This window comes from Alexandromys fortis, unplaced genomic scaffold (assembly GCF_014885135.2).
Source record: "Alexandromys fortis isolate MF-2015 unplaced genomic scaffold, M_Fortis_MF-2015_v1.1 scaffold_2_1_26212458, whole genome shotgun sequence".
Taxonomy (NCBI): Eukaryota; Metazoa; Chordata; class Mammalia; order Rodentia; family Cricetidae; genus Alexandromys; species Alexandromys fortis.
Window position 1 is genome coordinate 15,902,404 of NW_026067930.1, and position 72,089 is coordinate 15,974,492.

At 46.3% G+C, this 72,089-nt stretch overlaps 1 protein-coding gene across 1 annotated transcript; it reads left to right on the forward strand.

The window, feature by feature from the left end:
• The first annotated feature begins 3,111 nt into the window (after nt 1-3,111).
• On the forward strand, nt 3,112-14,518 carry Klhl38 (kelch like family member 38). The gene is made up of 4 exons (XM_050145147.1): nt 3,112-3,305; nt 3,877-5,227; nt 10,579-10,684; nt 11,697-14,518. Exons 2-4 carry the CDS (start codon nt 3,878-3,880, stop codon nt 11,984-11,986), a joined length of 1,746 nt encoding a protein of 581 aa, XP_050001104.1. The 5' UTR covers nt 3,112-3,305; nt 3,877; the 3' UTR covers nt 11,987-14,518.
• The last annotated feature ends 57,571 nt before the right edge of the window (nt 14,519-72,089 follow it).

Sequence of the window (72,089 nt, forward strand, 5' to 3'; positions counted from 1 at the left end):
GAATGCCAAGATTGTCCCCAGCTCCCCTGTTCTCAAACTCTAGGCCTTGATTCACTGTGACACTGGCTTTCCTCAAAAGGAAGGACATAGAGTTGGGTGTCCTCATTTATTTCAGGTCACCATATGCTCAAACCCTAAACTAAGATATATTCTTAAGGAATGTAAGACAAAAAGAAAAGAACTGTCAGAGAGAAATTGATGTATGAACAAGTTGGCTGAGAATACTCGTGGGTGGGGGAGATGTATGCATGTGTGAGTGTGTGTGTGTGAGTGTGTGTGTGTGTGTGTTTGCTATGTGTTACACAGCTCAGCTCTGTGTCTTTTCCCAAATTCTACTTGGCCAGGCCATCAGAATGGAGCCTGCTCTTTCCTAAGTATTAGAAACTAAAAGATTAATTGTAACTGATCAGACACTATGCACATATACCCAGGCTCATCCAAACACTTGACAAGCCTGGTTCTGGAAGGCCTCTGCTCTTTGCCCTCAGAACATCCTCAGCTTGTTTAGCAGCCAGAGGAAGAATGGTGATATAGGCGTTCAAAGCCCTGAGGAAGCTGTGTTTCCATTGTTCCAGCTCCCAAAGGCCAAAGCTCGGTCCTTAGCCCACACTCTGCTTTCACTCTGATATACAAAGCAATTATTTGCCTCCAGCTTATCACATTAGTGACATTGTTGGATTTTATTAAAGTAAGGTACATTGGGGGTCACACTGCTCTCTGCACACAAAGCATAAGTGATAACCCTCATACTCTTACAAAGCAGGTGGCCCCCCCATGAAGCTCCCCCTTTCCCCAATACCCATTCCGATTCTGTTCAATTCTGCTCAGTTTAGGAATTGAACAGAACCCACCCACTAGATGCCACATCCTGCACTGGACTCTGGGGAGGGGAGGAGGAGGGGAGAGAGCGAGCACACAAGCCATCCACATTCAGAGGCTCCACACTGATGGGATAGACGCAGCAGGCCAGCAGACTGCTGTGAAGTCTGGGGCACATCCTGCTCCAAGATGCAGAGGGCGTGAGGACAGCGCAGACCGGCGAGGAGGAGCAGGGCAGACTTTCAGAAAAGCTGGCACAGGCTACATTTCGAAGGACGAATGGGGGCAGTGAAAACAGAAGAGGGGATCAAGAGAAGAAGGCACATAAAAGTCCCAAGTACAGGACAGAGGGTCACCAGGCCTCTTTTAGAGAGGCAGTTGCTCACCTGCATCAGCACGGCTCCTCAGGAGCCGGGGAGTAGCCAGCATCCCCAAGCCTTGCCCACGGCTCTGATCTCCACTCCATCTCCTGGGTCCCTGACCCCTTTGACACAGGCTCTCTGCTACTGATACTTCTGCCCCTAGACCCCTGGACCCTATGTCATGCATTGGATGTACATTGTGACCTTGACACCTGAATTCTTTGAGGGTATGACCTATAACTGAGTGTGACTGCTTTTTCTACACTGCCCTGAGTGCCCTAAAAGCCAGGCACCAAACAGAAACGCTGTCAGATACGTGCATGGATCCATAAGTTGTTTATGGGAGCAAATATAAAAATACGTAAGTGGAAGACACTGCTCTGGGAAGAGCCGGAGACCAGCCTGACCCTGCTAAGAAGTACTGCTGACAGGGAGAGCCAGCAGAGGTGTGGTTCGGAGCCTGGCAGGCTCTGACTTGTCTGCACAGGAATTACTCTGTGGCAACATGGTAGAGGTAGTGGCAATGGGAGAACCACAAATCAGGGCTAAAATCAGCAGGAGAGGCTGCTGTGAAAGTCCGAGCAGTGTGGGGAAAGGGCTTAGACCTCGCTGCCGATTGTGGCTAGAGCAATAGTGGACAGCAGTGAAGGGAGGGGACACACCTCCCCCTCCAAGTCTTCCAGGCTTCTGCTGCTCATCACTGGGGGCCTGGCTGCCTCCTGCCCTGTTACCTCCACCACACCCCCAATACTTCTCTTTGTTCTTGTCCTCCTCTTCCTTCTCCTCTTCTTCCCTCCACATTGCCTCTTCTTCCTCCTACTCTGCTCATTCTTTCTCCCCCTCCTCCTCTTCTTCCTGCCATCTCTGTCTCCCTCCAACTTGTCTTCTCTTCCTCCTTCTCCCTCTCTCCCTTCCTCCATATCTCTTCCCCCTCTTCCTCCTCTCTGTCTTCTTTCTCATCCTCTCTCCCTCCTTCTTGTTTTCTCTTTCCCCCCTTCTTTCTCCATCCCTCCCTTCTCTCCTCTTCACTCCCTTCTCTTCTTTCTCCTCATCCTATTCTTCACTGTGCTCTTTCTCCCTGGACCAAAGTGCCTTGCCTCCTGTTCCTAACTCACTTCTCTCTGGTGAGAGGAGACAGAACAGGAAGCCTGAGGTCTAAGGGAGCCCAGCTGAAGAGCAGCTAGGAGGTGTCCAGAAGGGGCAGGTGACAGGAACAAACACAGTTAGTACAAGTCAGAGTACACATCCACACAGGGAGACAGACGGGGGGGGGGGGGGGGGGGGGGGGGGGGGAGAGAGGGGGAGAGAGAGGGGGGGAGGGGGAGAGGGGGAGAGAGAGAGAGAGAGAGAGAGAGCGAGCGAGCCATGGGGACAGGAGGCCTAATTAGGGTCAGAATTTTCACAAGTCTAGAAACCCCAGAATGATTGACAAATAAAAAAAAAAAAAGGACCACAGCATTTGCTATGGATTCCTTTGTCTTGAGGCCTGGAAGAGAAACCACAGCTCTCACAACAGTCCCGCCAGGCAGGAGGTGGTAGATGGACATCTCCTGAATAGCACCCAAGGTTCTGTCCTTTCTCTGCCTCTCCTATGACTATCTGCCACCTCTACTGTGGCCGAGAGCTGGCTATCGTCAATGATTCTGCAGCCTGTTTACAGGCATCTAGAGTTCCAAGGCACTCTTAGGACAAGGGACTCGGGATGCGTCCAAATGGACAGCAAAGCCTCGGTCAGGGAATTCGTTCCTCCCTTTCTATTTATGCCGATGTAAACACTCGCCAGGGAAACAAGGCGTGTGGGCATGCGCGGCCCTGCAGGCCCTCGGGTGGCTGCAAAAGGCAACTGGAAAGTCACATGTCATAACATTGGAAAGTACATATGCAGCTATTCTTAGGCTTGGAATGTATACACTGTCTGCCTGCCCGGCAGCCCTTGCACTGAGCCCCAGAAGCTGTGAAAGTGCCTGCAGCATAAACAAACCAGGAACTCTCCTAGGACGGAGAGTTTGCCAACAGAAGGCAAGGCCTGGGGTTTATGGCTTTACTCTGAGCCTAAGGTAGAAATAATCTTCTGAGGGGAAGAGACAGACCCAGCACCTGTGGATGTCACTGCAGTGAAGCAAGGTAAGCGTCCCTAGCACTTCACCAGTGAAGCCACAGAAGTGTTTGGTCTTTGTTCTGTCAGTGCCATCTTTAAAAACCCAAAGCCCATGCAGTTTTCTCCCTAGATTTTGCAACGGCCCCGTGTGACCCCTTCCTTTTGGTGACCAGAAGACCACACCCCCAGAATGTCAGCCTTGGGGGAATAACTAACCCCCAGAAAGAAATTCATAGCTGTGTTTACTGACAAGCCTGCTGAGGGTCTGGACAAAAGCATACATTTCTTGTCAAATGCACGCACTGTTCTCTCGTGTCGGGCTCATATGTGAGTCCCTGACCATCAGCTTGGGTTGGGAGATGCCTAAGATTAGCCAGAGATGCTATGTGTCTTTTATCTCTGACGATAAGCACAGCCTGAAGGAGATCACTTTGTGGTCTGCGGGGAGCGTGGTTTCCTCTTTCATCTTCAGTGTGTTCTGTTTGTGGTCCCGCTTGGTAAACGGATAGCGGTGAATGAGGCTTGGAGCCCCCACAGTATGCGCTGCCAGAAAGCCTTGCCCTTGCTTCCACTTAGGACTTCCCTCCTTCTTTGTAGGATGGATGAGGAGTTGCCAGATGGGGTTGTCTTCAAAGACCACAACTTCTCCTCTGACTTGCTGAGACAGCTCAACAGCTTAAGGCAAAGCAAGATCCTGACAGATGTGAGCATCTGCTCGGGAGCCTGGGAGGTCCCTTGCCACCGCAACGTGCTGGCCTCCAGCAGCCCCTACTTCAAGGCCATGTTCTGTAGTCACTTCCGGGAGAGCAGGGAGGCCAAAGTGCAGCTGCAAGGCCTCGACTCCACCACTCTGGAGCAGGTCGTCACGTATGCGTACACGGGAGAGGTGCATATCTCTGCTGCCAACGTCCTCCCACTGATGGAGGCAGCTGCCATGCTGCAGTACCCCCGTGTGTTCGAGGCCTGCTCATCATACCTGCAGAGCCAGCTGACCCCCGGCAACTGCCTGAGCCTGGTCAGACTCGCAGAAATCCTAAGCTGTGAGAGCCTGAAGAAGAAAGCCAGGGAGGTGGCCCTGACTTGCTTCCCGGAGGTAGCAGCATCCGCTGACCTGAAGGAGCTCTGCGCCGCGGAGTTGAGACGCTACCTAGGAGATGACGCACTCTGCGGAGAGGAGGAAGCAGTGTTTGAGGCCCTCATGGCTTGGGTCAAGCACGACCTGAAGGCCCGGTGGCAGCACATGCAGGAGCTGTTGCAGCAGGTCCGCTTGCAGTACATCCACCCAGCCTTCTTCCACCACTTCATCGCCAGCGATGCGCTTCTCCAGTCCTCGCCCGCCTGCCAGGCCATCCTGGAGACAGCCAGCAAGCAAATATTCTGTTTGTACAGCCCCAGCGCCCAGGACTGCGAACTTCTGCGGCACATCCCCCCAAGGAGCTCCTACCAAGACTTCCTCCTCCTCCTGGGAGGGCGGAAGGACAGCCAGCAGACCACCAGGGACGTCTTGCTCTACAGTGTACGGACGGGTCAGTGGCAGAGCCTGGCCAAACTCCCCGCGCGGTTGTATAAGGCCTCCGCCGTCACCTTGCACCGTAGTGTCTACGTGCTTGGGGGCATGGTTGTCAGCGAGGGGAAGAGTCTCATCAGTAGCAGTGTCTACATCTTCTCTCTGAAGCTCAACCAGTGGAGGCTGGGGCGGCCCATGCTGGCAGCCCGCTACTCTCACAGGGGCACCACCCACAAAAACTTCATCTTCTCCATTGGGGGCACCGGAGCAGGGCAGGAGCTCCTGGGCTCCATGGAGAGGTACGACAGCGTCCATGATGTCTGGGAGAGCATGGCTAACATGCCAGTGGCCGTGCTCCACCCTGCCGTGGCAGTGAAGGACCAAAGGCTCTATCTTTTCGGGGGTGAGGACGTCATGCAGAATCCTGTGCGCCTTATCCAGGTAATCGGCTGGTCCTTCTCACCATGTAAATGCCAAGTGTGTGTGCACACAGACACACACATGCACACACACACATATATATAAACATACCTAATATAATGACATATACATATACACACACATACATGAGTGTCTTCAGTTATATGAACATGCATTCACATGCACATATATAACAGCATAAGCATGCACACATAATTATATACAGATACACTGATATAGGCACGAGCACATATATAATTGGGTATACACACATGCACACATACATGTGCATGTGTTCAGTCATGTGTATATTCATTCACATGAACATGTATAGCAAACAGTATAAATACGCATACAGACATATATATGCATATATGTAATTATATGATATGCTCATGTATGCATGTGCACATATGCAGACATACATGCATATAATGACAAACATATGTGCACACATCTATACACTTGCGTGTATATGTGTGTACTCATGTGTATGTGCATTTGTGTGCACATATAATAGCACATACATATGCACAGATGTCATATATGTGCATATATGCATTCTTGTATATGCATACACATAAACATACCTGTATGTGTTTGTGTGTATATCCATATACTCTTACTTATCATGGCATGTACATATCTATGCATATATGCACCTATGTACATATGCACACGTGCAGACGTAATGGAATATACACCTGTACACATATACATGCACATATGCTGTATATAATAGTATATGTATATGATAACAAATACATGCATGCTTGTTTGTGTGTGTGTATATGTATATACACATGCCCATACAGGCACACACACATATGCGTAGGTACACCCATAGCATGCACACACACATGCACACATTTGCCTTTTACAAGGAATGAAGAGAAGGAACTTTTTAGTGCCTTTTGACTTATCAATTTTTATTGTGAGACCAATACAAAGTTATGTCAAGTACACCCCCATCCACAAAGAGTTTGTCTTCACTTGAAGGAAAAATAACCTAGAAGTTTAGGCTGAAACATGTTTAAAAAAAAATAGGACAGTGAAGTCCTAGAGGACATTAGTGGTACCATTCACCCCATTACAAGTCTTCTGCACACCGACAAATCCCCTAGAACCTGACCTCGGATCTGCTGAATCAAAATCTCTTTGCATGGGACCATGGCATCTGTGCTTCATGAAAGTCTCTAGGAGGCTGTAAAATGCGGCTATGCCTGGGAACCTGGGCCTTAAATGACAGGAGAAATTCATTTCACTAATACAGTCTCTGAGAAGTGTGTTTGATAAAGGCCAACCAGAACAGCAAGTGCTGCCCAGCCTCCTGCAGGCTTCTAACAACTGCTCCACAAATGGTAAGCTTCTCTTTACTATAGAAGACCCCCCAGGAGTGGACTCTGCTCGTCCATATGCTCTATACTGAGCACTGGCCACTGTAAAGGCTCTGGAGACCTGGGAGGAAACAGAAAATTATATTTAACCCTCAAGGAGTCGATAAGACAGTTGCAATTTGGATCCTGAAGACACAGGCACTGAAAACTTAGGAGGCGTCTTAAATGGGACCAAAGAATCGCAAAGAACATGAGGGTCCAGAGACTTTGAAGAAAACTCTGTGTTTGGCTTAAGCTGGGTTGAGCACAGAGAAGGAGAGCTGACAGATAAGAAAGAAGGGTGAGAGGGGAGGGAGAAGGCAGAGCGGATGCTAGATGCTAAAATAAGCAAGCAGCAGAGGGACTGAGTGGGAGCGACGAGCTGACAGCTGAAGAAATCAGAGTTATCTGCAGAGGGAGAGACGGATCCCTGGTAAGGGTCCTTTGTAAAAGGGCTCAGAAGAAAAGAGGAGGCACAGCTCGCCACCTGAGGGACTGAGCACAGCATACAGTGGCCAGGCAGAGCAAGGAGGAGGAAGGCCGCATGCCAGACGGTAGCTGGGGAGGGACCAGGTGTTAGCCCCCATGTAATTTTCACCATGCCCTTCCCACACTACCCCAGCAACCTCCTCCACCCAGATGCTGCCTCCAAGCCCCTCCTATCAAAAGTCCAGAACGTTCCACAATGGCTTGTGGAGATGAAGCTGCTACAGCTGGACTTTGTAAATCTTGCCGATTTACAAACTGGGATAGTAACCTGTGAGGGTAGGGGGCAGAGAGAGCATCCAAGGGTTCATGGATGATGGAGCAGCAATCAGTTTTGTATTTTTAGCGCCCTCTAGATCTGTGGTTCTCAACCTGTGGGTCAGGATCCCTCTAGGAGTCCGAACGACCCTTCCCCAGTGGTCACATATCAGGTATCCAGAGTATCAGATATTTACACTAAGATTCCTAACAGTAGCAAAAATTACAGTTATGTAGTAGCCATGAAATAATTTTATGATCGGGGGTCACCACAACATGAGGAACTGTATTAATGGGGTGCAGCATTAGGAAGGTTGAGAGGCACTACTCTAGATGCTTGCAGAGAAGGAGCTGGAGGAGATCCAGAGAGGAGAGCTGGGAGATTCTCCCAGAAGCCCAGGCAAAGGGGCTAAACACTGAGCGGCCCTGGAAGCTACTTCCACAGCTTTCTGCAGCCCATACTCCCCGTGACCAAGCTGGGAGAAGCTCTACTCTGACCCTCAAAACAGATCCACCAGAGAACTTTTGTGGAAAGCTAGACCTCCTCCCACCTCTCTTGACTGTTTTTCCAAACAGAATCAACAAATGGGCTGGTGACTTCACGCCGCAAAACCGTCACCAGTTCCCTAAGAATAAAATGCCAAGCTCAAATAAACTTCCAGTTAACAGGTCAAGAAATACAGAGTGCAACCAAACCAAGATCCCCACAAAGCCAAACAAATACTGACTTGGGAGTGATCCTTTTGTAGTACGGCCAAGGAAAGCCAGGAGTGGGTGGAAGGAAGCGTTTGTATGCATGCTTTCCTTACCAGCCTAGCCTTAGCTTTGAAGTGGGCAGTCTACGCACTTAAATACAGTTTAAATGAATGCTGAGGGTCACTTGATAAAGCAGGTTGGGTTTTCGGGCAGAGGCGGAGCCAATGTTCTTTCCAGCGCTGTCTTTCAATGGCGTCACTGGACAAGGTGGAAGCGTCTATGGTCCCTTTCTACCTGGCTTTTTTTCCACCTCTGCTTCTGGATGACAGACAGCAAATCCCACAGCATGAGGGAGCATCGCTTCCTACCTGGGTCAAACATCCTTTGTTACCTGGCCACAGTCTCTCTGAGGCACTGTGAGGCCTGAGAGGAAATTATAAATCTGTCTCTGAGACCCGACACCAAGCTGAGAGAACAGAAGGTCAGGAGGAAACCGTCACTCGAGTAGACTGCAGCCAGCTTTTGCTTTTCTCCCCCAGGATGCCACGTCCCAAGGAGTGTGTCACCAGTGTAGTTTCAGACGAAGCAATAGGGCTTCCCAGCCATTGTGACTACTCAGCCTCCTCCGGGCTTCCACAGGAAAAAGGTCCTAGGGGGGGATCTTGGTCTCAAAAACATCCATCAAGGCACCTTAAGACATTTCAATTGATTCGGGACTTGCCATCGAAGTCTGAACTGAGTTTGATTCCCAGAACCCAGTAAAAGTAGAAGGAGAGAACAGACTTCACAAACTTGATCTCTGACCCCCACACATGCCATGGTATGAGAGTACACACATATACAGAAGCATACCCACAATAATCATCATCATCATCATCATTATCATCTAACTATCAGGAAATGCCATACTCCCTCAACAGATCCATGACCCTGGTGATCAAAAGCATGGCCTCTGGACTGAACCAGAAGCTATCACTGCCACTCAGTCTAGCTAGGCAAAGTCACTCAGTTTCTGTGAGCATCAATCGTGTAACCTGAAAAACGAGGAAGAAATAGTGGCTGCCTGAAAAGTGGTTTGTGAATGCCAACTTCTTCCTGCTACTTATTTATTTTAAAAACACATTTACTTTTATGTCTATGGATGTTCTGCCTGCATCTATGTCAGGGCATCACATGCATGCTGTGGCCCTAGAGGTCAGAAGAGGGCATGTGATTCTCTGGAGCTGGAGTTAAGGACATCTGTGAGCCACCATGTGAGCTGCTGGGAACTGAATCCAGAACCTCAGGAAGAGCAGCCAGTTCTCTTAACCACTGAGCCACCTCTCCAGCCCCTATTAAATATTTTAGAAATACAGTCTTATGTAGCCCAGGCTGATCTCCCTGTGTTGCAAAGAATGACCTTCTGATCTTCTGCCTCTACCTCTTGGTTGCTAGGATCACAGGTGGCACCAACCACACCCAGTTTATGTGCTTCTGGGGATTGACACGGGCCTTCATACATGCCAGTCATCCCCAGCCCCAAACTGTTATCAGCTAGGGTCTTTGATGAAGCTAGAAATTATATTTTATATGGAAAAGTTTCAGTGACAACTACTTCATCGTTTTCTTCTGTAAACAAATAGGTTTTCATTTTCTTTTCTTACGTGGAGTCCATCCTTTCTCTCGTGTGCTAAATCTTTCCTTTAACTAAGGAGCTTACATTTGATATTTGAATTTTAAACTGGGGAAATCAACAGAAGAAGGAGTCATGATTTGATCCACATCTCAGAGGATGGCTCACAAGTCTGCTTTCTCTTTTATTTGTCTTCTTCCCTTGCTTCTCTTCTTTCTCAAAACCCTAATTCCTCTCAGGCACAAACTGTTCCAAAGCCTTCCTTACATAGCCTCAAACTTATTCTTGGTTCTCTGACCCTCTTCACTACACAGGGACATTTAGAAATATAAACATGATCTAGAAATAAAAAATATTGGAAAAACAATTGGCTTCCTAAATATCCAAGTTGCTCCGTTTCTCAGTAAAATAATCAAATATCCCAAGAAGGTAAGTGAAATGCTTACCCCAACGCAGAACTCTTGGTCTGGTTAAGGAAAATACAGTCATTGGGCTCATGGGGGGGTCACATGACTAGCTTCCAATACATTCTTCTTTCTGCCAGCAAGAGTTCATTTACTGATAGTAACACCTGCACTTTAAAACCTGAAAAGAAATAGAAAGAAACAAATCCATTTCTGATTCACCCTGTAAATGACTACGTGGGCCACTGAGATGGCTCAGCAGTTAAAGGTGCTTGTCACCAAGGTTGTGGACCTGAGTTCAAGTCCTGGGACTCACATGGTGGAAGAAGAAAACAGAAACCCAAAAGTTGTCCTCTGACTTCCACACTTACACACACACACACACACACACACCACTACGTCAAACGCACACACACATTCTCTCTCTCTCTCTCTCTCTCTCTCTCTCTATCTTGTAAAAATGTAATAAACAATTACTTTTCTACCCTTTTAAAGACATTAGCTTTAAAATTTGACACAATGATTCTGTTTCCCCCTCAGGTTTACCACATTTCCAGAAACACATGGTTTACGATGGAGACAAGGATGATCAAGAACGTGTGTGCCCCCGCGGTGGTGCTGGGAGAGAGGATCGTCATTGTGGGAGGTGAGTGAACAGAGACTGACTGTGGGGAACAAACCCGGCAGCTCTGAGGGGGAAATGGCTGCTGACAGACAAGGCAGGTCTTCCGAAAAGCACATCCATCCTCTGAGGAGAGTGTGCAAAACTGGAAAAGCTATTCGCCTGGAAGCGCCTTCCGGTCTCGCTCTGTAAACAAGAGATGGAACTGTACCCACTCTGCAGAGCTGTTGCCGGGATAAAACTAAAGCTAGCAGGATTATTCCAGACATAGTGAAGAAGAGATGTTTCCTGGAGTTAAGACTAGCTAGGTGTAGTGGCTCACACCTATAATTTGAGCACTTGGGAGGCTGAGACTTGAGGATTGTCACTAACTAACTAACTAACTAACTAACACAGAAGTCAGTCTTTATTACAGAGTGAGTGCCAGGCCAAACTAGTGTGAGATCTTGTCTCAAAAAATGTAATACATAATAATAATAATAATACCATTAACAAAACAACAATGGCTACCAATGTATCATTTCTCTGTAAATGCAATGTATATAAAGAGGTCTGGTTTAGGGGTCAAAGAGACCTGGGTTTAAATGACTATCATTAAGAGATTATATACTTTTTGCAAGTTACTCATCTTTCTATGTCTTGGTTTGCCTGTCATAAAATAGTAACCCTTAAAATAACTGCCTGCCATGGGAATCCATTTCTGTGTTCTCAAAGAAGGTCTCCTTCCCTGAATGGCAATGTCTCTTGGGCCACGTAGGAGAGATGAAAATGCTAACCGGGCTGCAGAAGCCCCCGGAAGGCAGAATTACCCCTACTCTACAGACGACTTAGATGGCTGCCTAAATGTGGACCATAGCCAGAGAGATCCAGACGCCAGCCTCAGTTCTTCCGCATGCCAGGCTGCAGCAGGGTGCCCAAACACCCAGGCCTTGGTCCAGAATCCCACCCTTGAGTAGGCAGGGATCAGGAAGCTGCAACCGCTGGCCCATAGCCCCAGGTGAGCCACCCACCGCTGTCCGTGTTATTCCATTTTCAGGTTACACAAGGAGGATTCTTGCTTATGACCCTCGGTCCAACAAATTTGCCAAATGCGCGGACATGAAGGAGCGCAGGATGCACCATGGGGCCACAGTGATGGGGAACAAGCTGTATGTGACAGGTGGGCGGAGGCTGACCACAGACTGCAACATTGAGGACTCAGCTTCCTTCGACTGCTATGACCCCGAGACGGACACCTGGTCGTCCCAGGGACAGCTACCTCACAGACTCTTTGACCACGCCTGCCTGACTCTCCAGTGCATACCCCACACGGCCGGCCTCACATGAAGGCCCACGGGAACCTATCTCGGTTAAAATGCTGTGTGATGCAAGAAATCGCAACCCAGCTCCAAAGGCCTAGAACTGACGGAAGTCAAGACTACCACGCTCTAGAGTAGTTAAAAAAAAAAAAAAAAGCCTGTGGGTGCTTTTCTAACTCCACCCCTACCTCTTGAACCGATGCCAGAGATTGCACTATGATAACGGGGAAGGTCTGTATCACATCCCTCCAGATGGAAGTGGGCTTAACTACTTGATTGACAGCCCAAACTGCATAGGAAAGACAGAGGATGTTTCCCAGAGGAACAAAGAATTATGGACATGAAAAAAAAATTATGGACATGGATGGATGAACACACACACACACACACACATCATCATCATCATCATCATCCTTAATATCCAGAATGGGAGGGCTAGCCCAAGAGGACCCTTAGAATCACTCAGGTCATTTTTCAGCATGTAAAACTATTGTGTCTATGACTGTGTGTCCCTACATTCTGTGGATATGGTACATTGAAAGTAGGCTCAGTTCAGTAGCTACCTAGGGTCTGTAAAATCATACTGCAATGAAAAACATAAAAGCAGAAAAAAAGCTTGCTTTTGCCAGATGATCTTTTTAAAACTGCAGAATTAGTGTGGGGTTTCATTCCAGTAAGTGTTATAAGAATGACTTTTCTGGGGACAGCCAACAGATTCCTCAGCAACAGCAGCAACCATTGCCCTCTGGATATCAGGGTTGTCCCTCCCTGTGGCCCCTTTACTTCCAAGTGCCCCTCATGCTCAATGTCAGGCCCATGGAAAGCTGAAGTGCCCATAAGAGGGCATAAGAGATATAATCACAGGGAAGACATTTGGAAACATCACTGAGTCCCATTCAAGATGGATGCACAGGGGTTCTCTTCTGAAAAGCATCCTAAGGTGACCCCCTCACTCAGCCTGGAGAACGAGAGTCCTGCTCTGCTGTGTGCACGGAAGACCACCATGGCTACTCTCTTCCCCGTCCTGTCCTGGCTGATGCCAGGCAATCTCAGGGTGTAAGCAAAGTTGTTTCCCACCCACGGAAGCATCTGGAATAAATTTCGCCATTCTGCGTTGCATGCTGGAGTGTCTCTCCCTTCCCAGTGTTGCAAAAGCTTCTCCTTTCTTTGTGCTTTCACCTCAGGCTCTTCATGAGGTAATATTGTGGTCCAGAGGCACTGCTTGACCGTCGGCTCTTCCCTCGGCCTGATGCCCCTTTCTCTAACTACCTCCCCCTTTTTGAGACAGGATTTCATGTGCCCAGGTTGACCTCAAATACACTATGTAGCCTTGCACTTCTAATACTCCTGCCTCCACCTTCTGAGTTCTGAGATTACAGGTGTGTGCCACCATTTCTGGCTTATGCTTCCCTGGGGACCAAACCCATTTTACATGCTAGACAAGCATTCTACCAACGAATCCATTTTATTTGAAGATGTTTTAATCAGGCTCTTGGTCCCATCTCTTCTTGAACACGAACTTGGAAAGGTACCCAGTGATGCGAACACTGCCCAAACAGTCCATTTTCATTTCCTGACCACACAGCACATCACTGCCTGCCCTCCACCTTGAGCTGCTTTCCTCTTCCCACTTCCACAATGCCTCTTGCTCTTGCTTCTCCTCACTATGGCTCAGTTTTGTCTCTTCATTTTCATGACTGTTAAATGGGGATATGGCTGAAGTTTCAGTTCTTGTATGTCTCTCTCCTTGGATGGGTGAATCCATAAAATATATGTAATTGTATATTATCCTCTTCAGACCTCTGCAGGCACCAGACATGCACATGGTGCTCATATATGCAGATAAAATACACATACACATAAAGTGTGTGTGTGCGTGCATGTGTGTGCTAAAATAGGTCATTTCTGTTTAGAATTTTCTTAAACCCTTTCAGTTCATGCAATGTTGCAGGAGACTGCTCATTTATTCCTGGTCACTTAGACCCAAAATAATCATACAAAAACTGTATTATTTAAATCACTGCTTGGCCCATTAGCTCTAACTTCTTATTGGGTAACTCCTACATATTAATTTAACCCATTTTTATTAATCTGTGTATTGCCACATGGCTGTGGCTTACCAGGTAAAGTTCCGATGTCCATCTCTGGCTGGGTTACATGGCTTCTCTCTGACTCCGCCTCTTTTCTACCAGCATTCAGTTTAGTTTTCCCTGCCTAGCTAAGTTCTGCCCTGCTAAAGGTCCAAAGCAGTTTCTTTATTCATTAATGGTAATCACAGCATACAGGAGGCACATAAGGATAGGGTAAATCCAAATCTTAATTGTATTCTAGTCGTATTGCCTTCCAGAATTTCTCCCACAGGAATTTTAATGCAGAGGGATGATATTATCTTAGAATGGATCTTTTCACCACATAAACCAAGGGAAAAAAACTAAAAACCTATTTGGAAGAAGTCTCTGAATTAATTATATAAACGCAGCCGAGATTATAGCTCCTTTTACTACTGATGAAATAAAAAAGTTATGTTTCTGCCAGATGTATTGTCATCGAAACAAGAAAACTAATAAAGACCCTCATCTTACGTGCAATGAATTGATGAGCCTCCCCCCTCTATTATCTGTCCTGCTGTCTTCTGTCTTGCCATGGCTGTCTCAATGACTGTCAATGTAGATCCTCCATAAACATATAACAAATAAACTAAGATGTTGGTAAGTGAAGAAAGCTGTCAGATCCACAGCATCTCTGAGATCTCTGTGTGTATGTGTGTCTCTCTCTCCCTCTCTCTCTGTATCTCTCTGTGTGCATGTGTCTGTAGGTCTCTGTGTCTGTCTGTCTGTCTGTCTGTCTGTCTCTACTTCTCTCTCTCTCTCTCTCTCTCTCTCTCTCTGCCTTAGAGGGAAGTTTGTGTAGGTGCTGGATACAGGCCCAAGCTCGTCAGCTAAGCGTCATCCTGTCCTTCTCTCCGGCCCCCTTTCTCACCCTGAGCTGAATTTGGTGGGTCCTGCCATGGCCAGGAGCCTCAAGACTGAATTACTTTTATAGAAGTCTGTTTTCTGGAATGGGAAAGCCACGCTGTTTGTAATATCCTGTAGGAGACTTGACTTTCTTTCCCTCTCCTCTGTCTAATCACTAATAAGCTGCCCTGGGCTGTGGTTATTCAAAGTTCATCCAAGTCTCTCCGGGAGACAGAAGAACTATGCGAACCACTTCCTAGGGCTCCTAAAGAAAGGTGGCACTCCACAGGCCAATTCTGGGAGTCCAGGGTGCCTTGGTGGAAGGGGCATCTATGCACCTACACATTTAAACCCCTGCTGACCAAACCCCAAGTCCAAACTGCACTGCAAGGCAACCGTCAGCATGCAAACGACCCTTTCCAGTCTGCAGGGGATAATCTCTATCCAAAGCGAAAGAGAAAGATGCTTTGGGCATGAGTCTTCCTTGGTCTCACTGGCTGAGTACAGCTTGCAGGCCACTGCTGAGGTCACAGTATATTTAGTTAGCAGCAGTTAAACTAAGAGGTTTCAAGTTAAAAAAAAAAAAATGTCAAGCAGCCTGACTAATCCTCTCCACAGACAGCAAGAGAGGGGGGAGGAGATGAAACTAAGGGCCAGCAAAGACAACACCAAAGAAAATATCAACCCCCCTCCGTTTCATGATGAAAGAGTGAGCAGAGAGAATGGGGAAGGAGCTGACAGAAAAAAAGGCAGCAGCAGAGGGGGAAACTGAGTCAGGGAGTGTAGACGATGGGGGCAGGGTTGGAGGAGAGGCCAGTCCTCAGGGCTGGGCCATGCCTTTTCAGCCCAACTCACAGTAGATGTCTGGAAAGGAGGTCTGACTGCCCTGGGGTCACCATCACACACACAGACATGTCCACCCAGATACTGAGTCAAAGAGCCATCAGATGCTGTTATGGTCCATCCACACAGACCCTTCCTGATTTTCTGTCCGTAAGTACCAGGGGCTCCAGAGAAACACTCACCTCCAAGGCCTAGAGTCACCACTCACCCTCCCGAAGGCTGACTCCTCTGCAGCCACTCTCTGTGAGAAAGAATACAGTCTTGAGGGGCTGGAGAGCTGGCTCAGAGGTTGGGAGCACTGGCTGCTCTTCCAGAGGTCCTGAGTTCGGTTCCCAGCGGTCACATGGTGGCTCACTACCATCTGTACTGAGATCTGGCGCCCTCTTCTGGCGTGCGGGCATATATCGGGGCAGAATGTTGTATACATAATAAGTGGGTGAATCTTTAAAAAAAAAAAAAAAGAAGAAAGAAAGAAAGAAAAAGAAAAGAATACAGTCTTGAGTATCTATCCCTCACAACCAAACCCCCAGACAAGAGAGACTGACGTCACCATCTCTAACAAAATACGAATGTCCGGAGGACACCCTGTGACTGCATTTACCCACACACTGCACCCTTCCCAGATCTCCCTCAGCCCCATCATGTCATGCCCCCACCATGCCACACCCATCACGCTCCTGTGTCTTTGCGCCCACTGCTCCCTCCGCCATGATGACTTCCCTCGCGGTCACTTTCCCAACCTTCATCTCCTCTGTTCTGTGACGCTCTCTCCAGCTTCCTACCCTGTCTTTCCTCCTGGGATCTGGCCTTTTCCACATTGTACCATCACAGGAACTTATTTCTTTTCTATGTCTATGTGTGTACATATGCGTGCATGCAGGTATGTGGGCAAATGTACAAGTCGGAGCGTGTGTGTGGATGTGTGCGTGCAAGTCGATCGTAAGTCATTCTTCCTTGAACCTCCGAATAACCTTGTTTTCTGAGACTGACCTGCAACTTGACTATTAGACTAGACTGCTCAGCTAACAAGTTGCAGGGATCCTCCTGTCCCAGGCCCTGCCCGCATCTCATCCCCAGTGTTAGGATTACAGACATGCCACCATGCCCAGCCTTTAACATGGGCAGTAAGGATTGACTTCCAATCCCTATCCTTGCACGGCGAGCATTTTACCAACTGACCTACTTTTCCAACCCTCTAATCACAGATCTTCTTGGGCCAAGTTGGAAGAGAAGCTCTTCATGGAGGCAAAGCAGAATCTTGGTCCCTGGAGACCCCAGGGTCATGCTCACTGAGTTCTTGGCAAACAGATGATGGAACAAACGAGAAGATGAAAAAGGGCACTGGCCTCCAGAGCACTGGATGGTTCGTGCAACTCTGGAGCAGCAAGGACTTAATTACCAGACTGACTGACTTAAATGAGGGAGGAACTCGGGTGATGTCTGAGCTTTAAAGCTGATCAAAGGTGGGGCTGGAGAGAGGGTTCGTGAGTTCAGAACACTTGCTAGCGCCCCGACAGACACGCAGGCAAAAACGCCCAGACATATAAAATAAAAATAAAATCTAAGATATTGAAGATCTGAAGATAATGAACATCGTTCTGCAATGGAGTGGAATCTGATAGGGAAGACGATGACCGCTTTGCCCAGAGAATGCGTCTCGAGACCGGCTGAAGGTACACAGGGATTGGCCCTGAACCCTGGTGCTCTGCCAGCTCGCTGTCTTCTTGGATCATTTTTCCAGAGAATTCCTCCTCTGGTGATCTAGTCTTTGGAAGGCATTAAGCTCTATGTCAGCCTCGGGGGCCGTGACTACTACCCCTTCCCAAAGGCAGCTGGTGACGTGAGCGGCGCAATGCAGAGGACACAAACTTGGGAGCAGAAGACCCGGGATCAGATTCCAGTTCCGCTCCTCGCTGGCAGGACAGTGGTTTCCCAGCGGCCTTCTCTCTCTAAGCCTCACAGTCCACATCTGAAAATGGAATGTTTAACCCCCTGAGGGGTTACCACAGATAATGAGCCATCGGGTGCCTGCCGTAGAAGGACACTGGGCGCAGCTAGAACACTTTCTCCTTGTCAATGCATCTGTCCACCTGCCCTTGCTACTGGCTGGTCTATACAATCTCAGTGGGAAACCTTCCTAATTACTTTCAGCAAGGGTCAGCAATTGGCCCTGCTGATGGAAGGTTCTCCTGCCCCATTTCCGCATTACCCCTCTCTCTGCTCACGCATTCACTCAGTCATTTAGAAGCTCAGCAAATCGTGCCCTTGTGCTCAATGCATTGTGCTCAATCTGAAAACCACAGAGAGTACAAGGAAGAGTCTCCCCACCTCCAGCCGCTGGTCCACACACAGAGCAATGGAATCCACCCAGCATATTTGGTCCAGATAGAAAAGGGACAAGGGAGCAGGGACTGATGTCTGTTCGCTCTTCTTCGGGACTGTCTTGGGTCCTCAGGTATGACATTCATTGCCGAGGGCTACGTTTACAAGGTACATGAGTGGGGCATTTTAGGAGAATTGAAGGCATTCTTCGTGGTTCCGGAGGAGGAAGTACCTGGCCCCTGCACAGACTCCAGAGAAGGGCTTTCCTGCTTCTCCCTCTGTGATTCCAGGAATGCTCAGTGTTCCGGGACTGCCGTCTCGCTCACTGGCCTCTGCCCTGCCTCGTATACATGGCCTTCTCCTCTTGAGCCATCTTTACAGAGATGTTCTCATCAGGTTTCCAGGCCTAAATGCAGCCAGCCATCATCGGTTTCCTCCTTTATGCCCTCAAAGTCTCCACTTCCAAACAGGACCAGACTCTGAGCTTCTGTGTGGACACGCATTTGGGAGAAGGCACAGCTTGACCCGCTGCAGATATCCTGTGCTTCAAGAACGGTCTTCATGCCACCCTGCCCCTGCAGGACCACCAGAACACTCAGGCATCCCAACATCTCCACGATCGTCAGGGGTTATCTTTTCTAGATCTCGCATAGGGCCTGACACCAAGAAGATGCTCAGCAAGTGGGTACGGAATCATTTTACAGACTCCAAGGGCAAAGGGAAAATGGGCACAAGATACAACTTTTAGGCAACCTCCTACAACTCCAATGCTTGGCAATTGTCCCTCTAGAAGAATCAGAGGGACAGTGAGATGCTTCAGCAGGTAGAGGCACTTACTACCAAGTCTGGTGACCTGAGTTCAATCCCCAGAACCCACATAATAGAGAGAACTGACTCCAGCAGGTTGTCCTCTGCCTCGAACACACCTGCAACCACACACACGTGCACAAGCACACACGACAGATGATAGATAGATAGATAGATAGATAGATAGATAGATAGGTAGATAGATAGATAAGATGGATTAGATAGATAGATAGATAGATAGATAGATAGATAGATAGATAGATAAGATAGATAGGATAGATAGATAGATAGATAGATAGATAGATAGATAGATAGATAGATAGATAGATAGATAGACGTTTATAAGAAGGAGCTGGGGTTCTGTGAGAGGTTACAGGACCAGGCACATGGACTTATCTAAGGGGGCTCTTCTGTGTGCACAGTGTCACCCACCACATCCTGCTCTTGCCTTTCATCTGTGGCCCTTTGTGGTGACAGCATGTTGGAACAGAATTTAGCTCAGGAGCTGCTGAGGGTGGGGTCAGCTTCTGAAATGCTGGCCCTCCTGCAAGCTCACAGGAATTCCAGAAACCCGTTCCAACGCCATTCCACTCTCTTCATGTGGGGAATTTGGTTTCTGTTTTCCCTAAAGATCTCCACGAGTCTCTTTTCATTTATTTGATTGAATTAAAGTGTCAAGGCCTATGAACCCCAATTCCCCAGTCACCTTCCCCTAATGTCAGTGGTCCAGAAAATGGAGCGTTCGGGACACAGCTGGGAATTGAAGAATCCACAATGATGGTAACTTAGGAAGACGTAAGCCTGGAGGTCTGCCTTGTTCAAAATCAGGGGCTGTCTTTGCCGCTCCCCCAAAAGACCACCGTCTCCACCCACGTGCTGAGACCAGAAAGTCTGCTCCGGGCAAAGAATAAATCAAGGCCCGTGGAAAGGGGAGCTAGAGAGAAGTCCCTTCCATGCTGACGGGAGAACCAAGGAGCAAGGCAGGCACATCCTTAGCAGGACCTCTGAGGTGGAACCTTTTGTCCAGGGCTGGCAAAGAAAACAGAACAAACCTCTACCTTGAGTGTGTTTTATTTGGCTTGCTTATCTGAAGGGAAAAGGAACGCTAACGTGTTTAAAGAGGCCGTGACTCTAGGTATAGACTTAGAACCAAGACCGCTGGTGGCTCACCACAGGAGTGACAATTGTGGCACTCTACCCTGAAGAAACAGATCAGAGTGATAATGGAAACCTAATGGAAAACACTTGCTGGTCACTTAGCCTGCCCAGGCATGACGAGTCACAGGATGGTCTTCCAGCACCCTACACATCTGTCCCCAGCTGCCCTGTGGAAAGCAGCCCTCAACCTGTCTACATTATCCCCTCCCAACTCTCCCTTCTTCCCGTTGTACCTTTAATTGCAGTTATTTACGAGTCTGTTTTCTCTCCTGAGTTTAGGGAGTTGACATGAGACCTAACAGTTACCTCATGTAGATCAGGGCAGGCCTGCTGTGTTCACAGGTCTGTGCCTGAGGCTCCAGAAACAGAGCAGGCCACCAGCAGGGGTTAAACGCAGGTAAGCACACCGGTGCAGATGTTGTGGGTTGACTTTGAAATGTTCCTCCACAAGTTCATGGTTTGAGTTCTTAGTCCCCAACTTGTGAAAACTATTTTGAAGGCTGTGGAGCTCCTAAGAGATAGGATGTACCTGGAGGAAGTGAGTCACTGGGGGGCGGGCCCTGGAAGGTTCTTGTCAAAATCTCTGCTTTCTGCCCACCATGAAGGGTTGAAAGCTCTATGAAATCGTGAGCCAAGATTCACCTACCCTCCCTTTGAGTGGATTCTATCAGATGTTTTGGTCACAGAGATTAGAAGGTAAATAATACAGCTAACATCTAGGATACAACGCAATTGAGAAAGGAGGCTGAGAGTGGGCAGGGGAAGGGTAGGAAACCTATTGAGCCTTCGGCTCAATCGTTAGTAGCCACGTAAAAGCCCAGAGAAGTACCTGCCAATAATCCCAACATAGGCAAAACTAGAACGTTCCTTCAGTGTATCGTCTATATATTTATAAATAGGATTTAATAGAGTGGATTACTGTTTATGGTCCTACTGCCCAACAAGGCTGTTTCTCAAAGTCAAGTCCAAGAATTTAATGGTTGTTCAGAAGAGGAAAGGCCAGCGGGCAAAGAGAAAAGCTCTGCTCTCCCTTGTTCGTTATACAGGATATTACCAGAAGGTGTGGCCCAGACTTAGGCTGCACCTCCCAATCTCAAATGATTCCATCAAGGAAATTCTCTCAAAGGTATGTATACCTAGCAGCTTCGGGTTTAGTTCACTCCTGATGTAGTCAAGTTGACAACCAAGCACAGCCACCATACTTGGAGTCTGATGGCCAGCCAGTGCAACCAATCAGCAAATTGTAGTTCAGTGAGAGACCCTACTTTAAAAAATAAGATAGAAAGTCATCAAGGAAGACCCCTGACACCAATGTCTGGCCTCCTCATACACATGCAGCCCATATACACACTCACTGCATATACACTCTCACCGCATATACACACTCACCCCATATACACACTTACCTCATATACACACTCACCCCATGTACACACCACATATACACACTCTCAGCTCCAGCACCACTCCTGCCTGCCTACTGCCATTCTCCCTGCCAAGATGGTCATGGACCCTAATCCTTGGGAACCATGAGCCCCAAATGAAACACTTTCTTTTGTAAGTTGCTTTCAGTCACTGTGTTTTATCACAGCAGTTGAAAAGCAACTAAGAAACAGTTTGAATACTTGGTAAGTATGGTATTATTTTTAAGGCATTGGGCGTCTTTGGAAGGTTAGGATCTGGATGGCAGAAGTCATGAAAGGCAGACCTTAAAGGGATATCCCATTCGGTGTTTCCAGCCAGCTTGCTCTCCTCTCTCACCTGCAGCCATAGAAACCATCTCCAGCACATGCTCTAATCATGATGGACACTGCCCCTACAGCCAAATCTCCCAATGATGGACTTCAACCCCATGAATCTGTGAGTCAAAGTCTTTCCTTCTGTACATTGTTTCTGTAACTGAGTCAGAACCAACAGAACCAACACAGCTCCGTTCTCTCTTCTCCTCACCCACCCTTTCCTGGCACTAGGGTCCTCCAGGCAATTCCAGTGGGAGGGGGGGGGGGGGGGGGGGGGAATAAATCCACTTTATCTGATGTTTAAGCCCCTCAGTGGTCTCCCACCTCAAAGATCCTGGCTCACCTTCTAGACCCATGAGTCCTTTTATGTGCAGAAGAATTAACAGCCTCCACCTGATTAGATTCTGTGGTGGTTTGAATAAGAAATGTCCCCCCACGGGCTCATGTATTTGAGCACTTGGCCTGGTTGGTTGCTCTGTTTGCAAACCTTTAGCATGTTGAGACTTGCTGGAGGAATATGTCACTGGGGGTGGGCTTGAGGGGTTTCAGTCTCACCCCACTTCTAGTTTGCACTCTCCCTATCCTTTCTGAGGTTGAAGATGTGATCTCTCAGCTTCCCACCCTGGCCGTCTCCTTGCCACCACGCCTACCCTGATTGTATGGCTTGCACATCTGGAACTGTCAGCCAAAATAAACTTTCCCATAAATCCATCCTTGTCCCAGTATTTTAAAACAGAAACAGGAGTAACTGATACAGAATCCAAACAAGAGTGGTAGCAAAGGACCTACTCTATAGGGACAGTTTTCCTTGGTGGCCCGATAGTCCCTCTTGTCTTCAACTGGCCAAAGTGCTTTCCTGTTTGTCACCAAAAAACAGTGTTTAGCTGTTCGCTACAGTTATAGATAAATAGAAACAGACTAACTAGCTCCGATGCTTAGCCTCCAGCCCTTCATCCGAATTGGACAATGTGACCTTCACATTCGTGCCTAAGGCACAGGACACTTATCCCATAATGGCTTGCTCCCTGTGGATGTAGCCAAGGCTTCTGTTTCTCAATAAGTCTTCAAGGAAATACTTTTGCCCTCAAAATTGCCCCCTTCTCTTTGTCTGGAATGACGATTTATTCCATTATTCAGTGACTGGAAATTCATGAAATTTTGTGGTTACAGGAAAAAAAAATGTGTCACACACAATTTCATATGCCCATGCATTGGAACTGAGAAGACCTGATGGTGAAAATAACCGTTTCTCCCAGAGAGTTTAATGGGCCTCCGACCTGATTTTGTCTTAACAATATTTTCAACCCTCCTAATCAAAAACATTGTTTTTGCTTTTTAAAGGTAGTTAGAGATAAGACTGTATAAATAGAGATAACATCTAGAAGTCCTGGATAAGTTTCAAGACTGGACTGCTCCAAGGCAAATGTAGCTTTTCCCGAGTCCTGGAGCTGATGGGGGGCCTACGGGACCGGTTGTTCCCCTTTAGAGAGGCATCATGGAGAAACAGAAACTTCAGTAAGCCTCAGATGAGATCCAAGGACTTGAGTTTGAGATCCGTCTCTCCCTGGAATAGGAATGGGACTCTGGGAAGATTTCCTCATGCATGTATCCCATCTGCCCGCGACCCTTGAGAAAATTGTAATCATAAATGTAAAAGTACATGACGGTCAACAGTGGTACTAAGTAAATAGTCCTCCATCTTTATCACTCGGTATCTCCCAGATCAAAGCCCATTTGGCTCGGGCAGGCCAAGAACAAGAAGATATTTAGAGAAGTCCACCAAACACATTCCTGGAAGCTGCATCCAGATCAAGAAATAAGACAATATTGGATCCCAAGCCCCGTCTGTTCCCTTTCCAGCCGCTCTCCAAAGGTGACTACCACTGATTTCTAGCTTGTTAGAATGGCTGAATTCTGTACAGATGGAGTTAGTTTGAGTTTGTCATTCTGGCCTATTTTTCTCAACCTTAAGTTGTAAAATTCACTATGTTGTCGTATGCAGTTAAAGCTCTCATTCATTCTTGTTGCTTATAGTATTGAACTTTGCAGCTCAGCACCGTAGATCCATGTGTTAACCTCTCAGTAAGCATCCACTAGTTCCTTATTTGGAGTTAGTGCGGCACTCTTGTGCAGAACTTCAGTGGTGTGTGTATGCAGTATGCATATATATGTATGTGCAGTATAGAACGGGGAATGAAAGGGTTGACTCAGAAGGCAGACATGTGTTCAGCTTTACAGATCAGCCAATCAGTTTCCCGAACTGGTTACACCAGCAGTGACTGAGAGTTACCATTGCCCCACAACTTCAACATTTGTATTGCCTGGCCATTCTGGGGGTGGGAAGTGGTGTCACATCGCAAAGTGTTTTACTTTGAAATATAAATCAGATTAGGTGACTCTGTCATTGCGCTCAGTATACAGCCAACTCCTAAGCCTTATCTCTGGGAGCTGTTTATGTCTGACTTGCTCTCCAAGTGCTCTGTGTACAGCACTGTGCTCCAATCTGTTGCCTTCTTCCTAGTGTTCAAAGCTAAGGTCTTCCCCACCTTGGGATCTTTGTGTTTGCTGTTTCCTGCCTAAAATGTCCTCCCTGTAGTTATTCCTGTGGTAGACTCCTTCCTGTTCATCCATACAATCAAGAAATATTATGGGTGGCCAGGCTTCGTCTCAGCTATTACCTCCTTTTCAAGATCTTTTCTTAGTCATCAGGGAGTGTAGTAATGGTAGCCCCTTGAAGCACCCATGCTCCCTCCCATTTCCTCTCTTAAGATGTGTTTTCTGGGAGGTTGAAGAAATAGTTAAGCAGTTAAGAGTGTGTATTGCCCTCCCAGAGGAAGCCAGTTTGGACCCCAGCACCCACATCAGGCAGCTCAAAATTGTCTGTAAACCAGCTCTAATGGATCCGACACTCACTTCTAGCCTCTGAGGGTACCACATGTGGCAGACATTCACACAGACACATGTATATACATGGAAATGTTATGTTTTCTTCCCCCTTAAACTAAACTAGAAGATAACAACAGAACTCATATATTTAATAATGCCTAAAATGCTGAACACAATAAATATTCAAAAAGTCTTCATTGAGTGGAAGGGAAAACATTGGTAGATAGTATTTGCAAAGAAAATTAAAAGATGGTAAAGCTAATGGAAAACCTTCTGTCTTTGGTACTGTTCTATTCCTATGTATGAAGAGGCCCACACCACAGGTTAGCCCATGGTCATCATGGCGGACACACAGTGGCAGGCAGGCAGGCAGGCAGGATGCTGAGTGCTTACAGCCAGATCCACAGGCAGTGGGAAGAAAGAGAGAAACTGGCTCTAGGGTGTGCTTTTTAAACCCCAAAGCCAATCTCCAGTGGGTCACACCTCCAATCCTCCCCCAAACAGTTCTATTAACTGGGGACCAAGGATTCAAACATAGAAGCCTATAAGGACCATGCTCATTCAAACCACCACACCTTCTATCCTTTACTCAGCTGATAAAAATTAAGCCCAGAAAAAATATAACAACTTGACTCTACTCATGACATGTCCTTTACAGAGAGGTGGGGTTTGAAACCGAGTTCATTGCTTCTATTCTAGTGTCCTACATTGTCTACAAGGATAGGAGACAAAATCTTCCTCTGTATAAATGCGTCCACAGTTACTGGACGTAGTGCATTGGTGGCTGAGGCAGGCTGAGACATCTTTCCTATACCAGGAAAGCCAACAGCACTGCAAGAAGCTAGGAGGTGAAATCAATGATGGGGCTCCCCATATCGTCTTTGACCTTGGTTCAGAAGGAAAAGATAATTGAAAGGGTAAATATCGGTGCATTGTCCCTCCTCTGAAGCAAGCAAAGAGAACTATCCTGGCTGCAATAATTTCCCTAGGCTACAACATGTGAACCTGAGCTCCTTTGGGAGAGCTTGCTGTGCCAGGTGAGAGTGCTGTCTCACGTGCTTAATTGGGTGAGACTCAGATCATACCACAGTGTGGGTCTAGGGACCAGTTGCATAATTGGAGGAGCAATCCATACTTTGGAGAATGTCAGCCAAAACACTCCTGACACCACTTTCAGTCTTACTGAGTCATCTCCAGACCCCATGACTGGATGATTCACTGATCTTTGGGGTCATGACTATCAGGTGCTGCCCTAGAAATGAGAGCTAAATTCTTAAGGGGAAAGAGATCCTGTAACTTTAACTCTGGCTTTTCCAGTGGTTCAACCTACCACCTCTTTGGGTTTCTGGAGATCAATGGAAGACACGTCTAAATAATCGAAAGAGGATAACAGAAACCGACTAGAAAGAAGGAGTGGCCATCTGAGAAGTAACCAATCTGGAGCCTCCACACTCAGCTGAGCTGAGCTGCTAAGACAATTCACCCACACCACAGGGGGTCCCAGCTGCTGGCGTATTTCCACATTAGCACCATCTATCCCGGCTGTGTGTCTCCCATATAGAGCAACGCTGGAGAGGATGAAGTGGAAACCACAGTGTGGACGGCTGCAGTCAGGGGTCACATCCCACCATCTTCACAGGATCTTGCTAGCAACCAGGTCACCTTGTCTAAGATGGGAGGAAACCACACCAGGACACGTCAAAGTGTGGAGGCAGTTTGTCCCCAGAGGGTTCGTGTGCTAAATGCTTGGTGCTCACTGAGGTAGTGTTAAGGGGTAAGACCTAGAACTAAGTCGCTGGAGGAGGCTGCCATTGGGAAGACGCCACGCCAATTTCCCAGGGTAAGTCTCTTCTCTCGAGAGTTGCTTAGAAAGTGAAATCACCCGAAGTCACGATGTCTTCTTTTTGTCCTTACATGCTATAATGCAACTACAGTGAGACAAGCAAGACACTCCCCATCATTGACTTTTAGTCACCAAAAGCTAGAATATCTTTTTTAAGTGTCTAGCCTCAGGTATTTTGCCATCGCAATGGAAAGTGGACCTGGACCAGCGGACATGAACCTCAGGAAGGAAGTATCAATGTGAACAACATCGGAAGAATAGCAACCACATCTGGGTTGAAGTCTGAGGAACTGGCCAGAGATTATGTGACTTAGCAACTGCCAACAAGGACGGTAGCCAGGCTGGCAAACCCAGAGCCCACACTCTAGCTATATATAACTTGATATGACCTTCTTCAGCTCTTGTCATTGCCCTAGGCAAACGCACAGGAAGACCCAATTGCTAGGTCAAATTGTATGGACCTTGCTGATGCTGTTAATACATACTGCGATAATAATAATAATGATTAATAATAATTTAAGAGCAACAGTTACAAATAAGAGAAGCCAATTTCCCCCTCTTTTTTATTGAGACATAATATTTATATGTATTTATGGAGGACAGAATGATAATTTTATACATGTGTACAGCATGTGGTGGTCAAATCAGGGTTAGAAGATCTTCCATCCCTCTCTCTCTCTCTCTCTCCCTCCCTTCCTCCCTCCCTCCCTCCCTCTCTCTTGGTTTCTTGAGACAGGATTTCTCTGTGTAACAGTCCTAGTGGTCCTGGAACTAGTTCTTGTAGATTGTAGACCAGGATGGCCTCGAACTCACAGAGCTCTGCCTGCTTCACCTCCCGAGTGCTGGGATTAAAGGTGTGCCACCACTGCCCGGCTATCTATCTCTTCTATAGTTAGGGTAGGAAGCATTTGTTTTTTTATGCTGGAAGCTTTCATGCTCTTTTCTGGTTCTCTCTACATCTATCGTTGATTGGCACACATAATAGCTATTCTGTTGTGCTATGAACACCAGTGTGAATCCCTCCCCTATGTCTTGGTGCCCTCCATGAACACCAGTGCGAACCCCTCCTCTATACCTTGGTGCCCTCCATCTGATCTAGCTTTGTCTTCATTCTCATTCCCACTCTCCAATGACCACAATTCCATTCCACTTCTCTGTGAGTGTGACATATTAATTCCTACAGATTAATAAAAACATGTGGTGTTTGGGTCTGACTCTTCTCAACATGATAATATTCACATACATCCATGTTTATATAAATTAATTTTTTAGTGTTTCATTTCTTTTGGTAACAAATAATATTCATTTTGTGTATATATCACCTTTTCCTTATCCATTTATCTAACAATAGACATCTTAATTGATTATATATTGACTATTTTGAGTAGTGCTGCGATAAATATAGGCATGCAAATATTTTCTTGGCATAATAATTTTGTTATTATGTCATTCCTTAGCGGGATGGCTGGGTCATATGTTCTTATTTTCATTTTTATGGAATTTCCATACTGTTTCCTATACTAATTTACATTCTCACAAATACTGTCTGGGTTCCCTTCTCTCTGCATCTTGCCGACACTTGTTTTGTTTGGGTTTTTGGTTGGTTGTCTTTTGTCTTTTGATGCTAGCCATTCCAATGAAGCTGAAGTGATATTGCACTGTGGGTTTTCAATTGCATTTCCCTAATGATCAATGTTACTGAACAGTTTCACCGTATTCTTAGTCATTAATCTGTTTTTGAGAAATGTCTATTCAAATCTTTAGGCAATTTTTAATTGGACTCTTTCCTTCTTCTGACTGTCTGTGATAAGATTTTTTTTTGTTCTCACATATTCTGGATATGAATTTCCTATCAGGTAGCTTGTAAATGTTTTCTCCCACTCTGCATGGTGTCTCTTAACTCTGTAGATTGTTCTCTTTGCCACAGAGAAGATTCTTCACTAGAAATAATCCAATTAACTGTTTTTATTGTAAATTACAGAATTGAAAGTACCCCAGATAGCTCGTGAAATTTAAAGGAAATATTCGAAAATATGTCTGAAAATGAGCCATAGTCAAAGCATCAGCCGGGCTCTAGGCAACAAGAAAAGACAGATGGTGGCCTTGCAGGCCACTGTCACTGGGATGAATCAGTTTAATATTCCATCCATCCCCTTGGTCACATTTCTAATTTTGTGTAAGATGATACTGGAAGAGGTCCCTTGATTCGACCAAAGCAACCCTTGTAAGGAGGGGGATCAATTACTGTTACAGAAAGGTAGACTAGATCCTGGACAGCTAATAAACAATAAATGTCTGCTTGGGACTTAAAGTTGATAGTTCCCAAACCTGTAATCTTTTCATTCAATTAAAATTCTTGCCTCTTTATGCTGGGTTGTTGCCAGAGGCTGCTCATCCATTTCCTGACCATCCTGACTCAAAACAATCACAGAGAAACTATATTATTTGCAATATTGTTTGGCCAATAGCTTAAGCATATTTTTAGCTAGCTCTTATATCCCAAACTAACTCATCTGTATTAATCTGTGTATCACCACAAGGCTGTGGCTTACCAGCAAGGTTCTGGTGAGACTGTCTCCTGAGAGCAGCTCCATGGCTTCTCACTGATTCCACCTCCTTTCTCCCAGCATTTGGTTTAGTTTTCCTGCCTAGCTATATTCTGCCCTATCCCAGGCCAAAGCAGCTTTATTCGTTAACTAATAAAAGCAACACATATACAGAAGGACTTCCCACACCACTGGGTCATCTGTTCTACCACTTGGTCAAATAAAATAAAGGATGCTAACCTTTTTAGCTTAGGAAGTTCAGAGTGCTTAGAGTCTCCACCATGGACAAGCTAAGGGAGAACCTCTCTGGTGAAGAGAAATATCTAAAACCACAGAAATATGGAAATAAGACTCCTTCAACTTGCCCACTGAAATAATCAAGAAGGAAGAGAAAAGGCTAAACAGATCAACCAACCCCTTGACAACAGGTTGGCAAACATTTTCTGCAAAGAGCCAGGGAGCAAATAGCCTGTGTTTTTCTAGACCACAAAGTCTCTGCTGCAAATACTCGCCAGCGCTGCTGTGGGACATTGATGAAGAGGAAATAAATGAGCATAGTTGTGTTCTAATAAAGATTTATGTTAAAATCAAGTGACAGGCGAGCTTTTCTCTGGGGCCACAGTGCTGACTGCTGCTTTTATCAAACTATAAGCAAACACTGTGAGAAAGTCCAAACTCCATGGAGAAGTCAGCTGGGGAGGAATTGAGGTCTCCTCAGGAACAGTCCAGTTGAGCGCCCCTACCCGGCCACTTGCACCAGACGCTAGTCATAAGAGGGCATCATCTTGGAAATGGATCTTTTGACCTCCAGATTCTATGTGAAGTAGAGATGGGTGACCTAGCTAAGCCCTGTCCAAATACACGGCCCACAAATTGCAAAAGAAATTATAAAATAAAATAAGATTGTTGTTTTAAACCACTATTCCAGGACTCTTTGTCACTCGGTGGTAGATGACAGGAACATGAAGCCCAAACAATTTTTGTCTTCAGTTTGGTTGGAGATAAATAACCTTTAGAAATTTTAGGAGCTGCATGTCATTAAAAGTGGCCATTGCTGTACATTAGAACTGCAAGGGCAATCGATGCAAGATGGAAAGTTCTAGACCATCTCCCACCCAAATCCCCATTCTAGTAGGATTAGAGTGACCCAAGAAGTACTGTAAGCAAGTGTCGGGCGATTCTGATTTCATGAACTAAAATTCTTATTTGCATACTCAACAGAAAAACCCAACACGCACATACATCCACATTTCTCTCACCCTGTATCCCCAAATTACCTTTGACTTGAGCCCTAATAATTCAGTGTGGGCTGTTTGTAGCCTCCAGTCTGGTTAGCTCTCAGGGTTAAGAAAATCCTGTGTCAATAAAACCTCAGCAAAGGAGATGGTTAAGCCTAGGTCCTCATGAATCGGTAGTTTAATCTAAATTGAACCTAAAGACTTAACTGTCTTCCAGTTTTTGAACCTTAAAATATACATGCTTGCCAGATTAAAGATCTCTGTCTAAGACACGGTATGGAAACTTTTATAATCTTCATTATAATTCTTCCTCCAAAAGGCAAATCTCATCAGAGACCTTGGAGATTTTTCTGGAGTCTGTCACGGACAACAGGTCCTTTCTGGAAGGCAACGTTGCTGGGACTCTGCCATTATCTGCAGATAAAATTTCAAAGGGCTAGTCAGTGTGGGTGAACTCTGGCTAGGGTTAAATGTCTCTGAAGGTTTGCTCCGAGGAGTTCCGACAGGAAAACTGATTTACAGGTACAGGGCTGCCCCAGTTCTGTCACAGTTGCACAGGAACGGGTCACGATCTGTGTGTTCTTTCCGGCTTAAGCGCTCATTTGGGACCAAGAAAAAGAAAAATAACCGAAGAGTTAATTGGTGGTCTGTTGACCGCTTCCCACAGTCAGTTGGAAGAAGCAAATACGATTTAAGTGGCTTTTGATGTGTCTCTAGTGATGAGCTTGGAGTTTTTATTTTATTATAATATTGATGCATACTAGTTGTAAAAACAAGACATTTTTATACATGTATACAATGTTATTCGATGGTGCTCTCTTCACCCTAAAATGTCTATGATTTTGAGCCACAAATTCTCTCTTTAAAATTGATTGGCTACTATTTATTACCCATTGACTCAAATGGGCCTCCCAGTTTAGCTGGCCTATCTTACAAAAGACCAGCAACTTAATAGTTCTTAGGAGGGAAAGACCTCAAAGACTGAGCAGAGAAGATTCCTAGGAGAGACCGGGATGCACCATGGGGATGTGGACTAAGTCTTTGGGTCCCTGTGTTGGAGATGCCAAACAGAAAAAAAAAGGGAGGGGGTATTATAACCCAGGTGTGGTGGTGCATTCTTGTAATCCCAGCATGCCGGAGGCAGGGGGATCTAAGTTCCAATGCTGCCTCAGCAATGCCAAATAAAGAGGGTGGAGGGGGTGGGGAGAGAAAGAAGGTACAAGGAAGAAATGGAAAAGGAGATGGGAAAGAGAGGAAGGGGGGAGAGAAAAGAAAAGAAAAAAGAATGGAAAAAGGTAAAGAGGGATGAAGACTGGTGGGGCGGGAGAGAGAACCAGAGCGCAACGATGCTCCCTCTCTCTTAGCCAAGCCTGTAGAAAACTCCCAGATAAGAAAACTGTCCTGATGAGCGCCTGCTAGACCTGTGTGCATATTCATTAGATGGTAAATAGATACGGTCATAATGATCCTAAGGATTTTTAATTCTTGATACCAGTTAACATAGCTGCTCTCTTTCTGTTTAAAACCCAGTGCTCACCCACGTGTGGCTGGGCAGGGCTGAGAGGGAAACAAAGAACTAGCAGATGCCGTTACTCAGCACCCACTCAGGACAAGGCACTGCCCTGGACACATTGAATGGACGCTCCTGTCAGCTCCTCAGACAAACTACAGAGACAGTAACCCTTCCCATTCTACACATTCAGAACGCTTGCTCAATATCAGCCAGACAGGGATGGGTTGAAATTCAGATCTGGTTGAAACCAAAACCCACACTCCTTCCATCATGCCCACCAAAAAACCAAAAGCAAGTTTTAGCTGGTCATCACTTCAGTGATAGGCAAAGTAATAATTACGTTAGCATTCGGTGAAGGATTACGATTTATCAGCCATTGAGCTAAACCTGTCACTTACTGAGGCATTCTGTCCTCACTCCAGTCCTGTAAACAGCTAATACTGTCCTCATTTCGCTAGTGGGAAGCTGAAGATAAGCCTTTTGCTTGGGAACACTCAGTGAGACAGCAAAGGTTTAAGCCAGACAATCTGATACCGAACACCAGAGACTTAAGTGCTGCACATTGCAAACTTATTTTAGTTCAATCAGCCATAAATAAAAACCTGTTATTGCTCAGTGTACTAAGAAGGACAGAGACAGGGGAGAGTTTTGCCACAATCTAGGGGGTTGACAAACTGAGAAATGCCTCTTCGCCAGGATCTGGAGGTTACTGAGGGCTAAGCTCGACAGTGACACAGACCAGCCTGCGATGTTTTTCCCCCACAATTTCCTTCCTTGACCCAAAATGCAATCAATAATCGTGAATTGCATCGAATCAATCATGTCTGATGTTCTTTTTTTTTTTTTTTTTTGGTTTTTTGAGACAGGGTTTCTCTGTGGTTTTGGAGCTTGTCATGGAACTAGCTCTTGTAGACCAGGCTGGTCTCGAACTCACAGAGATCCGCCTGCCTCTGCCTCCCGAGTGCTGGGATTAAAGGTGTGCGCCACCACCACCCGGCTATGTCTGATGTTCTTAAAGAACACAACACTATTTCCACCCTCCTGTGACTATGGCTGCCACAGGAACGTTTTCTGCAAGAACAACACCCTGGCTCTCTCCCTCGGGGCCTGGAAAATGTCTCTGGCATCTTGGCAGAGATGAGAAAATGGAGGAGGAGGAGATGGGGGCTGGCATGCCAATGTTTACATTTAGACAGTGCGGCAGGAAGCTGAACTCATGAAAGAACTTAATTCCAAAATTGGAACCAAAGCGCCTTTTAGAAGTTCTCTTGGACTTGGGATGGGTCAGCTCTCTGTGCGGCTCTGAGTACCACTTTCTGCTTATAGGCTTGCCCTCTGCCCTCTGCCCTCCAGGTAGACGTGACATTCTGTATCCAAGATGAGACTTGATGATCTTGTCACCTGGGCTGCAAAAACCCAAACAGTTCCAAGTCTCTAGGGCAAGGCTTCCGGAAGAAGGGCCGCTGGAGATTGCCTGCCTATGGGTGGACTTTCATATCCACTTGGACATACACACATGGTAGGATGTGCCCAGCATAAAGTGCTGGCCTGTATGCTGCAAAATGCTAATGTAGGGACTAAGGAGAGGGCCCACTCAGTAAAGTCCATTGTGCAAGCATGAGGGCCTGAATTCAAATCTCCAGCTCCCATGTCAAAAAAAAAAAAAAAACACACACACACACACTAGCAATCACCCGTAAGCCTTGTGTGCAATTTGCTGGCCAGCTCGCTTAGCCAATCAGCAAGGCTTAGATTCAGCGAGAGACCCTGTCTTGAAAGAAAAATAAATAAGTAAAATGGAGAGAAATTGAAGAAGATTCCTGAGGGTGATCTCTAGCCTCCGTATATCTGTCTACACACACAGGCCCTAGCACACACATGTGTGTTCATTCACGAACGCAGGAACACACACACATACAAGTTAATGTTCTGAAAAATAAACAAAACTGGACAGAGTGTGCAAAACTAAAAGGTGTAAAAGACATGGCCACAATGTGAAATGCATGATGGTCTTCATTGCAGTTGGGCCGGGGAGAAGGAAGAGAGAATTCCTGTGATGGGCAATTGTAGAATTGAGTGTGGAGGGCTAGTTAACAGTGTTAATCCAAAGTTAAATCTCAGCTTGACCATTATGCTGAGAGACTGATTGTTCAAAATGACAATGGACAAAACCCTATATAAAAACAGAAATTTAACCCCCAACTGCAACCCTGGTCCACCCAGGAAGCCAAGCACATACCTATAATAATCAGCCTGGGAGGTCATATAGTTACTCAATGTGGTCTTGTTAGAAGCCACATGGCCACCCCCTCATGACAGTCCAAGAAATGAAGCCGTAAGTAACTTCTATAATCTTAGACCCCAAACAGCCAGGTCTTGATGAATAACTGTCAGCTTTTTCTAAATTTCATCCTTATTTACAACTTAGGCTCAACTACACAAGGCCGCCTCCAGCTTCCCCGACTCCTCCCCACCGCCATCTGCCCTTTTTCCAGGGCAAATCAGTCTCTGCCAAAATGTTGGCGCTTCGCGTCCTTGCAGCAGAGTGAGTAGCCTGTGCCTTGCTCGCTTGTTTGGTCCCTGTTTTTTGCCTCACCACCGTGTCATGTGAATACCCCTGTTTACTGGAAAGATGAGCCAAAGTGTTTGGTTGTTAAGAGTCTCCCTTCAGTCCTCAAATGATTCAGGAAAAATATGTCTATACAGACAGAAATAAAACAGATGTGACAACAGACTAACAACTCATGCATCTGGGCTGACGGTATGAAACTTCTTTGTACAATCTTTCTTATTAGCCCTCATGGGCACCATGGACTACGTGATGCAAGTATCTCACAAACTGGGGACTGGCCATCAGTTTCTCTATGTTAAAATGAGTTCTTGGAACTGGCTGGTGCCACTGTCACCCTCAAAAGTTGTTACCCATCCATTCCAAAGCCTGGCCTTCAGGCCCTTCCTCCTTCCTCGCAACATATTAAGCCATCCTGTTATGTGCGAGTCTCTCCTGTCCATTAGCGCATCAGTTCTTTGCCTTGGTTGTACACTGAGATATTTAAAAGGCTTGCAAGAGTACCCATGCTGACCCTATGCCCCAGATACTTAATTGTTCCCAGGCACAGCCTGGGACTTCTTGTATGTTTGGTTTGTTTGCTTGCTTTTTAACTCTCTCACGCCACCCCCAGGATTCTTAATCATTCTAATGTATGCCATTGAGACTGAGAACCAATTCTTTCACACATTGCTTATAGGAAATATACTCTGAAGTGTTTATGGGTAAAGGGATGTCTGCTCTTAACCCTCAAATGGTTAAGAAAAATAAGTTCATTTGTATAGACAGAGAGAGGAAGGAGGAAGTAAAGCGTATATCCAGGAAGCTCTTCCTTCCAAATCCTCCATTACTTTAGGGACATGCCTGATGATTTATTCAGTGAGACCATTTAGAGATCCATTTGATATCACTAAAGACCCCACATAGGAGCAACTGTCCTATGGTGGTGAGGGTCTGCTTGACCTTCGCAACAGTGATGTATTTTAAAGTCTTTCCCAATAACAAGTTAAAAAGAATGAGCAGGTCAACAGCCATCAAAGCTAAACACTGTCATTTCCCATCTCTGAACTCACAGCTTGTGTTCACAAACCCCCAGTGACAGCCCAGAAAACATCCCCTTGTGTTCATCTGGATGAACAATCTGCCGCAAGACAGAAGACAACAGATTGTTCATCCAGATGCAGTTATAAGATACTGAAAGTACATGGAGCAAAGACATGATGAAATCGCCTCAGATTTACAGCAACAGGTGGTAGCCTCTGAGAAGGCATAGACATGGTCATCTGGCCTCCTGTCCACACAGCAGAGAGAACAGGGAGACCCAGCACCAAGAAGTCTGTTGTAAGCTCTGTGGCTAGCATTTAAAACTGGCAGGGGAGGGCACGGGGTGTGGGGAAAGCATACGTATGCCCACTTGGCTCTTAATCCAAATACACATAAGTGTCACAGTGGGGGCTGCCAAACAAGCACTCCTCCTGTATCTTCAGCCCTCAGCCCAATAAGATCAGTAACTTTAGATCAGCTGCCTCAACAAATGCATTGTGCTTGACTTTGAACATGACCTGACCTCCATAGGGAATTCTCTTTTCCCCCCAGGCAGGCAGAATGCTGAGTTCCCCACGTCTTCAGCCTCCCATCTTCCATCTTGTCTTTTCTTCACTATATAGCTGACACTGTCCTTGGACTCCTCACCCTGATTACACACACACACACACACACACACACACGCGCGCGCGCACACACACACACACACACACATAGCCTCTCACACAGCAAACCCATAGAACTCACGGCAGGTTCTTAAATACAAGCATGTTTCTAACCACACTGGAAGTCTGGGGGCAGGAGCAGACTGGCTTACACTGTGGAAGTCCCTGAAGCATCTACCAGTATCCAGTTCAATATGAGCACCACTGAATAAAAGGTTGGTTGATTTATCCCGTCAAAAGTGAAAGAAGCTAGAGAGATTCCAGACCTGGTGCGCGCATGGGGTTAGTTTCTGATAGCAAGTATCACACTTGCTACCAGAACATGTGTCCGCTTGCTCTGAAACAGGGTCTAGTACAGCCCGTGATATTCGGAAACTCACTATGTAGCCAAAGCTAGCCCTGATCACCTGATCCTCCTGCTTCTGCCTCTCAAGGTCTGGAACGTCATGTGACCCCGTGCTTGGTTCATAGAAGTTATGTGACTTTAAATTAATCACTTATGACCTTTTTGTAGCTTAAGGCCTTTATTCAAATCTGGGTTTCTGTGCCAACAAAATGGGAGTAATATTAATGCCCAATTCATAAGCCTTTAATAACAAAGGCAAAGTTACCTGACAGGCCACTGCCAAGGACCAAAGTTTGCTCGAAAATTTCTGAAGTCCCCCAGAAGCCAAACTCAAGCACACATTTCATGACCATGGTTAGTTAAAGTGTCTCCAGATGGAGCAAGACCCACTCCTCCGTGCTTTGCTGCTGAGAATCCAGAGGACAGTCTTGTCTGGGGAACCTTGTACCTCCAACTCTGATTAGTCTCACTTGAGAAAAAAATCAGTGGGTGGGGGGATAGCTTAGTGGTTAAAGAGTACACTCTTCTTGCAAAGAACCAGAGTTTGGTTCCCAGCACTCACATAGAGTGGCTTACAACAGACCATAACTCCAGCTTCAGAGGCTCCAAAGCCCCCTTCTGGACACTTCACTCGTGCACACAAACTTACATACAGATAGATGTACATATACACATAATTTAAAATAAAATCTCTTTGAAAATGATAATAAGCAGCCAAGATTGGTCAGTCGGTCTGGGTTCACTGGTTTCCATCCCTCGTTATGACAAGATCCAGAGCAGAAGGCGAACAGGCCGAGATCAAGTCTAGAAATCAAGGCTCCAGTATCTGGAGGGTTTGGAGTTCTTTAGGGTATTTGAGATATCCATTGGCCACCTCAGTGAGTTCCAGGCACAAATGACGTCAGAAGCACCTATAGAATCTGTCGCAGAGGACAGCCAGGGTGTCTCTGCTCTCTTAAATTGACTCCACATATTCAGTCCATGAGTCTTCCTAACAGGGAGCCAGGTGGCTGTGAAGCCCCACCCAGGGAAACACTGACCTTATAGGATGACAAACAGCGCTCTAAGAAGCCAAGTGCATTATGGGAAGAACCTAGCCTCTGACACCAGAGATGGCTTAAGTTTGAACTGGTTATTTCATCTCTGCCTTAGTTGCGTCATTTGTAAAATATTGGTTTCATCACTTATAGATCAAGAGTAACAAGACCCGTTTTATGGAATTATTAAAAATATTACATGGAGGTTGGAGAGATGGCTCAGTGGTTAAGAGCACTGACTGCTCTTCCAGAGGATCCAGGTTCAAATCCCAGCAACTACAGGACAGTTCACAATTGTCTATAACTCCAATTAGAAACCCAAGGCAAAACACTAGTGCACATAAAATTTTATAATTTTTAATGTAAAAATACCTGAAAATCCTCCAATATAGTACCCAGTACACTGACCCTCAGTTAATTTTATTCACTGTGGACCAAACTACATCACAAAAATAACTTGGCTTTCGTAACTTGGATACTGGGCAAGAGTGATGTCCTTAACCAAGATGTCAGAGATAATTAGAATTAATAGGCTAGAAGTATCAAAGGAGTTGCTACAGACCAACATGGCCCTCCTGTGCCTAGGGAGAATCCCCAGTTCTTCACCTCCCTAACTCAGGAACTTCCTTTCTTTTGTTCTGGGAAAGTCTTTCAAAGGTTGGGAACAGCTTTATGTTCTAGCAACTTGGCTGCCCCCCAAAAATAAGCAACAGATAACAAGAGTCATCTTCCAACATATACAGAAAATGCCACAAAGCTCTTGGGCATTCTCGAGCATTCCAGCTTCTCTCTGTTACAGTCCGCTGGATCTTCTCAATGCTTCCAACTCTATATGCAGGGGATGCCGTAAAGAAACTGAAATGGCTGCTCCATTTGCGGAAAAGGAAAGTTGTTTTTTTTTTTTTTTCCAAACTGCCAAGGCTGTCTCTTGGGAAAGAAAGAAGTGAGATTGGGAAAAGGAAGAGTAGCCAGTGAGATGAGGGAGCTATGTATAGGGGAGGAGGTGAGAAGGGCTAGGACGCTAGCTAGCGTGTACTTTGAAATGTGCAACAGGTAATTGAGATACCGATTGAGCCTAAAGGCCACCGTGGGCTTTGATATACCAATCAGCACTGCAGGAGCAGGTCAGAAGCAGGTCAGGTTCCAGTCTGGACGGACGGACAACCGGGTGGCTAGGCAGGCAGTCAAGGAGCCACACCAATAGCAGGTGACCAAGTTACGCCATTGCTCCAGGAAAAGTCAGAGCCCACATCAACATTAGCAATAAATACGCGCCCAATTGTTTTCCAGCACAGTTCTGACCACACTGGAGGAGCTGGGAATGGCAGCATGAATAAGGCAGACACGGGTCAGACCAGGACACGCATAAGGATGCTCCTCAAGGACCAAGCAGGCAGCAGAGAAGCCCAGAAGGAAAGGTTTCCTTCAGGAAGTTCCAGTGGGATAAATGAAATCAGGAAGGGGAGGGGGTGGGTCCACAGTTCTTCAGTTAGTCTACAGCAGCGGATCTCAACCTTCCTAAGGCCGTGACCCTTTAATATAATAGTTCCTTGTGTTGAGCTGATCCCCAACCACAAAATTATTTTCGCTGCTACTTCAGAACTGTAACTTTGCTACTGTGATGAATCGTAATGTAAATATTTGATACACAGTATATCTGAGTGGTGACCCCTGTGAAAGGCTTGCTCAGCCCCCAAAGGGATCGTGACCCCCCCCCCAGGTTGAGAACCTGCTAGTTTACAGGAACTGTCAGGGGAAAAAATGGAAAGGATTCTTGCTTTCTTTTTCCTAAAAGACCATCCCTGTAGGACAGACATCTTAGCAGAGTATGCAAAATGAACTCAAGGTGACCTGGCCATGAAGGATGAATAAGAGCCCCACAGAAGGGGACGAATATTCCAGACAGAGAAACACAGAGGCCAAGAGCTGAGGCAGAACTGCATGCAAAGACTCTGAGAAACTTCCTGCCTAGGCAGGAAGTGCTCCTGCTGTGCAGGTTCAGGGTCACGTATATAACTGTAAAACAATTTATATCAGTTAAAAGGCAAAGGGGAAAAGTCCACTACCAGAGACAGCAGTTCTAGCAGGGGTGCAGTGAGAGGTCAAAGGGCAGAGCTCTCTGCCCGCAATGGAGTCTTCATGGAACTTCAAAATATGGAGACCACCTGGGGCCCACCCACCCACCCTTTACAGAAACAAAATCTTCCTCTTCTGAAGTGTGAGTCAAAGCCTGGACCTCCTAAATAATTGGTCTTCGCTCTTTCTTTCCCTTCGTGGGTTTGGGAAGGAACGAACACATCTTCCTTGGTTGGACCTTTTTGTTTGTTTGTGGTAGACAGGCCCTGCCCCCCACCCAGGATGGGTCACTAGGAAGAACATCTTAATCAGACCACCACCATCTCAACAATTTGAGGAGATAAAACACATGTTAGTGTGGGCTTTTAAAGCTAGCTTCTCACAAAGCAGAATAATCCTTTGGCTTACTCTCAGTCTCCCAGAATTCACCAAAAGAAAGGGTGGAGGAGGTACCACCAAAGCACAATGGGGGCAGGGTGATTTGAGGGAGGTAAAAGGGGTTCAGGGGGCTTCTATCCATCATGGAGGAGAAGGCATCGTGGATCAGCTTAGTTGGAAAGTTATGCCAGTATGTGGCAGAGGCTGTTTCCCTAGTGGCAAAACAGAAAGCAACGAGCAAGGCAGGAAGGAAATGGGGCTGGGGCATCAAAGTTGGTTCCCTGGGGGCCTACTTCCCTTGGCCAGGCCCCACCCCTAAAGTTTCCACAACCATCCAAAGCAGTGCCACCATCTGGAGAACAAGCATTTGAAACGAGATCCTGTGGGAGGCATTTTGCATTCAAACCATAAACTCTGAAGTATATTTTATGTGGCTTATAAAAGTAGTTAGTTCATATAGTCATTCATTCAACAAGTATCTATTAAGAGTCGACACTGTGTTAGATGTACTGGGCCTTGGGGATATAACGTTAAACACATCAAAGACGGCCAACTGTGTACACAAGAGATGGACAAATAAACAAGATATAAACATGTAACTATAAGCTTTCTTTTCATTTCAGGTTAGGTGATGACACAGAGAGGAGAAAAAGCAATGGGGAAGGGAGCCTGGAGGGGAGGAAAGAGTCGCTCAGGAGGTGGCACTTAATCTCAGAGAGCAGAATGGAGGGAAATGATCCAAACAAACCAAGCAACGCTGCAAACGAGGAAAGAGCCAGTGCAAATGGTTAGGGGTCAGAGTGCGCACGGCAAGTCTAGAGCAGCAAGATGCCAGGTGCTCGAGGGGAGTTAGCAGATAGCCCTGTTAAGTAGGGGGACGGGTTCAAGAGGTAAAATCCAAGTGAAGAATGAGATTAGATAAGACTAGAAGGACGTGTGAAGGTTTGGGGTTTTAGTGAGTAAGGTTGGAAGCTGAGGGGGTGGGATGGTCAGGTGGCGCTAAGGCTTTGCTTTGGGGGACGGTTAATTCCTCAAGCTGCTGGGCAGAAATCGATGGCTGGAAGGTAAAAGGAAGATAGATGGGCCCCACCACGTGCAGGTGAGAGGTGGTGGTGGTTTGAGCAAGTGGTGAGAGTGGCTGGGTTCCGGGCAGGCTTCAAATATAGATCCAAGAAGACTGACTCATGGGCTGGATGTCACATATGAGAGAAAGGACAAATTTAAACTGATATATATATATATATATATATATATATATATATATATATATTGGTTTTTCAAGACAGGGTGTCTCTGTAGCTTTGGAGCCTGTCCTAGAACTATCTCTTGTAGACCAGGCCGGCCTTGATCTCACAGAGATCCTCCTGCCTCTGCCTCCTGAGTGCTGGGATTAAAGGCATGCACCATCACCACACACCTTTAATTTATTTTATATAAATACTTATATTCATATTTAGACAGAGTGGTGGCGCTACCGTTTCCAGGAAAGGGGGCACAGGGCAGCGCCTCCTTGGGAAATGAGGCAGGATCTGGAGCACTCCTTTGAGCTATTGGCGGTGTTTCTAGACTTCTGAGAGGGGATATGGACAAACAGTAAGATGAGCCTGGGGTTTGGATTTGTATTAGTTAGGGTCCTCTAGACTAACAGAACTTACAGAATGAATCTTTCTATATACACAGAAAGGGGCTTTATTAGAATGGCTTGCTGTCTATAATCCAGCTAATCCAACAATTGCCTATGAATGGAAGGTCCAATAACCCAGCTGGGTTCAGTTCACAAGGCTGCACGTCTCACGGGTCTGCAGCCTGTGCTGGAATCCTGAAGAGGTCGGCTCTCGGTGAAGGAATGAGGAATGGACTTGCTAGAAGGACAAAAAAGAAACAAACAAACAAAAGTAAAGAGAGAGGCTTCCTCCTTCCATGCCCTTATATGGACATCCAGCAGTAGGCGTGATCCACATTAGGGGTGTGTCCTACCACCTCAAAGACCCAGATTAAAAGTCCATCTCCCTACTTTAAGTTATTTAATTAAGTAAAAGTCCCTCACAGGTGTGTCCAGCCATTTTGGGGTTTTAGTTAATTCCAGATGTAGTCAAGTTGACAACCAAAATAGCCATCCCAGAGTATGAAGCAACAAACTTGACAGTCATCAGTGCTTAGTCAGGAGTCAGAGGAGAAGGCCTAGAGAATGTACACAAAGAGAAAAGAAACCTGGGCGGGGGTGATCCTGGGCTACCACAATATTCACTCGTTGAGAATAGGAGACCAATGAGACCAATGTAGTAAGCAGGCCAGAGAAGCCAGGCTCCATGTGGGGCGTATGCTTTTAAAAGGGTCAATGACATCAAAAGTTACTAATGAGTTGGGATGGAAAGCAGAAAGGACCCCAGGATTGGCAATGTGGAGGCAGCTGGTGACCTTGAAGGGAGACCATAAAATGTTCAACTATCGGAACAGTGCCAAAACACAAAAAGTGTGAAACAATTTACATTACAAGCGAAGTTGTGGATTTATGATCACAATCCAGCAATTCTCTATGTAAGATCCATCACAGAGGGATGAGAGCACACTTGCCAAGTGTTCAGAGCAGCACTGAGTGCAACAGTCCCAGGCTGATGGGAACACGTTAGGTCATGGGCCTGCTCCTTCAAAATGCTGGTTCCTTTGAGTGGCCAAAGGCCGCACACAGAGCTCTCTCTCCATTCCCTGTGCTCCCTCAGACAGAAGGGTAAGAAGTCACGCTGTGCTGTGGCTTCACAAACCCTATACTTGGCTCCTGTGTGCTCCTTGTCACAGAACCAATGAGAGATAAACAGAAGAGAAGTGATAAATGGGTACTGGAGGACTGAAAAGAAACACAACCACAGACACACTCAGAATCATGTTTCACCAGCTCTCCGGAATCCTTTATCTCAGTCAGGTTGATACTTAAACTTACCCATCACTGCCTCCTTTAAAAAAAAAAAAATCACACGAACTTTTTTACATAATTCATTCAACTTTATTTTTATGTGCATGCTGTGAAGGTGTCAGATGCCCGGGAACTGGAGTTACAGACAGTCATGAGCTGCCATGTGGGTGCTGGGAATTGAACTTAGATCCTCTGGAAGAGCAGCCAGTGCTCTTAACCACTGTGCCATCTCTCCAGTGCCCATCATTGTCTTCTTAAAAGTGGTGATACTCAGCAGGGCAGTGGTGGTGCACACCTTTAATCTCAGCACTTGGGAGGCAGAGGCAGGGATCTCTGAGATGGAGACCAACCAAGTCTCATCTTGACTTGGAACAAGTTGAGTTCCAAGACAGCCAGAGCTACACAAGGAAACCCCGACTCAAAACACAAACAAACAAAAAGAAATGATTCTCATGTTTCAGTGGGTAAAGTGAGGGTCCGCTCAGATATCCAGCACCAACACGAAAGCCAGACATAACAGCACATGCCATAACCCCAGCCCTGGGTGGGAGAAAGCAGACAGGAAGATCACCAGGGCTTGCAGGCAGGTGGCCTAGTCAAAATGGTGAGTTCAAGGTTCAGGGTCTCAAAAAAGGAAGGCAGAGAAATAATGAGGGAAGCACTCACTATTTATCTCTAACCTACACACATCAAAACCACAGATACACACACACCACAAACACACACAAAACCACAAACATATAAAACCTACAAACACACAACACAACCACAAATATACACACACAAAACCACAAACACACACAAAACCCACAAATACACACACGCAAAACCTACAAACACACACAGCCACAAATACACACACAACCACAAATACACACACACAAAACCCACAAACACACACACATTTACAGACAAGCATATACTATAAAAAGTGAATAAAAGGAGTAGGAAAGTTGGAATTTTGTCCATTGAATACGGGGTAGGGGGTGTCAGGCAGGTGCCAAAGCAAACCTTGGATTCGAAGATGGTCAAGGAGGGAAGTGTAGAAGACAGTAGCAAACTTCATATTCAACACTACAAACACATCTTCAACTCAAATAAAATTATCCCTCTAGCTTGAGCTTTAAAATTATACCATTAGACTTTAATCCCAAGATGTGGTATTTTATGAACTTTTAAAATTCATTTTTCAATGCCCATAAAGATATGAAAGCTCTTGGGGGAACTGGGTTGTTTGAATGTGTTCTGTTTTATGACAGGACCACTGATAATATTCCAAAAATCCTGGGAACCACAGTCTTGTGCAATCTTCACCAAAGAAGGGGACATTGCAGAGGAGCCATAGGCTCTGCCACATCCTGAGACGGGCCAATGAGGGACCGCTCTAGCTGCCAACCCCATCCCAACACCAACAGGTTTCAGTCAGGATTCTCAGCTCTGTTAAGCCCTGCCTATTGAGTCAACTTGGTGCTGTCCATATGCTCCTAAGTGTGGCATCTTCCACTTGGGTATGGAGAACCTACCAGTGAACATACTTCTAAATAAAAGTTACTCCAGCAGCTATGAGTCACCAATAGCCCCTCAGTTAGGGGGCAGGATCTCAGAAGCCCTTCCCTAATCCATGCTGTTATCTTTAACTGATTTGGTCTATGACAGTCCTGTGTATACAACAGCCAGCTATATATCATATATATATATACACATATGATATCATATACCATATCCAGAGGACAGCATTTCCTGGTACTCCTGCTCCACAAGAGAAGATTCACAACTGGTAGGGCAGACATGGTCAGAACTTCTGATTGCAGCGGGTAGTAGTTAAGCCAGAAACTAATTACCCGCCAAAGTGCTGAAAATAAGCAACTATGAGTGTTCCTCCGCAGGTAGAAAAACCTTTACTCGGTGCAATTCTCTTCTTCCAGATACAGCTTTCTAGCCCTGGTCTTAAGAAGGCCTCAAAGATATCAGCTCCTCTCCGTGGCAGCTTCCTCCAAACGCCCGGACAGGCTCTTCAGGGCTGACAGATATTTTGCTGGTCTGGTGGCACACACCTATAATGCCAGCACTCTGGAGGTAGAAGCAGGAAGACTGTGAGCTTGAGTCCAGGCTGGGCTACACAGTGAAGACAGATCGTTTCTCTCCAGCTATTTCCAAAGGAACAGCCCCCAGTCCCACGATGCAACCCTGACACCTGACAGTAGCCATGCCAGCATTCCACCGGGCAGCAAGCTCGCCAATTTCCAGGGTGCATGGGCACTAAGGGGGGGATTGTAAAGGAAGCACATGGAACGACTCTTAAGAATAGAAGACAAGCCACGAGAAGCTCTCAGCAGCAGTGTGATCTCAGGCGAATCACATCTCCATCTTCACTGCTAGCTTCCTGGGTTGAAATGGGGATACTATTGATACGCGGTGTCAGTGTGGGGACAGCCATTGAGGGTTGAAAAACCAATGCCAGTTATTACTATGGAAGACACCTCCCCAGAGCCACCTTTCTTCCTTATCAGAACCCCAATTTCATTCAGGAAAGCATTGCATCTGCCTCCCAGATTGAATTAAAACTGGCGTGATTGGGGATGGCAAACTTATTCCCATTCCCCCAGCTTCTCCCTGTGACTATGCTTGTCCATCTGACCTTGTTCTGGTCAATGGAACATGAAGTCACATGAGAGGCTTCCCTATAAAGGGTCCAGTTGTGACGTGGTCACATTGTGGTGGTTTGAAGAGGTATGGCCCCCATAGACTCAAATGTTGAATGCTTGACCATAGGGAGTGGCACTATTAGAAGGTGTGGCCTTGTTGGAGTGGGCGTGGCCTTGTTGGAAGAAGCGTGTCACAGTTGGTGCAGGCTTTGAGGTCTCCTACATGCTCAAGTTACACCAGGTATAGAGACTCCTTCTGCTACCTGCCGATCAAGATGTAGAACTCTCGGCTCCTTCTCCAAGACCATGTCCTGCCATAAAGACAATGGACCTTGGAAACCTGTAAGCCACTCCCAGTTAAATGTTTTCCTTTATAAGAGTTGCCATGGTGATGGTGTTAGCAGTGGAAACCCTAACTAAGACACACATTCAATACTTCCACCTCATCTCCCACCACACCCTTGCACACAAATGTTTTTCTTCTCCCTTGAATTTAGATACAAGACCTGGAGACATTTTACCCATCTTGTGACCATAAATTTCCAAGAACTAAGATAATGAGAAGCTAAGGGGAAAGATACAGAAATGAAGAATGATGCTGGATACTTGAAAAAACACTAGAATTTGTGGAGCGACCTCAGCATGCCTGCTTCAAGCTCCTAAGCAAAACAATAGATAGTTGAACAGTTAAGCCCCTGTTGGTGAAATTTTCTGCTTCACTGATCCAGTGATGTCATCTAGTGTTTACTATTCACTCCACATTCCCTCCTGGGTACCAAGGGGAGATTTTAAGAGGCCTTATTGTGAACTAGTCTATACACAGGAAAATCAAGCCCCTCTTATTTCCTGTAAAGTTCCTTTGTACAAAGGACCCCAGGGGAATCACCAACTGTTCACAAAATGCTTCACAGATAGCCTTCCAGAAAGATCACCACACTTGTGGCTTTCTTGCCCAATCCCATACCCTACGTGTCTCCTATATTGTATGAGCAGCATTCTGGGCAAGGCTTGGGCATTTAGCCCTGCTTTAATAGACAAACATCGCCTAATAACCTGATCTCACTCTTGTCTTTGAGGACAAAGGAGGAAGGATTTGAATGCATGAGCAAATGCATAGAAAATATCCTGCACCCCGGCTGTAGCCTGTAGGCTTCCTAGTAGAAGGCAGCTCTGACCACAACCATGATTACTATACAGCACAAAGCTATCCTCTGATCTCCATGTATGCTTATGGAGAGCCACTTACTGGTTCTGCTAGGATCCTTTGTACAAAATAACAGAGGAGCTTGCTTGACATTACTGTGCACAGTACTCACAAGCGATGGTGGTGGTGGCATACGTGCATGTAAGGGCGTGTATGCCACAGCACACATGTGGGGGTCAGAGGAAAGCTCTGTAGAGTTTCTTTCCTCTTTCTACCTTTATGTGGGCTCTGGGGATCAAACTCAGTCATCAGCATCACACAGCATGAACCTCTGCCGCCTGAGCCACCTAATCAGTCCCCAGTTGAAAGTCCTAACAGAGCAGGGGCTGACCTCTCTAAGCAAGGAAGGAACTCCTCAGCAGACGGCCTTTGCAATGACTTAATCCTCACCTTTTCCCCAAGCCTCTAACCTGCTATCCTCCTCACCAATGTTAGACACTTTCAGCCACAACAAGGACATGGGACAATTTATTACTCTGAGTGTGTGTGCTATAGAGAAGGGAAGGTGAGCCCTATCCCTTAGTCTGCAGTTCCTCCAGGCAGAGATGTTAAAGAAATCAGACAATGTCCTCTTTCAGGAGTACTTGTGCAATAAGTCTGGCAATAAATACCAGTAGTTCCTGAGCTGGTACACCAAGTACTGTAGGGGTATGAAGAGAGATAAACCAGCATGAAGAGAGCCAAGAGGAAACCCAAAATAGGAGGCTGGGAAGACAGCTTCGCATTCCGCCCAGTTGGCCCTGGTCTGTTGGGATAGTCCTAGTCCTTGTACATGGCAACTCTATTGTCCTAGAGGTAGGAAATGGGGGTGTTACCGGTCCTGATGCTACTACAATGAAGGAGAGACAACAACCTACCCTGGGCAGGATGGGCAAAGAGGTAGCACAGGGAGCACCCCAAAGCTCACATCCATTTGAAGACCACAGTGCTCAGACGAGCCTGCTCCATGCCAACTGTTCCTAACATGCTCACGTGCCTCTCCCTGAACACACTCCAAGTGGGCCTCAGCTACAGCTTCCACAACCAGAGTGGCCACAGCTGGGAAAAGGTCACCCATCCTTAGCCTCCCATAGCTGGTTTTTCTTCCTCTTTAAACCCCATGCCCCAGGCTCCAAACGAGCCCCCTACTCTTACTTTCCCTTTTAACAGTGTTCCCAGAAATCCCATCCGCATCCAAGGGTTCCATGACGACCCCGTTTGACCAAGCCCCAATCTTGAGTCTCTCTCTGACTGCTCTCCCATGCGCCTGACCTGGGCTCCCCTGGATGGACACTCCCTGGGGACAAGTGTTGAGGATCTCTTTGGATCTTCCTTCTCAACTGCTGAATTGTAAGACTTTTGTGAGAAAATGTACCATCTCCAGCCCTGAGAAACCAAGAGTCCTCAACATTCCATGGGCAGTAAGCTATAACGAGTATTTCTTAATAAACTGATGTGATTCCAGCTCGACTCCCATTGGGAGATCAGGGGGGGGGAAGAGTAGGTTCTGAGTAGTGGTGGGTGGCCAGATACGGAGAATCCGGGGAGACACATAAATAGCGCCTGTTCAGTTCCCAGGCTTTACAGAAACCAGCCGAGAACAGAAACGGGTATCATTTTCTGAGTATCACACTGGTATTCCCTTTGACCCAGTCATTCCATTTCCAAGCAGTCAGAAACACAGAAGATTTATGTATAAAAATAACCAGACTGATGTGACTGATAAGCAGCGGGAAAAAAATGGAAGCAGCATAACTTAAATGTTTAAAAATAAGATACGGCTGGGTAAAATGTCTCAGTGATGCAACAGAGTATTAGGCAGCTGTTAAAAATTGTGCTCAGAGACCAGCTCTGAGGACATGGGATGATGTAATGCTACAGAGAAGAGACAAGTCCCACGGCAAACCATGCCCACAGTGCTAAGCTTGGTCTCCGAGAAAATGTGTGCATCAGGAGAAAGGCTGTGAAGAATCCAGCAAACTCTTAAGAGGGGCTGTCTTGCCCTGATGAGGTTATAGGGGTTTCCCTTCTAAATTCTTTTCTATAATTTTCTACAGTGAGTCAAAATCACCTGTTTTTGTTTTTATTTAGTTTGGTTTTGTTGTTCTTCTGTTCTGTTTTGTTGTTTGTGGGGTTTTTTTTGTTTTGTTTTTTGTTTTTGTTTTTGTTTTTTTTTTTTTTTGAGACAGGGTTTCTCTGTATAGCTCTGGCTGTCCTGGAACTCACTACGTAGACCAGGATGGCCTCAAACTCAGGGATCTGCCTGCTTCTGCCTCTTGAGTGCAAATCACCTTCCTGATAAAGGAAAAAGAAATAGAAAAGTAAAATGAAAGAACAAAAATTAAAATCAGGGGAAGTGATGTCATCATATTATAATCTCAAAATAAAAGAAATAATTTTTTAAAAATTTAAAATCAGCCAGGTGGTGGTGGCACATGCCTTTAACCCCAGTATGCAGGAGGCAGAGGCAGGCTGATCTCTGTGAGTTCACGGCTAGCCTGGTCTACAGGAGTTGCAAGACAGGCTCCAAAGCTACACACAGAGAACCGCTATTTCAAAAGAAAAAAATTTAGAATCAGCAAACCAATACCAACATGCACCAAAGCCCCACATTTTGGCTTTGAACTCTCAGAAGTCTTAGCTGACCTGGGGGCGAGAATAGCATCTCTTTCTGCTTCAACAATTCTTTTACCTGCCCCCTTTCTCCTCAGGTGAGACCAGGACTGAGGGCTCTCCTATCTCCTGGACATCGACCTTACACGCACACCTTTCCCCATCACTCCGGTCCCTCTCTTTGTCACAGCTTTGCACCGCTCTGCACTTCTGTGGCGCCTGCATGCACCACCCAGAACTGCAGTCGGACAAGGGTCTGGGGTCTGGGGAGTAAAAATCACACAAGACGCGGGTCACTCTTGAAGCAAGAATGCCAATCTTGTGTTCCAGGGGAGCTTATATAGTGCTCTCCTTGATTAGTAGCCACGCCCTAGCTCTTAGGATTTTCTTCTGCAAGCTCACCAGAAACCACTTCCTTGTTATGAGAACCTCATAAGGCTTTCCTGCTCAGAGCAGCTGCAAACATAGGAAAACAAATTGTTTACTTCAGTAGGCAAGGGGTCATAGAACGTTCAGGGTCTGAGGGTCTGCAGCCCCCAACACACTTCCAGCATGAATTCATCATGTCTGACCCACGGATGATTCTTCTACTGGCCTACTCTCTCAGGCAGGTGTGCCACCTGGACAGATGTCACAAACTCGTTCACAGTACTTAGGTTTTTTTTTTTTTAAAGATTGATGCTATGTTTACTTAAGTGTGTGTGTGTGTGTGTGTGTGTCCATGTATTGGTAACAGTAGAGGTCAGAACAGAGCATCAAATCCCCTGGAGTTAGAGTTCTAGGCAGTTGTAAGCCACCTATATGGGCGATGGAATTGAACTCCAGTTCTCCAGGTTTTTTAAGAGAGCAGGAAGCACTCTTAACTGCTGAGCCTTCTCTCCAGTCCCTCAGTCATGGTATTTGTAAGTGGGATATTTTGGATGTGTTTGGCCCACCCACCACCTGAAGAACTTTCAGTAACTACCCTTCATCTACCAAGACCCCACTCCAGCCTTGTGGACTCTGTCTGGATGCTGAGTACACGTCACAGGTGTGCTTGTCAGCAGATCCCGCAGCACAGCATGTGCCGCTAAGAGAGAAGCGGGAATATGCATCCTGCACTGAATTCTTGCATTTTCTAACCAAATATAGAGTTGCTCTTTTCTCCGTAAACAATGCAACCTTTTGACTAATCCCGCTTTCTTCTTGCAACAACATAATAAATGTTAGAACAAATCTCCAGCAATTTAACTGCCCTTGTCATTGAGCAGTTACGCGGCCAAATTCAGCTAATCCTCAGTTCTGCTCCAGCTGGTTCTGAGCTGGGCTGCTGGTGTTAATTGCCTCAATGATGAGCTTTACAGCAACAAAGGCTCATTACATGCCAAGCGCTGGATTAAACTCATTATTTCCTTTAATATTCACAAGATTCTATGCAGAGTCTGAGACATGGAGAAGCTAGAACCCTGGTCCAAAAACTCTACTGTTCTCTCATAGCTCCGTCTATGAAACAACCAAGATGTGGCTCGTTTTACTTTTTTACTGTATCTGCTTATTTATTTTGTGTGACCCCATATATGGAGGTCAGAAGATAACCTGTGGGAGTCGGATATCTCCTTTCACCATGGTGATGCTAGTGATCGAGCTCAGGTCGTCAGAGTTGGTGGCAGGTGCCATTACTGGCAGAGCCCTCTTGCCAGGCTGAGATGTGACTCCTCCTATCTCCAGCAAACTGCCAGCTTTGAACTTCTGCTTGCTAGCTTAATACTCTACTGTGACCTTTAAAACAAATTGTTTTAAAAACCCTTCAACGCTCTTATATCTGACGAACAGGCTTCTCTTTCAACGACTCCATCTGTCTCGTTGCCTATTGTGATCCTTGATTATATTTTCACAGTCCTTAGAAATGCCTCAAGGTGCCAGATCTCCTTCCTTGAAGATATAACGGTGTGTGTGCAGTGTATGTGTTTGTATGTGTGTGCACGCCTGTAAAGCCAGGGGTCAGCATCTTCCTCTATCACTCCCCGTCCTGTTTCTTTAATCTCCACTTACTCGTCTACTCTTTTGTATGGTGTGCATGCCTGAGGGTGTGGATGTGCACCACACGCGTGCAGGGGCCCACAGAGGTCCAAAGACAGAAGCCAACCTCCTAGAACTGGGATGTTCCAGGCAGTTGTCAAGCTGTAGATGAGGGTTCTGGAGGGGGGGGGGGGGGGGGGGGGGGGGGGGGGGGGGGGGGGGGGGGGGGGGGGGGGGGCGGTGGAATGAGAGTGCTGGAAATGGAACCCGGGTCCTCTGCAAGCGCATCAACTGCTCTCAACTGCTGAGTCATCCCTCCCCACCCAGCCTGGCTTTTGGTTTTTGTTTTTTAGACTAAACCACTCACTGAACCCGAGGCTCACCAGGACATGGCCAATAAGACCCCATTGTCTTGCCTGTCTGTCCCACCCAGTACTGGTGTTGAGTCACGTGTCACCATGCCCTGCTCTTAAGTATGTGTTCGGGACCCAAACTCAGGTCCTCACACTAGCACAGCCAGCACGTCACTGTGCCATTTGCCTAGCCTCAAGATGCTTTGGTTTATAAACGTCTTCCTAGAGTACCATCATTTCTAGGAAGAAGGCAGACCGTGGATAGTTAGTCACTGTCGCTTTAAGTACAGAAAGGTTTGTCCTCTTAAAGTGTCAACTGGAAGCCTCTCTGAAAAGGTCAAATGCAAATCTGCCCACCCAGAAGTCCACTTTGCAGGAACAGGGGGTAGGGTGTACTTGTGTACAAGGACATGTGGGAAAATAGGCTTCCACGGGTGTCTGCAACCTCCTAAATCTGCAAAGAGCCCAAAGGGCATCAGCGAAGGAATGGTCAGAGCTGGTTCAACACAGCCGCTCTGGGGAAGAAGCTGTGTGCAGCGGTACCACAAGAATGACATTATGGTCTTATGTATTTAAGTCTATATGTGTGCCAACGCAAATATATATATATATATAAGTCTGGACCCTTATCCTTTGTTATCTAAAACTTTACAGCATGTTAACTCTGTACTTACTGAATTTTTTTCTTTTAAAGGAAACCGTTTTTACATATGGCAGTCAAAAGTCAAAGGAATGTTCAAGTCAAAGGAGATAGGCTGATTTCCAGGATCTCTGATGGGCGCATTCAGGATGGACCAGCAGTCAGGGGGAGCAGGTAGTTTGAATATTTCATTGCTTTGAATTATGATGAGCGAGGGCCTCTTGTCACTCTGTAAACTCCCTGTCCCTGAGCAGTTTCTCCTGGGACATTCCCCGCCTTCTTTCTGACTGTGCTGACTCATAGGCCCCCTTGGGCTGTCCCCTTGGGATGGATACTTTCTTCTTCAGCCACCCCTGTTGCCCCGCTGTTTCTTTTCCATGCTGATAGAGGCAGAACCCCAGGGTTCTGCAAACGTAAGCAAATCTTCTAAATTCTAAACAGTTAGGAGCTCAAACTCCCTGGTAGGCAGATAAGGGGAGGGGGACCATGGCTAGGTAATAAAGGTGGCCAGTTTCCAGTATAGCCAGCTTCTACACCCTCCTGACTTGAGACAACAGCAGACCATGGACTCTACTGATGAACTGGCTCAACAAGCTCAAGACTGGATCAGGGCATGTCACTCAACGGTTCTGGGCCAATCAACCATCCAGCTTTCTTTAAACTGACCAACCCATTAGGGGGGAGGAAAACTCTTCAGAGGCTTTAAATCCCAGGCCTAGAGAAGAGATTAGATTCCTCAGCTCCCCAGGTCCACCCTCTGCAGAGGATCTGCTGCATGTGTGTGTTTCCTCGCCCCCAGTGAATACCTTCCTTCAACAGCTGAGTCCATCCACCGGTGCTTGAGAATTCTCTGCTGCTACCTTTACTTTTCAGTAAACATTTTAATTGTTTTTTTTAATAATTTATTTATTTTATTTTATGTGCATTGGTATTTTGCCTGCATATATATGTCTGTGTGAAGGTTTCAGACCTTGGAGTTATAAACAGTTGTTAGCTGCCACGTAGGTGCTGGGAATTGAACCCGGGTCCTCTGTAAGAGCAGTCAGTGCTCTTAACCGCTGAGCCATCTCTCCAGCCCCTGCTTTTTCATTCTTTAACTGGCAGAGAACATGAACCTGATCTAGACCCCTAGACTGTATCGAGTGAACTTTGGAAAGGCAGCCTGGGAGATTCTGGCGGTCAGATGAAGGGCAGCATTCCTCGGGAACTTGTGAAACACGCTCCCGTCTGCCAAAATGACTCATTTCTTTCACCTCTGGCAGAAGGGACATTTGGCTACCTGTGGCACCTGTCAGCTTATCAAAGCCCACGCTGGCCTCTGGGTTCCTTCAGTATCACAAGTACTTGTCATACATTTCAAGGTCCACGCTGGCATCCTAGCCTTCTAATCTCCTCCCCTACCCTAAACTCCCTCCAGCTCATGGGTTTCTCCCCGATCCCCAGCTACTCATACTTCTTATAGCCCAGCTACTCTCACTGTTCTCTCTCTTACCCCGACTCTCTTTGCTCTTCCTGTCCTCTCACTATGGTATCTCTTACTATCCCCTCTCCTCTCTCGCACTTCCCTGGCCATGGTCAGTCTACTTCTTTCTCTCTCTGCTCTGGAGACTTCCAGATGCCTCTGGCCATCCTCTCTCTCTCTCTCTCTCTCTCTCTCTCTCTCTCTCTCTCTCTCATCTACAATGAAAATCTTAACCATATCATGGGAAGGTCATGTAGGCAGTTTCATTACTGCACACACACACACACACACACACACACACACACACACACGGCACACAATAGGCTTCTGAGATTATATTTTAGAGAAATGTCTCTTAGCAGGGAAGAAAGATAAAAGTGCAGGAGACTCAGACTTCCTTGGGATTTTTAATCTGCTCTTTTTACAGGATTTCATGCTTCAAATGTGAGAGATGGTTTTAAATATAGAAATGTATTTCAGTAATGACGCATTTAAATCATCCTGACTGACTTTTGCAAAAGACAGAGAACTTAAGGAGAGTTAAGATGAAGGACAAACTGGGCCATTTGAGATGATCGGAAATGCCGAGCTTTGCCTGGCAATGTGTTCAGGGTGCAGTGATGAGGACTGGCAAGAAGGCTCAGTAGATAAAGGCATCTGCTGCCAAGCCTGAGGACCTCAGTTCGATCCCCACAGCCCATGTGGTGGAAGGAGAGAACCAGCGCCGCCTAAAAACTGTCTGCTGACCTCCACACAGGCACAGTGGCACAAGCATGCATTCACACTCACACAAAAGTATTTTTTTTTTTAATTCAATGAAGTCACAGTGTTGAGTCCTGCAGTGCTGGGATTATTCTAGAAATTTCTGAGACATGAAGAACGCGGTCTGACGGGTTTTAGACATCATATCGTCAGACTTGTTTTTTGGAGACTGAGGTTCTTTCTCTGTTCCCAAATGATGTCTTTCAGCTCCTTCCTTATTTATATACCATAAATATACAATCTGAGAAAGGCCAGACACGTTTGTCAGTTTCTTTAGATTCTTCCCAGAATTGGAGCAGAACTTAATGTTCTATACAATTCTATACCTGATTCTGTTGAAAATTCATTTTTAGAAAGTTTTTCAGTAGAATAAGACTTTCTATTTTTATATTTCCCTTTAAAAAATGACCAAGAGAAATAGACCACAAAATCCCTCCAGCATTTTTCTCCCTGGGGTCAAATCTCCATGCTCCTGTTCACCATTGGAGCCATAAGGAAGGTCACCCAACGTGGTAAGAGACTTCAAGGAATTCCTGCAAATTCCTGCGACAGTTTTAGAGACAGGAATGTGATGTCAGTTTTGTCGTTCTTCGGCCTATGAAAAACAGCTCCACGTCAGGAACTGTTTACATAGATCGGGGGAAGGGACCTCACGGTTCACGCCAAAAACAAAAACCAAGGCCAAGCACCAGTTAGGTGGACGTGCCGCAATAAAAGGTAACCCAGCCCACTTCAGCCTGGCGAGAGTAACCAGGTGGAAGACACCACCACCACCACAGAAGAGTCTCAGCGTCAAGGGGATCTGATTTGATATATGTAGTGAGTTTCAACACCAGCTGCTTCATTAGTGCGCGAGCTCTAAGTTACTTAGCCTCTTCTTTGTTTCCCTCATAGCTGACATCATGAGTCCTTGATTGCATGTTTGTGAACACCTAGTATACACAAGGCTGCCTTCTGTGTGCTGGGGGCGGCGGGGTGACCAGCGCAAAGTCTCTGCATTGGGGAAGTTTATATCCGAGAAAAGCAAAACCAGCAATTGAGAAAGAAACAGGATTGTTTTTGTCATGATTGCCATAAAGACATAACACAGAGTGGTGTGATAGAAAGTAATGAGGGGAACGGTACAGAGAAACAGGAGAAGCGACGGAGCCGATCAGTGAATAGAGGGGACACTCCTGCCATGCAATCGTGAGCACACGGACTTCCTGGGAAGAATAAGGACTGCCTGAGATAAAGTGTGGAAAATCTGAGTACAGGACCAGACACAACAAATGCAAGTTACTCAACAGATGTGGGCAGCCATTATGATTCAGTGTGGGAAAAGTCCCTGAGTCAGGGCACAGGGAAGCCGGGAGAGGAAACGTGCAAGCGTTTGAGAGTGGACTGCAGAGCCTTGACCACAGAAACCGGGCTGAACAGATGACAGGGGGAGGGGCTGGTTCAGCTGTTGATAAAGGAAGCCTCATACGATGACGATGACGGTGGGAATAAAAGCTAGTCTGACCTCTAAGGAAATGGGTACAGGACTTTACAAAACAAAAAACCAGACATAGCTCTATCATATAATCCAGACGGAATACCTCTGGCTTCAGTACTACTCAAAATAGCTCAAGTATGGAACCAATCTAGGTGCCCAAGAATGGGGGGGAGAATATAGAAAAGGTAATCATTTTAGCCACAAAAAAAAAAAAATGATGGAGTTATATCATTTATGGGAGAACACATGCAACTAGAGACAGGTGTGTTAGATAACATAGGCCATTCTTAGGAAGATAACCATCATGTGATCCCTCTCAATTGTGGCCCTAGATTTTATGTAATCACGTGAAACCATGTGTGTATACGTTAAATGAAAGTACAAGTGAAATTGTCTAGGGGAACAAAGGGGACAAGCAAGAAGGGGAGGGGGCAGAGAGGGAGAGCAGGGGAGATGGGGTACAGGAGGAGATGCTATGCAGTTGGTTTTTGTTTTCTTTTTTTTTACTCTTTGGTGGTCCATCACCACGCTCCCAAATAAAAACAAGAAGGCTTACTGTTCCTTAGGAATGCCTGGCCTTAGCTTGACTTGTTTCTGGATAGCTTTTCTAACGTAATTATCCTGTCTACCTGTTGCCTCTAAGGCTTTTACCTTTCTCTAGTCTACACTCATCTCTTTCCTTCTTACTCAGTGGCTGGTTGTGTGGCTGGGTGGTTAGCCTCCGGCCTCCTCCCCTCCTCTTTTCCATGCTCCTCCCTTCCTCGCCTTTCCTTCTCTCTTCTGTTTTTCCTCTCTGCCTGCCAGCCCCGCCTACCCTTCCTACTGCCTAGCTACTGGCCACTCAGCTCTTTATTAGGACCAATCAGGTGTTTTAGGCAGACAAAGTAACACAGCTTTAAAGAGACAAGCAAACGCTACGTACAAGAACATGACACATCTTTGCATCATTAAACAAACATTCCGCAGCATAAACCGAATGTAACACATCTTAAAAAAAATTCCACAGCGATGCTCAACAGACATTATTATACCTGTATGAGTTTGTTTTGAAAATGGTTAAGGAAAGGTACTGGAGACGGGAGTCTGGGGAACCCTCGAGCGTGTGATCCATCTTGAAGGAATGGCTGGAATGCACCCACACCCAGGTTACGGCCAGACCGCTACAACTTGAATATGCCATATTTGCCTGCCAGGGCATTCTTCTTGCTTCACTCAGCCCATGCACCACCTGCCCTCTGCCCAGGTGTCCCGGTCTCCTCAGCAACCCATGAGCAACAGGAGCACGGAAGAGCTGCCTAACCTCCCCTCGCCACAGATAAGGATACAAGACCAGACAAGCTCTGAGGTTCTACCCGCAGTTCACAAAGCCTTGATGGGAAAACTGTGCCTCCCCTATCCAAAAAGTCACTTTCCACTTTGGTCCCCTCCCCATACATTCCGCAGGTTACGAGATGACATGCATAGAGCAGTATGAGAAAGGAGAGATATCTTCGCAGTCCATTCACCCTGAAAAGTTATGGGGTCACAGATACCATGGTGGGAATGTCCCCAAAAACAGACAAAAGCTTCAGTGTTGAGAGGTTCCCTGATTGCTGAAGAATTTGGAGGTGAAAGAATTTGAGAGGATGATGAGAAAGGTAAAATAGCCATGGTGTTGTTACTTTGGGGTTGCTGGTGGAGCAGCCCGTGAGTGTCACAGGGAAGGACATCAGAGTTCCAACCCAAGAAAGCAACTCTAGTCCTATCAACAGGACAGTAATCCAATGCTCTGGTGGTCCAGCCTCGACCACAGAACCACGGCAGCATGCAGAGACTCAGTGGTATCGTGGCCACTTTACAAGCTGCTTGGCCGTAGACAGTTTGTAGTGTAGATGATGACAGCTCCAAGGGACCCAGGGGTCCCTGCTCTTGTACAAGTCAAAGGCTGTGAGACTTGGAGATGCCTTCTGTTTGTGAAGAACACAAAATCCTATCTATGAAGCAATAAAAAGGATCACACACAATGTCCAGTCCCATCACAGGGATTCCAAAGTTTAGGATAGTTTGGATTTCTAGGCAACACTGAGTTCCTTTCTTCTGAAACCTTTTATAAACGCTGTAAGCCCATGCTCCACTCGTTTCCCCATCCTGACCCTCAGTCATCTCACTAAACCCTCTTCATTTGGGCCTAATTTAAATAGGCTGGCAAGATGGCTTGTGGGTAAAGGCCCCTACTGTTGAGCCTTTGGACCTAAGTTCTCTTGGGACCCACACGGTAGAGGGAGAGAACTGACTCCCACAAATTGTGTGCAATGACACCCTAGAGTGCAGACACATGCACCCCTACACATGCACAAAATAAATAAATAAAATCAATCATTTTAAAAAAATAAACATCAAGCCAGGCAGTGATGGTGCATACCTTTAATCCCAGAGCTCAGGAAACAGAGGCAGGTGGATCTCTGTGAGTTCAAGGCCAGCCTGGTCTACAGCGAGTTCTAGGACAGGCTCCAAAGCCATAGAGAAACCCTTTTCTCAAAAAAGCAACCATTAATTCATTAGTTAATCAAACATCTACATAAAGGTTCTCAGATACTTAAGAGATTGTACCCCATCTCTGTGCCCCATAATCCCTCGTCTTTTATAATTGCTTGTGTTTGTATCCCATCCTTAAGGGTGTTTCTTAAGGAAATAGACTATGTTAATTCACTATTAGAGCCCATGGCCCAATAGCACCAATACATTGTTGATTATCTTAACCATGGCAGGAGCAGAGCCCAGCATTTCTGTAGTCACATGGTAGGCAACTCACTTTCTAGGATATTTCAGCAGACTCTGCCTGTGAGAGCCCCAAGCTTCTTACATTCATATTCTCTCTCTCTCTCTCTCTCTCTCTCTCTCTCTCTCTCTCTCTCTCTCTCTCTCTCTCTTTCCTCTCTCCTCTCTCCCCTACCCTCCCCCACTGTCAACAGCTTCATATGACTCAAGAGATCTGGATAATGCCAGCCCTTTCCAGAACCAGCCAGCTCCTCTCTACAGACTGGGCACCAATCCATTTCATTTTCTCCCTCCCGTGGCATGAGAGGCCCAAAGGCAGCCAGGAAAACAGTCCTGGGACTATCTGTCCTTTCTAGGCCCTTGGGACTAAGAGCCTCAAGTTCTGACAGAGGGAGACAAGCTAACAGTGAGCTCACTCCTTGGTTGGATAGGCCCCTTGCGCTCCCTCACTCCCCGGATCCATCTGTCTGCTCTCAGTCGCCTGCTTCTTGACCGCCATTCAAAGCCTAATCTATACTTTTGAAAGTGATTTCTTAATAGACGATGGCTAATATCTTTGTAAGCATATGACAAGTTTACTACAAACCACCTGCCTGAAGGGGCTTCTGAGATCTATATTGCTGTCTTACACCCTAACCCCTCAAGCAGGATTCTTTGGACCAGCCTGAAACATTAAACCCATTTGAACTAATTACCTAGAAGCTGGAGCCAAGGGAGTCTTTCTCGGTCCAAGTCAATCCTTTAAGTGAGGTGTGTAACTAGGGAGTTGGGTGATGGCTTCTGTCGTCCCCAAAGTACACTGGCAAGTGCAGAAGGCTGGCTAACAGAGAGAGGAAAGGAACCAGAGAGACACAAAGTGGGTGTTTCTCCATTCTTTGTCTGTGGCCCAGTCACATCCCTTCACTGTTGTCTCTTCAACCTTTACCACTTAGCTACTCAGACTCTCAAGTCAAACAGAAGTTTCTATACATCTGGTCCAATGCTGCTGGAAAAAAAAAAAAGACATGATAATCTACACCTTCTTCAAGAATACAGAATAATTTTCCAAGTAATTACAAAAGTAAACCTATAAATACAGACTGGTTTAACTCTTAAGAAAGAAAAAGGTGGTGTGACTTTTTTGTTTGTTTGTTTCTTTTTTGTTTTTCGAGACAGGGTTTCCCAGTAGTCCTGGAACTAGCTCTTGTAGACCAGGTTGACCTCAAACTCACAGGGATCCACCTGCTCCTGCCTCCCGAGTGCTGGGATTAAAGGCGTGCGCCACCTGGCTGGTGGGGTGATTTTTAATAACGTTTTTATTTGCTCTTTGAAGTTGTCATATATTTATAAAACGCATTTTGCTCACTGCCTCCCTCAACCCCCACCGCTCTCAACTTCACATCCTCACTTTTTGTTGTTATTATTAATAACCTATTAATAACCCCCAAGTCCGATTTGTGCTGCCTTTATGGGCATGAATGTGGGACCATTCACTGAAGGAAGGGTGATTTCATTCTTTTTAAATGTATTTATGTCTGTGCATATGTGTGCCGCATGTGTTCAGGTGCGCACAGAGGCCAGAAGAGGACGAAAGATCCTCGACAGCTGGCGTTACAGGTGGTTGTGAGCCATCTGACATGGGCGCTAGGAACTGAACTTGGGCCCGCTGGAGAAGCAGCAGGTGCTCTTACCCATGGAGCTACCTCTTTAGATTTTTTTTTTTATTAAATACCCAAAGGTTTTTTTTTTTAAAGAAAATACAACAATTATTGCTTTATTTGGAGACTCAAGAAGAGCTTCCTGAGGAACATCTGAGGATTTCATGAGACTAGAAGCTGCCATGGGGTGGCACACTGATTCTTACATCAGACCATGGCTGCCATGTGGTGGTTTGAAAGAAAATGGCCCCCAAAGGGAGTGGCACTATTAGGAGGTGTGACCTTGTTGGAGGAAGTGTGTCACTGTGGGGCAGACTTTGAAGTCTCTTCTGTTCAAGCTTCCCTTGGTGTGACAGCCTGTCAACTTCCTGTTGCCTGAAAAATGTAGCACTCTCCGCTCCAGCACCACATCTGCCTACATGCTTGCCACCATGATGATAACAGACTGAACCTCTGAAACTGTAAGCAAGTCGCCCCAATTAAATGTTTTCTTTACTAGATGTGCCTTGGTCATGGCGTCTCTTCACAGTAATAAACACCCTAACTAAGACAAGCAGACACAAGATTTTAGGAGAAGGGGTAACCCCCAAAATATAAGCAGGATGGGGCCCAAGCCATTCCCCTAAAGGAAGAATGGGAATTCAAGTCAGCCTTCCGTAGATCACAGAGTGGTGGACCTGGTCTCCTCTCATTCTCTGTCAGAGTACAGCTTAAGCTAGAGGATTTTAGTCTCTAGACACTATGGAGAACCACTAATATACAGAGACCAAAAGAAGAAAGGATCACGACCCTGAGCTAGCTAGCTCCAGGTTTGATCTAGGATCAAGAGGAAAAGAAAAAATCTCAGATTCTGGGGTTATAAGCGGTGTTGAGGCTGAGAAAGAAGAGAGTCAAAACCCTAACCCCGGGATGTGGCTTGAGGAACAGAGATCCGCCCTGGTAAATGCTTCCCAAGACTAGGCTGGGGAGCCCAGGCACGCAGCTTTTACTGACCCCGGGGCTGTCAATACTCAATACTTCAGGGACAGAAGAGTTCAGGTTACTACAGGGAATCTCTGAGCGCAAAGCTGGGAAGAGTTACTGTTCAGTGGGCTCTCGGCTGTATTAAATTGGTTCCAGCACCCAGCTGGCCACAGCAGGGACCCCGGATGAGGTCACCCAGGAATTCTAAGCATCAGTCACACTTAATTTCTGACTTTAGAGTAAGTAGCACTTCCTGTTAATTAACATTCTAGATGTGAGAGGGGGAAGGGTATTTAAACTAATTAACTCTCCCCAGTATCTGAAGAGGGGAATCCCAAAGAGGATTCGCCTCCATCACTGGAGAAGCTGCCACAGGAGTGGGATTTGGGCAGTGTTTGAGCGGTGGGGGACGGTGCATAATGAGACTGTTGCGTGTTGAAAGAGAAATTTGGGGGAGAGCAGTCAGCAGTCTCTCCTTCTCCCTTCCCCCTCCCATGTGTGTGCACACGTGTGTGCAAGCATGCATGAGTGTGAGCACGCCCTGGGCACGCCAGTTCTGTTGCAGGCATGTGTATTTTGCACATGTGTATAGGCCAGTGGTCAACATCAGGTGTTTTCCTCTCTGTCCATCTTATTTTCGAGACAGGTCTTTCACCGGACCTAGAGCTCACCCATCGATTTGGCCAGACTGGCTAGCCAGCAGGGACCCTACAGGTGCCCACTGCTGTGCCTGACTGTTGGCAGGTCCTAGGGATCTGAATTCAGGTCCTTGTGGGTGTACAAGCGATATACTGACTGAGCCATCTCCCCAGACCCTGGAGGCCCTTTGAAAACTTTGCAGTTTTTACTGAGATGTACGGAGCACTGTTCTCCAAGTTTCGGTAGGTCTGTGCTTCTCACTCTGCTTTCCTGTGCTTTTGGAGTTTACTTGGGTTTAAAGAGGATCCAGCAAAGCTCTGAACACAGAAGCCTGTGTTCTCAACCTCTGGGTCGTGAACCACTGGGAATTGAACAGGGATCACATACCTGATATTCTGCATATCCTATATTTACATGATGATTCACAAACCTAGCAAGATGGCAGTTATGAAAGAGAAACAAAATAATTTTATGGTTGGGGGGGTCACCACATGAGGTGAAAAGTTTCTGCACCCCATAAGTCTCTCCACAATAATCTAAATCAGACCAAATCAAACCGAATTAGAAAAGGCCCAGGTTTAATGAATACCAATGCTCCTGAATGGTTTTCCAGACCCCTAGAGAGAAGCCAGGGAAGGAAGACTAGAAAACCACATGTTTCTTCTGGGGGGGGGCAGTTTAAATGCCCTGTGGGAGTCTTCTTGAGCATCTCTGGGGAGGGGTGATTATCTGGTGGGCTTTCTCTGAGGTAGAGTCTAGACTGAGGCAGCTGGGGGCGGGGCTTGGGATAGAGCCTCCAATATGAATGTCAGGGGCCAGGATTAGGCTTCTACCCAAACATGAGGAACTGTATTAAAGTGTTGAAGCATTAGGAGGAACAAGAACCATTGCTTTAGAGAATTGTAAAGTAAAGAAGAAGTTGCAATGAGCCCATGGGTTCAAATCAGAATCCAGTCAGGCTGGTTGTAGAGGCCAAACTTGATCAATCACATTCTTCTTGACCTCCCTGTGCTCTGTATGGAATCCGGAACACAGTGCCTCTTTTCAGATAAGGAGCATAAATTTCCTACTCTACCCACCTCTGTGGTTAGGATGTTTGTTCTAAAATCTAGATATTCCCTAGGACAGTCGGGCATCTCACAGGCCTCTGGCAAACCTAAAGCAGACAGGTGTCTATCAGAGGACTGGGTGTTTGCTTTCTGGGACTCTGAATCATTACAGAATGCATCATGCACCAGCCGTGTGTTGTTAACAATTCAACAGTTCGTGTGCAGCCTTTGAGGGGCACAGTGATAGGAAGACCAGCTCATCTGTCTCCTAAGCCAAGAGGATGGAACCAGAGCGAAGAGAGAGTGCAAGGGGCCCCTCTGCTCTGGGCCAGGAAGGACAAACAAGCAAATACCGGAGCTATTCAGACGGAGAGCATGAGATACTCCATGGGCTAAGAAAGGTGGCTCATAGCCAGGCAGTGATGGCACATGCCTTTAAACCCAGCACTCCAGAGGAAATACCCAAGCACCCATGCAATGACCTGGAACAGAATAGACTTGGGAGGGAACAAAAGGCAGAAAAATCTGGAGCAAGCCTCCATATTGTCTTAGGGATAAAATCATAGGATTATTATTTACATAAATCTGACTGATCAATAGGACTGTATTTATTTTTGACAAAATTGAAAGTACTTTGGCTGGGTGGCACACATCTTTAATCCCAGCACTCGGGAGGCAGAGGCAGGTGAATCACTCTGAGTTTGAGGCCAGCCTGGTCTGCAGAGCAAGTTCCAGGACAAGCTCCAAAGCTACACAGAGAAAGCCTGTTTCAAGAAATCATAAATAAATAAATATAAAAGCACTTTGAAGTTTAAATAAAAGTAACCTTATACTTCAGGGCTCAGGACATAGCTTAGTGGGTAGGAATGCTTGCCATCTGAACATGGAGTCCTGAGTTTCTGATTTTGAATTCCCAGCACCCACAGGAAAGATCCAGGCATGGCCTGCATATCTGTAACCCCAGTCCTGGGGAGGCATAAGACAGGTGGATCCTGGAGCTGGCTGGACAGTCAGTCCAGCCAAACCAGTGAGCTTGAGTTCAGTGAGAGACCCTGCTTCAAGGCATTACTGCAGAGAGCAATGGAGAAAGACATCATAAAAGTGCTCCATCTGCAGGGGCATTGGTGGGTGTCTACACATTCCCATGCATCAAGCAATCATCACACACGTGCACACACGATCTAGCTGTACTTCCATTCATGCTAGATAATAGTCACAGACTAGTTAACTAATTGGACTGAAACATAACAGCAGAGCAGCTTCTCTGTGCAAACCTCTGATTTAACCACGTTTCTCCGCAAGGCCCTCCTCCCCTTGCTTCCACTTCCCTGCCTCAAGTTTTCCATATCCACCCCCTCCACTCAGGGTCGCTTCTTGGGGTCCCTTCCATATGCCCTGACACGAGTGTTCCATTGCAGGACATCCTTTCAAGGTCTTTCCTAATGGAGTATTTCCTACCCCAAGTGGCCCCTTCTGTGTTCCTGACACCCCACTCGGAGATAAAGTACACTGGAACTCGGAGGTTAATAATGGCGAATTGTATTCCGCTGGGCATACACAAGTGTCAAAGCAAGTGGGAAAACTTCAGGCCAGTAAGTGAGGCTGAAGGAGAGTCTTTGACCTCCCGCAAACCAAACCCAGTAGGAGATCTTCATTCTACCTGCAGGGCTGGCAATGAGGGGAGCGAGTCTTGGGAAGCCACAGGTCGAGTCGTTTGAAGCAGAGGGTAGAACATGCCTTGCACACCCTCTGTACCCTGTCCTTGTTCTTCCTCCCTCCCCAGAAAAAGGACCACAGATATGGAATGTGATTCGAGATAAGTCAGGCTATCGGACTTCACTTGGTCTTGGCACATCACCCAGGCTGGGTGAGCCAGCATAAAGTGAGAGGGGGTTGGGCAGGCACAGCAAGACAGTGACAACAAGACCTTATGGAGGCAAACCTGGAAATCTAGACCCAGCAGGTTCAGTGTCTGGGCTCAGAGTCCATCTGAAGGCCAACGACACCACTGACTGTCCTGTGGGAATCCCCAGCTTCTCCTAGTTATCTTGGCCGGAGTCCACCATGACGGCCATCTCTAGGAATTTCATCGTTTACAGGACTCTTCCCGGCCAGGCTGCCTCACAACTGCCCCTGGACAAAGACTGCTGCTGATATTCCCATTACACAGATGAGTAAGCTAAGGCCCAGAAGTCTGGGGCTTTGCCCAAGGTTGCACAATGGATGAGAACAGGGACTTTACCCTAAGTCAATTCATTCAAGCCCCGCCTCTCCTTCCTCCCCAGCCCATGCTCAAATGCCCATGAGCACCCTAACTCCACTCAGGTGACGTCTGCTCACGTTGACTGCAAGCAAGCACCTGGTGTTGGGTAATGTCTAGGGAAGATAGAGGAAAACACCTTGACCTGGAGTTACAGGCCGAAGAGATTCCAGAGCCAAGAGGTATAGCCTCTAGCCTCTGTTCTTCCATTCATAACTGTGACCTTCACCTCACCCTCCTCCAGCCAACAGGCAGGTACCAAGCACCTGCCTTGCACCAAGCCCAGTCCTGCAGGTTGAGGTTAGGGTCCTTGCCTTCACGAAGATGATGTTTTAAAGGAAGAAGATGGTTGAGACAGAGTGAAGTAAACGGGCGTGTGTTTGAAACTAAGGCAGGTGCAGACAGAACTGATCTCAGGTGGTACCTGATTCTGGCCATATAAATGTCAGGCTGGCCTCCATGAGTCAGGCCACAGCTTTCAAATCAATCCCAGGAGACGTTTCTTTCCTCATCAGATCATGTGAAACCACAAGAAACAGCGCATGAGAGGCCAGGCAAAGCAAGGACTGATGTAAGGGCAGTAACTGCTAATAAGCCAGAGCCCCATCGCCAGGGGTAAAAGCAGCTCTGAGCCTGAGAAAGGGCAGGTTCCATTCATGCTGGAATGATGTGGGAAGATGACATTATCACTATGTCTTCAGGGTCGAACTAGAGACTCTTGTAAATCCAAATTAAATTACACTCAGTATCATCAGCAAGAATTCCAGCTTCCAGGACATCAGTAGGTTTGTTCACATGTGGCCTTTATATTTCAAAAGATGATACAGTCTGCAGTCAGTCCAGCCCACCCCGGACGGTGTTCTCTCTTTGAACCTGATGCTTTTGACATCTCCAGGCAGGGCTTGTCTGGCAGTTAACCGTGCACTGCCTGTGAACTTGAGTTGTTTTCTTGCATTGTTTCTTATCTCTTCCAGTGTTGACCTTCTCACGCAATGATGACTCATCCAGCAGCTGGTTTGCAAGGATCTCATCTTACCTTTGTACCGTCTTAACCTTGAACAATGGTGCAGCATTCAGTTAGTCCGCGCGATCCGTTGGGCGTCTGTTGTATCCTGGGCACTTGATAGACAGTGGGGAGGTGGCAGCCTTAGACATTGTATTCTTAAGGGAGGGAGGGATATGACCATCACTGAGATGAACCCATGGTGACAGATTAAAATAACAGTAAAAGAAGGGAAAGAATGCAATTCTATAAGAACATATCACTAGAAAACCCAGGTTGGATCGGAAAGAACAAAATACTTCATTTAAAAATATAAATAAGTAAAAGTGGTGTCATAGCCCAGATGGGAAGCTGCAGCAGGAAGAATGTGCAAAGGCTACTGGCAGGAGCAACCACGGATCACTAGGTGTGGCTCTTGCACCTTCTATGTTGGTGTAAGACAGTTGCCATAGAGCAGAAAGCAAAGTGGACAGCGGGTCCTTGTAGAACTCTCCTTAAAGGCGATGGAAGCTGATGAGTATGTGCAACACAGGGCTACAGGATTAGCTCTGCATCCTGGATGCACTTCCCAACTGCAGGGGGGGGGGAGTCCTTCCCTAAGCATGTCATCACACACCGTATGATCACCGTGCATGTGTGCGGTACATTTCCGTACGTGGGATAACGTGTCTTGTCACTCTTCATTGCTGGGACCAAAATGTTGGACAGAAACAACTAAAGGGGAGAACAGTTCATTTTGCTCCGTTTTGGAGCAGTGAGTCATTGTGGCAGGGATGGTATGGTGGGACAGAGCAGTTCAAGTCATGATGATCGGGAAGCGAGATGCCAGTCCCTAGGACTGGCTGTCTCAGTCCTTGTCTTTTATTGTATGCAGTCAATCCCAAGCCCAGGGGATGGTGCCACCCATGTTCAAGCAATACAAACGGTTCCTCCGTCTCCTAGGTGGCTGTAAATCCCGCCAACAGTAGAACCATCGCACTCAAGTGCATTATAAAGTGCACAAGTCTAGAGAAAATCTCACAGAGTTAAAGTAACAATACAAAACGAAAGCTTTCCAAGTCTCACCTTGACAGAATGTTGACAAAGGTCGAAGCTAAGCAACAAGTAAGTGATTCCTGTTTATATATCTCCTATTTTGCATGTATTTAAAAAATATCTCCAGACAGACAGGTCTTCTCTAATGCTTAAACATTTTTATAACCAAACTGTCATGAGCTAAGAACTCAAAGCACAAAGTACTTAGGAACATGCTAAACCCTGGAATGTCTACAGGCAAAGGGAAGAGTGACGTAGGTGCTTTAGAGTTTCCCTCTTGCACAAACAGCCAGATCTTATACAAAGGAAGAGGCATAGGCCCATGTTAAACTAAGTCACACGGTGACCTAAGGCAAGAGCGTGATCCTAGCCATGTTTAGGGTGACACTCTTTCTGCTTTGGTTTTTACTCATTTTACATCAGAGACACTGAAGCGGTTTTTGTTAGCAGCTAAGCAAGGCAGGAGCCTTTCCTTTCTTTTCAGCTAAAATTTCATGATGCAAGGAGGACATGCGCAGAAATATTCTAGTCAGCTCTGTTAATCTTTGAAGCATTGCTCCATACAAAAAAAAAAAAGTGTCTACTCTGTTTCCTTCTTCAGTTACCCCCTTAAATGAGCAGGCCAGGAATATACTCCTTGGCTGGGCATGGAATGGGTCCACCCCTAAAGTGCTTCCCTATGTAAATATGTATCGCCCTCTACGTGAAATCCCCAGGCTTCCTTTGTTGGGAGAGGGCATTGTTTCGGAAATAAGTCCAGGTTTCCCTTACATCTTGCAGGTGTTAAACCTCTCTCCACACCCTTGTCTTGGCCATGCTTACTTTGGCTTTGCGCTCATCAAGATACAAACCCATTGTGTTAGATCACAGTTTTCACTTAGCTAAGCTCCCCGTGGGAAGCTTCCAGTTTGGAGCCCTAAAGTCAAGCAGAATCTAGAAGACAATCATGTTCAACCAACCTGTCTAGCACCCACGATACAGCCCACAGCCCAGGTGCCTTGGCCCCTGCCCCTGCCCTCCACAGATAGCCCACTCATTCACTGGGACTAGAGGCCCTTCACGTAAAAGTGGGCCACCCACCTGGGCTGGAAGGGGCTGGCAAGGGGATTCCTGGCTAGAGACCAAACACACAGTCATCTAGGGTTGACCAGAAGTCTCCAAGAAGATCCAGACCAAGACCCAAGCTCTCTCCCACCACGCCAACAACTGTTAGCTGAGGTTCCCCACCTTCCGTTGGAAATAATAACATTGTGCTAACCTCCTTACCATAGCATTTTAAGAGTGTAAACTATTGTTGGTACCTTGGCCTGGAGAGATTTAGTGGATTACTTTCCTCAGCAGGGAGAAACCTAGGGTCACACAGAGCACTGTATTGAGCAAACACTGAAGATAAACACGCATGGAAACTCCTAGCACAAACATAGCACCCAGGGTGCTTATTCCTTGCTCTATGCCCAACTAGGGAGAATATGCTCATAGAATGTAAAGAGATCCTGAACAATTGTTCAGATTTTTTTTTTAACCTATAGAGCTAGAATTTAATTTATTGGTCAGAGCCATGCCTAACATGCACAAGGCCCTGGGCTCAACAACCAACCAACACACACACAGAAAAAAAAAAAAAAAACACAAATTAAAACTCTATATTACAAACAATTAATTATGTGTGCCTGACATTTCTAAATGCACTTTCCAGACAAAATCTCATTTGTTCCTTAATCTAACTCCATGAAGTCAGTAGCTGAGATTGTTTGTAGTTCAGGTGATTTAAAATCAGAGGGGTTAAATATCAGATTAAAAGCCACAGAGTGAGTGATGGAGCCAAGGTTATATGTGAGGCTACAGTGTTGTAAATGAAAGGAAAGGGAACCAAAAATCAAGAGACTTGAATTCGAAACCTGATGAGTAGTAAATAGTTCCACGCTCTCTAGTGACATATTTTCCTCTTTTATAGGAAAAAGGACAGACTATTTCAAGGATCCTTCGAGTTCCAACATCTATAGAGACATGGTCTTTTCTTTAACCAGACTCCATTGTGAACAGAGAATCATCAACAGCCTTCTACACTAGCTCAAAGAAACAGACACTGTTAGGACATCAGCAGGTTTGCAACACTGGTCCCTTTTTTAATTCTTAAATAAAATTAAGAAAACATCTCGAAGTCCTAGTAACTGTGCCTGCCATCGCAAGGGCTGAGAGGAAAGAAAAGGCAGTACCAAAATGCTGGATGCATGGGACACTCTGAAGGCAGATATGGTGTTAGGGCTCTATGTTGTCATAGCCAAGGTCAAGGAGGCTAAGCACCTCAGCCACCTGTCCGCTGGGGACTACTCATGGCTCTCTTTCCCAGAGGTTTGTGCCTTATGCAGAATCCTTTTCCACAAAGACAAGAGCAGTGTGGTGACTTGTGTCTGTAATCCTGGCACTTTAGAGGCTGAGACAAGAGAACGGCCACAAGTTTATGGCCAGCCTGGCTTATGAAGTGAGACCCTATCAGGAAGGGAAAAAAAAAAAGAAATCAAGGAAAAAAGAAAAAGGAGGAAGGGAGGGAGGGAGAGGGGAAGGAAGAAAGGAAGGAAGGGAGGGAGGGAGGGAGGGAGGGAGGGAGGGAGGGAAGGAAGGAAGGAAGGAAGGAAGGAAGGAAGGAAGGAAGGAAGGAAGGAAGGAAGAGATGGTACCAATCAGGATTCTCCTGGATGGTACCAGACCAATCCTGTCATTTGTGCTGCTTGGGTTGAAACTTTTATGCCCTCCCGTTGCAGTGTGAAGGTGAAATGTCCCCCCCCCCAAGTTTGAACACTTGGTCCCGATCTGGTGGCGCTATATTGGAAGATTGTGGCATCTTCTGGAGCCTTACTAGAGGAAGTGACTCACTGAGGACCAGCTTTGAAGTGTTGCCTGGATCTACATCTTATACATTTTCTGCTTCCTTCTTCGCAAGGCATGGTGAGCTGTGTCCCTTCAGATTCTGAGCAGAATAAACCCTTCCTTCCCTAAGTTAATTCTTGTCAGATATTTGGACACTGAAATCCATTTAGGTTTTTGTTTGTTTGTTTGTTTGTTTTTCTAGGATCACCAGCTCAGAGATAACCAGGAAGCACCAGTGACTATTTTTGTCACATGGAAGTCCCCAGAAATTAAAGCCAGGCTGTGTGAGCAAGGATATGAAACGGAAAGAAGATGACACAGGGGTCAGCTGTCCCTGCAATCCAGACCCACCCTATTCTTCTCAAGGACTTGAGCCCTTAAATTTCCTCTGCTTCTTTGCTTCTCCTTAATCTGACTTTGATGAATAGCCTTGTGTCTCCACTGGTACCTTGAAGATGTACCTGTAGGGGGAAGTCACAGCTTGGCAGAGCCATGGGATAGCTACGAAATCCCACATTTAATACATCGTGAGTCTAGAGCAGTGGTCAGGACCGGTGGGCCCTTCAAGGCTTGTGTCCCTGACAGATACGCACATGCTTTGCCCTCTTTGACCAAGATTAGTCATCTACAATGTTTCCAGATCTATTACCTTTGTGTGGGAAATGCCTCAGTAACCAGAGAATACGCCTGGCAACTGTCCTTCTCTTGTCCCTTTGCATCTGCTTGGGACACTGACTAACATCACCAGGTTCAAAATCTCCTGTATGGCATTGATTAAGCAGAGGGAAAACAAAATTTGGGAGAGAATAGCTTGCTTGCTTCGAGCCCAGCTAGAAGAAAAAGAAGCTGCTTTCCTTCTCCCTGACCCCATTCTGGCACAGTGCTTCCTTGCCCAACTCCTTCTTGCAGCTCAGCAGAACCCTATCCTGTGTGAAATGAGCCACTGAGAAAAAAAGTCTAGGAAAAATATTATTACTTAGCCACCTGTCCAGGGTAACATAATACTCAATGTCCCATTTTAGAATTCCTTTTGGCCACGTACGTGGCCTAGGAACAACTATGCATCTCTCTCCACAGATTTATCCATGCAATGGGACCTTCTCTTCATGGAGGACTGGAGGGTCTGTAAGACTGACCTGGATCCTGGTTTCTTCAGAGAAACCAATGTCTGCATAGACCTCTAATAAAATGCGGAGCAGTCCCTATAATCTTGGCATGGTGACTGGAAGCAAATACAAAAGCATCAGTTACTACCATTCCCATGGGACCTCCCAAGTGCTTGCCACCATTTCTCCTTCAGCTCTCACCAAATCTCCTGAGGGGCTCCATCTCCCATACCTCTCAAAACCAGAGAACCACCGTGAATCGTCCAAGGTTTCCTTTGCAACAAGACAGTGCAGGTTCAGATATAACCCTATTGTATTGATTAAGAAATAAAATTTGCCTAGTAGTCCCTGGCAGTGGGTGATTCATTGCAAGCATGTGATGGGTGCCCAGTCAAGAGCTCCACCTTTCTCTATCTTTTATGTGACTTTATTCTGAGAAAAGTCCCTGACCACACAGAGTTTTCAGAGTTTGAGACAGGAGTCTTGTTCTTGCAGGGAGAGAAGGTTTGGGGTTAAATTCTGGCTCTGGGCCAATGAAAGCAACACAAATACAGAAGGACCGCCTACACAGTCTTTGTCTTACAAGCAAAAGGACCCAAAACACACATTAATGAATAAATGAAATTAGGGGGAAGAAGGGCGGGCAGGAAGGGATGGCGAGGGCAGGGGAGGCGATGGAAGGGGACAGGCAACATTTGGCACAATTGTAATCCAAGCACTAGGAAGGCAGACAAGGCAGATCCTGGGAACTTGCTGACCAGCCAGCAAGAAAGTCTGTCTCAAAAAATTGAATGACGTCAAGATTGCCACATGCATTCCACACATGC

Excerpts from the sequence above, each read along its gene's own strand:
- Klhl38 (XM_050145147.1), top strand. The coding sequence starts at position 3,878 with ATGGATGAGGAGTTGCCAGATGGGGTTGTCTTCAAAGACCACAACTTC. Across the intron at positions 5,228-10,578 it reads ATCCTGTGCGCCTTATCCAG|GTTTACCACATTTCCAGAAA; the intron begins GTAATCGGCTGG and ends TTTCCCCCTCAG. Across the intron at positions 10,685-11,696 it reads GAGGATCGTCATTGTGGGAG|GTTACACAAGGAGGATTCTT; the intron begins GTGAGTGAACAG and ends TTCCATTTTCAG.